We start from the raw sequence: 72,089 nt of genomic DNA, 5'->3' as shown, positions 1-72,089 counted from the left end.
GCATTTCCTCCATGACCCTCGCATGCTGTCCTTTAAGTCACTCGATGGGTTTACTAGTCAAAACGTCTAAGCCTGAACCTCTGTTTATTATGAAGACTTCCCAATATTGGACATAATACATTAATCATCATTCATATTTAAAGTAGTTTTTGATATGACTGGGTTAAAATCTGTAGTTGTGCTGGCTATTTCCTATTTGTTTCATTTTTATTTGATTTATTTTTCCTTTTTTCCCTACCTTTTCTCGGCTTAATTGAGCAGTTTTTATAATTCTATTTTATCTCTTATATTGACTTATTATTTACACTTCTTTAAAAAACTTCTAGTGATTACCCTAGGGTTAACAATATACACTTTAAAGAAATCTGCGTCTACATTTAAATAACATACCTCTCCACCTGTAGTGTAAGGACGTCGAAAGGACCGCCCATCTCTTGTGCTATTTTTATCATATATTTTACTTTTACATATACAGTCAAAATGTTATTACTATTTTTCTTTTTGTGATTTGTTTTTTAAATTAAAAAAAATTTTGACAGCTTTATTGAGGTATAATTGACAAATAAAATTTACATATATTTAATGTATATGACATGGTGCTTTGATATATATATACATTATGAAATGAGTACCATAATCAAGCTAATTAACATATCCATCAGCTCACGTAGTTACCATTTTCTTTTTGATGAGAACACTTAAGATCTATTCTCTTAGCAAATTTCAGGTATATAATACAGTATTATTAGCTATAGTCACTGTGCTGTATGTTAGATCTTTGGTACTTTTTATTTCGCATAACTGAAACTTTGTACCCTTTGGCCAATATTTCCCCAGTTCCCCCACCTTCTAGCTTGTGGCAACCACCATTCTACTCTTTCTTTCTATGAGTTTGACTTTTCTAGATTCCACATATAAGTGAGTTCATGCAGTATTTGTCTTTCTCTGTCTGGCTTATTTCACTTAACAAAATGTCCTCCAGTTTCATCTATGTTGTCACAAATGACAGTATTTCCTTCTTTTTAAAGGCTAAATAATATTCCATTGTGTATATGTGTCTGTGTATACATATATATATCACATTTTCTTTATCCATTCATTCATTTATGGACACTTGGGTTGTTTTCATATCTAGGCTACTGTGGATAATCTGCAATGAACATGGGAGTGTAGATATCTCTTTGAGTTACTGATTTCATTTTCTTTGACTATACACCCAGATGTGGAATTGCTGGATCATATGGTAGTTCCATTTTTAATTTTTTGAGGAACATCCATACTGTTTTCCATAATAGTTGTACCAATTTACATTCCTACCAACGGTGTATAAGGGTTTTCTTTCTTCACATGCTTGCCAACGCTTGTCATCTTTTGTGTTTTTGATAATAGCCATTGTAACAGGTGTGAAGTGATACCTTGTTGTGGTTTTGATCTGCATTTCTCTGTTTATTAGTGATGTTGAGCACCTTTTCATATAGCTGTTGGCCATTTGTGTGTCTTTTTTTGAGAAATATATATTCAAGTCCTTTGCCTATTTTTTAATTGGGTTATTTGTTTTCTTGCTATGGAGTTGTTGTATACACTTTGGATATTAACCCCTTATCAGATATACAGTTTGCAAATATTTTCTCCCTTTCTATAGGTTGTCTTGGCACTCTGTTGATTGTTTCTTTTGCTGTACAGAAGCTTTTTAGTTTGATGCAGTCTCATCTGTCTATTTTTGCTTTTGTTGCCTGTGCTTTTGGTGTCATATCCAAGAAACCAAGGCTGAGACCTAAGTAAAGAAGATTTTTTCCTATGTTTTCTTTTAGTAGTTTTACAGTTTCAGGTGTTATTTTTAAGTCTTTAATCCATTTTGAGTTGATTTTTGCATATGGTATATGATAAGGGTCCAATTTCATCATTCTGCATATGGATATCCAGTTTTCTCAATGTCATTTACTTATTTATTTTTCCAGCTTTATTGAGGTATAATTGACATATATAATTGTGTAAGTTTAAGGTGTACAATGTGATGTTTTCATACATGTACATATTGTGAAATGTTTACCACCATAAGGTCAGTTAACATATCCTTTACTTCACATAGTTACCATTTTCAACTCCATTTATCAAAGAGACTATACTTTCCCCATTGTATGTTCTTGGCACCATTGTTGAAGATTAGTTGACTGTAAGCATTGGCTTTATTTCTGGTCTTTCTGTTCTATTCCATTGCTCTATGTCTGTTTTTATGATATTGCCATAATGTTTTGATTACTATAATATAGTTTGAAATCAGGAAATGTGATGCCTCCAGCTTTGTTCTTCTTTCTCAGGATTCCTTTGGCTAATCAGGGATTTTTGTGGTTTTATACGAATTTTGGGAGTGGTTTATCTATTTCTGTGAAAAATGCCATTGGAAATTTTGATAGGGATTACACTGAATCTATAGATGGCTTTGGGTAGTACGGACATTTTAACAATATTAATTCTTCCAATCCATGAACAAGGGATATCTTTCTATTTATTTATATCTTCTTTAATATCTTTCATCCAATGTGATATAGTTTTCAGTGTACAGATCTTTCACCTCCTCATTAAACTTAGTTCTAAGTTTTTAAATTGTTTTCGATGCTATCGTATATGTGATTGTTTTCTTAAATTTTTTTTTAGATAGTTTGTTATTAGTGAGTAGAAACACAAATGATTTTTGTATATTGGTTTTGTATCCTGCAACTTCACAGAGTTCATTTTATTAGTTCTAATAGTTTTTGAGTTTTTCGTTTGAAAGGTCATATCATCTACAAACAGAGATAGTTTTACTTCTTCCTCTCTGATTTGTATGCTTTTTTCTTTCTTTTTCTTGCCTAATTGCCCTAACCAGAACTTCCAGTACTATGTTGAATAACACTGGCAAGAGTGGGCACCCTTGTCTTTTTCCTGATCTTAGAGGAAAATCTTTCAGCTTTTCCCTGTTGAGTTTGGTTTTAGCTGTGGGCTTGTCATATATGACCTTTGTTATGTTGAGGTACATTCCTTCTATACACAGTTTGTTCAGATTTTTATCATGGATGGATTTTGTATTTTGTCAAATGCTCTTTCTGTATCTATTGAGATGATCATATGATTTTTACCTTCATTCTATTAATATGGTGTACCACATTTATTGGTTTGTGGATATCAAACCATCGTTGTACCTCAGAGATAAATCCCACTTGATCATGGTGTATGATCTTCTTACTGTACTGTTGAATACGGTTTGCTAATATTTTGTTGAGGATGTTTGCATTAATGTTCATGAGAGTTTTGGCCTGTAATTTTCTTTTCTCATTATGTTGTTGTCTGACTTTGGTATGAGGGTAATGGTGGCCTTATAAAATGAGTTTGGAAGTGTTCCACCCTCTTCAATTTTTTGGAAGAGTTTGAGTAGGTTTCATAGTAATTTGAAAAATTGGTAATTTTTCTTTAAATGTTTGATAGAATTACCTGTGAAGCCATCTAATCCTGGGTTTTTCTTTGTTGAGTGGTTTTTGATTACTGATTCAATATCTTTACTTGTTATTGGTCTGTTCAATTTTTCTATTTCTACATGATTTAGTCTTGGCAGGGTGTATGTTTCTGGGAATTTGTCTAGTTCATATTTGTTGTCAAATTTGTTGGCATATAATTGTTCGTAGTGGTCTCTTATGATTCTTTGCATTTCTATAGCGTCAGTTGTAACGTCTCCTCTTTCATTTCTGATTTTATTTGAGTCTTATCTCTTTTATTCTTGGTCTGCCTAATGGTTTTTCAATTTTGTTTATCTTTTCAAAAACAAGCTCTTAATTTTGTTGATCATTTCTACTGATTTTCTGACCTCTATTTAATTTATTTCTGCTCTACTTTTTTTATTTCCTTCTTCAGCTAATTTTGGGCTTAGTTTGTTCCTATATTTATAGTTCCTTATGTATAAAGTTAGGTTGTTTATTTGAGAGCTTTCTTTTTTCTTAATGTAGGCACTTATTGCTATAAATTTCCCTCTTAGAACTATTTCTGCTGCATCCCTTAATTTTTGGTATGTTGTATTTCCATTTTCATTTGTCTCAAGATACTTTTCATTTTCTCTTTTAATTTCTTCTTTAACCCAATGTTTTTTCAAGAGTGTATTGTTTTGTTTCCACATATTTGTGAATTTTCTAGCTCTCCTCCTGTTATTAATTTCTAGTTTCATTCCATTGTGGTCAGAAAAGCTACTTGATAGGATTTCAATATTCTTGAATTTGTTGAGACTTGTTTTATGGCCCAATATATGGTCTATCCTGGAGAATAAACCATGTGCACTTGAGAAGACTGAGTATACTGCTGCAGTTGGATTGAATATTCTGTATATGTTTGTTAGGTCCATTTGGTCTAGAGTGCTATTAAGGTCATTTGTGAGCACAGAAACAAGAGGTGAGCCTTATCCTAGGTCAAGAATAGTTGTTCTTGAGTACTTTTATATGGTAGATAATGTAATTTGCGGAATTAACATATAAGGTTTAAACTATTCCCAACTGATTACAACATTTTGAGGCATCAGTTTGAATCTCAAATGCCACATGTTGATATAAGAGTTACTATGCTAATGAGTAAGGATAGCCTACTGCTCAACAACCACATCACAACAAATAACCACACTGCTCAGTGAGCAGGAGCAACTTAGATCTTCCAGCATTTGTAGATTTCAACTGATTATAGAATGAGAGTCAGAGATCATGGGGATGCCAACTCCACTGAATTGATAATGTCTCCCTGGAATCCTGTGTTTAGAGAGATTCTGAGGTTATACCTACAGATGAATTCTATGGCTGATTAATTAAGGAGTAATTGAGAATGTCAGCACACATGCCTTATAAATACTCAGAACAGTAAAAGGAGATTTTCTGAACTCTTAACTAGAGGCTGAATAGAGGCTGCATCGAGGGGATTTTGGAGAATGTGATCCCAGAGAACAACTATGATGGCAAAGAGAATGAAAGGGGAATGAGAGAAAACCGATACAAGAATGCACTATTGAGTTGGCTAATGCTACGGGTGACTAGCACTTTTTATTCCAGAGTTCCTTCTGGGGAGCCTTAGGAAATGTATCCCACAGTTATCCACCTAAAGGATAAAAGGGGGAAATATTCATACATTATACATAGGTTCCCTCTCCCTCAGTCAAGAGTGGTTCCACATACATTGACTCCTCTGAGAGCATCTTCAGACCGCATATCTAAGTGCTGAGTGGGTCCTGGGGAAATCAGCTGCCACTTTCAGAGAAGCCCCAGGGCAGGAAGTAAGAACACTTCCTGAGGTGAAGCACTGTCAGGTTGCATCTGTGCAAAACCGATCCAAGTCACCACAGCAGTGACTGGAGGAAGAGGTGGGGCTAGAGGAGATGAAGTCATGCTTAAAAGGTGTGTCAAATACAGTTACTCTTATACCCACTCTTTTGGGTTTTATTCTCTGTAATAGCATGTGCTCAGTGGTTGAACAAAACTCCATAGAATCTCACCAATTCAAGGGAGAATGCATTCAAATTATGTCCTTCCCAGGAACTGTGTTGCCTGGATCCACATCTAACCATATAGTTCAGATTTAGATTTGTTCACTGAACATAGTGAACCAGGCTTAGAACATGGCTGCTTCAGAGACAACAATTTCAGTGAAAAACATTATAGTGAAATATACTAATAAAATGAGGAATTCTCATCATTCTCCATAAGAAGATATTAGCCCGGCCCATATTAATTAATCTTTCTGTGAAAATTAACATTTCCTGCAAGCTTTTGAGAAACACACCAGCAGTAATTAAGCATAAAATTGATAAATATTAAAAAATTTAGATGCTCCATAGTGGGTTAAAATTTGTACTTCTTTTTGTCCATGCATTATGAGGAATATGCAAAGTTTTAGACTTTTTAAATTTGAGACATCAGGTTTTTTTTTCTTTTAGTTATAGTGGAAATAATAATTTCCACATCTACTATTAGAATGTTTAAAACATTTTATTAATCAACACATCATAAAGCTGAAAGTGATTTCTATACCCATTTCAATCATTCATAGTAGTTTACTTTGAAAAGGTAAACAGCTGTTTTCTGCTAATTACAAATTTAACTTAAGGTTAGTAGATCCATGAGTCATGGTGATTATACGGGCAAGATTTAGAGATGGATGGAGCGGATATTGCTATCATCTCTTCCTTGGCATGATTAAGATTATTTTCTCAAGCAGCAGAATGCATATGAATACATCGAAGATTTTGGCATCATGGCAGAAAATGGACGTCTGATATTGGAGATCTGTGATGCAGTCTCCGGGGCACAAACAGTTGGTTTCCTCATTAAGTCCGTGGGAGGCCTCTGAAGGCAATCACATCATCTCTTGCCCCCTCTCAATGGTGTGCACACATTTGCCAAGCAGGGGGGCCTGGTTTAACAATAGCAGCTTAAGACACAACAGAGAAAGTTTTAGCTATTTTTCTTCATGACCCCTACTTAGGTTCTCATTTCATTAATCTCCTGATAATTAATTCAGAATGTTCTATCTTTCCTCCACACAGAACACCTGTATTCATACTCAAAGTGCCAGAGAGAGGGAAGAGACAATATTTAGACTATCCTAGCATTGAGTTTGTCAGATCCTGATTGATGTGGGCCACAATGGAATGATCACCTAGATGATTTTCCCAGGGGGGTGCAGTGTGAAGGAGAGAGTGTACTATGGAGGAAAGTACATGATGGGCTGGCCAATGAGCCAGAATTAAAAATAGCGAGTGTGGCTCAGAAGACTGAGGCACACATTGTGCTAGAAGAAAGCCTTAGCTGTAAGTCCCCAGTGCCAGTGCCACCCGGCAATTTTGGGAACGATGTCTTCAACTGGCCTGTGAATCGGAGTGAGTGCTAATGCCAAGGACCCAGGGCCGAACACTTGGGAAAGAGAAACATAGAAAAGAATCAAAAGAATAAAACTCATCTGACAGGGAAGGAAAAGATGCACAATTCTCATCTGCTACTCATAGCAGGCATCACCCATCTCTCATAATACCTTCCCTGAGGAGCAGTGAGCTGTCCTAAAACTCTCGTTAATCCACTCTTTCAGTGACCATCCCAATTTTTCAATGTGCCATCCTTGATCTCTGAACATATCTAGTGTTCTTCTAAATGTTTCAAATATGAGACATCCTAATCTTTGGGAAGTTAAGAATAGACAGAAAAGGGTCTTTGCATAAACTACCAAGAATCTTTCTCTTTCTTCGTAACTATAGTTGAAATGACCCATTTATTATTTTATGATGTTCTACCTTGTGTTTACCTTTTCCTGCAATAATACTACTACTTTAAATGAGAATCATATTTTATTATTTACAAAATACTCTCAAATGTTAGTTTGTCTGATTCTAAAGCAATTATGGGGTAGGCAAGACAAACACTATTATTCCCATTATAAGATTAAGAAAATCAAAAACAAAACCTGAGGCTCAGAGAAGGTAAGTGAGTTCTTAATTTCACATATTTGGTAGCTAGAGGGGCTAAGATGAGAGTTCAGATCTTCAACCAGAGTGCTTGTCATTTGTCTATTTTATATATAGAGGAATCTTTCCATAATTAATTTTAAGAATGTCAATTACTGAAAGAAAAGTTTGGAAACCATGAGAATAAATTATATCTAAAGTCCCTTGACGACAATTACCAAGAGTTTCTGTGGCCAAGGCCAGAGAGACATTTGCCAGTTTTGCTGAGATCTTGTGTGTGCCTTATTTGGAGTCAAAAGCTGCCTTATCTGGTCCTTCAATTCTATTCCTAAAATTAACGATATCTCCAAACTCCAATATTGGAGGCAACCAGGAAATTACACAATAATGTACCATGGGAGAGGATATTGCTTTCTGATCTTTCAGGCATTTGTTTGTCATGTGTGACACAAGAACATTTGATTACTCTCTTAACTGTTTTATGGGGAATGGCTATAAATGCTAATATGCATCAGGGAATTACCTGGCCTTGCTATAACTGTGAGAACATGTTCCATGAAATCATGGCCTGTAGGCATGCATTTTGTATCATTGAAGTGCACCGCATGATTGGTTATCACACTGTTGGGTCTTGGTCTCGGGAAGAACCTGGAGTCAAAATTCATGAGTTGCAGTCTGTTCTCAGAGTCACAGTTTACTCCCAAAATTGTGTGCTTAAATTTCTTGGCAGATGGAACTAACACTAAATATTTTTCTTACAAGAGGAAAAATATTCCAGAAGAAAAAAAATCCTAAAATTTAATGGAGGAGGAGTCAAGGGAAATCATGTAGTGAGTCCTCCTGTGATGACAAAGTTGGGTCCCCTTAGCTTGTCATGGCAGAAACAGTCATGCTGAGACAGGTCTTTGCTTATCAAAGCTTCCTGATACTTGATTCTTCAACAAATATTTATTGACTCCTTGCCTTGGGCCTGGCTTTGTGCTAGGCACTTCGTACAAATTATCTTGAGATTTTCACAATCACCCTACCATGTAGTTACTTTGGGTGGCTCAGGTTGGTCCTTCCACAAGACAATTGCTTTGAGACATCACAACGTTTTTCTTTGTTTATTGATTTGTTTATGGAATATCACTTTCTCTCCAAAATGCAAAATAAATTTGGAGTCAGTACAGTATTGTAAAAAGAGGACACACAGTCTGCCCCTGGGCTGCTGACCGTCTCTTGCTGGTAGGAGAAGTCATCACTTACCAGTGCTGAGACTGATGCCTGTTTCTACTGTTTGCTAAGAGCTTCTGCTCAGATGCCTCTGTTCTGTCTTTCAATGGTGAACTTAGTTTATGGTGTTCTTTATTTTTTTTCTACTGCCTGCAGCTATTCAACTAAATGAGGCATTTGGGATTCTAAACTCATCCATCTGAAAGTGTTTTTGTGTGATCCGAGACCGTTTTATCATTGATTGGTTCATTCAGCCATGCATTCAAGAACAGATAGCTACTGAGCATCTACATCTGTGGAGTGTGGGGTGGGTGATAGAGATAAGGCATTGAGAGAGGCACAGCCTTGACCTTAAAGACCTTGCAGTCAAAAGGGGGAGAGAGATAAGTAAACAGACAATTACCATACAGCATGATAAGTGCTTTGATGGCATAAGTGTGGAGTTCTTTGTGAGTGCCTTATGAAGACTTAGGGGGGTGCCTTAGGGCGGTCATCCAATAGCAGTTTTTCCAAACACTCTACATTGCACTTAATATGTACAGAAAAGCTGGTATCAGAAACACTTGGAATGTTTTTAAAAATACAGATTTCAAGATCCAAATGAATCTCTGGGGTTGGGGCTGAGTAATATGCATTTTAACAAAGTATTCCAGGTGATTCTTATGCCCAGTGAAGTGTGAGAACCACCGACTTAGATTAATTGACTAGTTAAATGCTTGTTCCTTCTTCAACATCTGTGTAATAAACAGAAATCCATATCAGAATGTAACAGCAAGAGTGTTGCCATAGAGATAATCTTGATTCAAATGTAAATCATTGACTTTTTTTTTAAAGTATTGTTAATCACAAATTACTTGCAACCTACCCCTTAATTGATCAACAAATAGGAGATTGTGTATTCTAGTGGTTAAAGTTCAGACTCTGGGGCAGGGGCTCTGCTTTTCTGTGTAGCTTTGGGCAATTTATCTGTGCCTTAGTTTCCTCATTTGGAAAACAGGATGATAATAAGATTCCATATAGTCTTGATGTAAAGACTAAATTAGTTCATGCGTGTAAAGTACTTACAAGAGTCCCTGTCACATTGTTTCTAGGTCTAATCTGGGCTCAGCAATCATTCTAGATCAGTTCCCATCAGTTCCCACCCCCTTCCTTGCAATAACTGCCCTTTTGTCTTTTCTGGGGAGAACATACTGAATTGTGAATTTTGTCCTAAAGAACTACATGAGATAGAAGGAACTGATCTTCATCTAAGAAAGTCCCCTGTGAGCAATTTGTTTCCTGGGATGTTGTCTCATCTTTGCTTACACAGTGTGGTAGGTGGAATAATTGTCCCAAGGATGTCCATGCCCTAATCTCTAGATCCAATGAATGTGTTACCTTACGTGGCCAAAGGGATTTTTCAGACATGATTAAGAACCTTGAGATGGGGAGAGTATCCTGGAATATCCAGATGGGCCCAATGTAATCATATAAGTCCTTAAAAGTGGAGAAGCTTTCCAAGCTGAGGTCAGATGGAGATGCAACCTTGCTGGCTTTGAAGATGGAGGGAGAGGCTATGAGCCAAGGAATGTAGGCAGCCTATAGAAGCTGGAAAGGGCAAGGAAGTGGATCCACCCCTGAAACATCCAGAAGGGAATGAAGTCCTGCCAACACCTTGATTTTAGATTGGTTAAGTCCATGTAGGAATTCTGATTTATAGAAGTGTAAGAATAAATTTGTATTGTTTAAACCACTGAGTTTGCAGTAATTTGTTATAGCAGTAGTAGAAAACTAATGCACATAGTCTTTAGGGACATCTGTTTTTTCCTTAGAATAATATGTACCTGAGCCTTCATTTTTATCTTTTGTGCCCAGAAAATAATTCTTTCCTACTTTAGTGGCACACCTCCTAGTCTTTCAATATGAAGTCATTGGAATGAGGATTGACCTTGAATATAAGCATTTGAAGGCTGATATTTAATTTCAGCAGGTCATCTATCCTCCAGTGTGTTGTCTATAAATCAGAATTTCTCCTACTCTTCTCCATATCACCCCCCAATTTCCTTGTATTTAGTTATATTTACCTCTTTTCCCTTAGCCTTGGGAAATACGTATCTATAGAATTTTCGTCAGGTGTTTTCTTGAAGCCTTCTATTCTTGTTAAACTCCATGTTATTTCATAGATTCTTCTGATAATGTGCCCAGAAAAAGGGCCTGGATAATTGGCAATCACATCATATGCCCCAGCACTCTAAAACTCCATAAAATTATAGTGCAACTGAGTGAACCTGAAAGAAGTAATGCAAGTGGAATATTTAAAGACCCTGACTAAGATTTTTGCATGTACTTAAAAAATACGACATTGCTTTAGACTTTGGTTTCTTAGTGAAGACAATTTTTAAAGCTGTTACTAAAAATATATTTAAATTAAAATGTAGTTAAAAGGTAGAACAGAGCCACTTATAAAATTTCATCTGACTGGAAAAACCCAATGGAAGTAAATGTCTTCTGCCCATTTAGATATGGTTTATGGCATCTACGTTGTGTGGGAGGAACAATAACAAAGTTTGCAGCTCAGTGAGAATGCCGAAATTGATTTACGTTTCTTTCCATTAGAGTGTACATTTATGACAGTCACGATCAGCAAGTAAGAGCTTAATTTTCTAACTTATTTAAGTATTCACAAAGCTGTTTGCCTTCTCCTCCAAAAAAGCTTCTCAGTGGTTTGTATTGCTGTAACACATTTTTCCTTGGGAAAGTTTGAAGCACCTGGAAATTGTTTGTCCTGGAGGTGAAATGGCTGTGAATCATTTCAGGTGAAAGACAATAAGTCCCCATCAGAGTTGTCAGTGTGATGTGGTCATCAAAAATGTTGATGAGGGTCTTCAAAATAGTTAACTGCATTGTCTACTGTATTACTTGGTGCTATTCTAACCACATCTGGAGAGTTGATTTCAGGCCACCCTTGATGAGGGGCTGAGATGTATCGAAGCACACTGAGAGGACAGGACAGGACAGGGATATCTCTATACTGTGTATATCAGGAACAGTGAGAGGTATTAAGGCTAATTGAAGTGGAGAAGAAAGATGTGGTGGACTATGATGGCCAGATCCAAACATCTGAAAGAATGGCATGAGGAGAAAGACTATGACTTACTCCTGTCTTTCTGAAAGGGGTAGAAGTGGGGCAAGTGGATAGGGGTTATGTTGAGGTTTATCTAACTTCTTTATAAAGAAATTTCCTGGGATCAGAACTGTCTGAAGATGGGGATGATGAGCTCTCTGTCCCTAGAGTTGTTCAAGCATAGCCAAGAAACTTGTAACTGTATCAGGATCCCTGAGTTACTTTACCCCCATTGTACCCTCTCTGCTAGATAGAATGAGACTGGGCATCTGCTGCTGAGAAGGAGTTCAGGTCTCTATCCCCAGAGCCCGATGCCAAAGGGTACATGGTTCAGTTTGGTGGCTCTAAGCCAGAGATGGCAACTCTCTGCCACCATGCCCTCCTCCTGCCCATGGCAGATATTCTAAATGATCATAGGGTTCTTTTCTGCCACATAAGTGTAACCTCAGAATCTTTCTCAACAGAATATTCTGCCATTATTAGAAATGGCACAAATAGATGAACTTATTTGTCATCTCTGCGTTAGGACAAACTTGGCGTGCTATTATTATCCCCTCTGTGCTCTTATTTGTGATGCTGCGGTTGGGATTCTGCAAATTATGTTTCTGCTTTGCCAGCCGGACCGCTGTTAGTTTAGATGGACAGTGTACGGCTGGAGGAGGAGGAAGGGACTTTCCTCTTTCCTTCCTGTTTTCTGTGGCTTCCTGCTTCCTTTCTGTGGTAGCAGCTGAGTCCAGTTTGCAGTTTTTCCAACCCTCTCAGGAACAGCCTCATGGTATCCTTCTTAGGGACAATAGCACCTTCCAGCCAGTGTGCCCCCTCAGAGGTCTGAATTTCAACTGCGCGGGGCCCCTCCTCCAGCTTCTAAGTATTAACTACTGCAGCCCTTTTCCTTTTATTCCTCATCCTTAGGGGTAGTCGCTCTTCCTACAATTGCCACTTCTGTGATACTTGTCTTTTTTTCCCTTTTTAGTTACCTTCAACTTTAAAGTTAATTAAAAATCCTTTAATTTTCCTGTTCAAACGACTGGTATGATTTCTATCTCTTGACTGTACCCTTTCGCTACATTTCCTATCAACATTATTGTCCAATTTCCTGACATTTTCTTCCCTTCCCTCACTGGTGACCCTGTGACCTTGCTAATTCCTGCTTACACGTTAGCTGATGAATGGGGTTTGGTACCGGCCACCACACAGGTGGCTGCATAAGTTGCCACTGAAAAACTCTAAGGGGAGCCATTCACATTTGTAATCAACATTGAACTATACATTTATGACAATGTTCCAGCAGTTGAGCAACAGAAGGCATTTAAAAATTTACACTAAGCTAGTGATGTTTTAGTCTGTAATTGATTAACGGATAATTGTGTTTAATTTTTTGCTTTGATTCCTGACAGAGCTGTAAGGGACTTTTACATCATCCAGTCCAATTCCCTCATTTTAAAGATGAAGAAACTAAGTCTCAGAAATGATGGAGGAACTGACATTGGGCCTCCTGGTGACTTGTAGTTGGAATTAGAACTCAAGGTGTTGGACTCAGATAGCAAAGCTACAAGAGAAAAATGACAGAATGGAAATTTGCCCTTTAAGGCAAGAGGCCAGTCTTGAAGGAGGTGCCAAGAAAGCACTGTGGCTCTGAAATCCTCTACACTCTCTGGCCTCCTTTGGCTGGAAAGGTTAATGAGTCCAGACCATTGGTAGGAGAGAAAGATGACTGTCCTAGAAAGAAGGTTCCAGAAGATATTGTGGGTGTTGCTGATAGAATGGGCATTAAAAACCCCTAGGTCATTAAAATGTCCCTTTAAGAGTATTAGAAAGATGAGAAAAATAATGGAGAGAAATAGGCTCCTACAGGCCAGATACAGACCATGTGTGTTCATGACTCGATGTGTGTTATGTTGAATACAATTCTTAATGGCTGATTGTGATATCAATTAATGTCCTATCATAGTGTAATAAGGTATAATGCAGTTTAAAAGTATAGTACAGTGACTATAATTAAATTTCAACAAGAAACTTTATGGACAAAAAGGATCTGAAGAAAATAAGATGCAAAATTCAGCAGTGGAAATGTTGTTGAGGAATAACCCGAAGCATCACAAATCAAGACGGATGTGAGAAGGAGGAAGATGAGGAGCACCAAGCTCGCAGCCAGAAGCAAGGGATTCTGCCCTCGGCGTGGAGAAGGCCTGGTGGAAGGCGAGGAATTAAAATCACACCTGTCCTCCTGACCTCAGTACCTATGTAACTGCTATCATCTGAATCCTGAGCTTTCTGTGGGTGAAATTGAATTATTTATTTTTAATAATGGCTACCACTTCTTGTCCCAGGTATTTTACTAGGCACTTTGTACACATTATCTTATTTAATCCACTTAACAATTCATGTTCCTCATTTTAGAGATGGGGAAACTGCAGCTCCCAAGGTTGAGTAATTGTCCAAGGCCTCAGCAGGCAGAGGTGGAGTCAGGATTTGAACCTTGGTCCCCTGGTGCCACAGCCCGTGCTCTTCCCACATCCTGTTGCCTTGTCTGCTAGTTGCAATGCTTCTCTTATTCACCTCCTGGTTTTTCGGAGATGTATTAACTATTCCAACCTCTGTGGGGCCTTCTAACACAGCCACCCACAGGGCCTTCTAACACAGCCCTCTCTGTGGACAGAGCCTTGGAGGAGGAGGTCAGGGTGGGTGGGGCTGGGGCAGTAAGTGGGGGGATGGAACAGTCTGTGGGTGGGACAGGAAGAGCTGACCCCGTCCCCACCTTGTTCACTGATCCGTCTCTTCTGGCATCTCGAGTGTCATGTGCACACACTTCTGTGGCTAATCGCCTTCTGCCCCAGCTGTTAACCTCTGCTATGGTCCCTTAAAAAGAGAAGCTTCTTTCCTGAGAGTTGCCTTTGCTGGAACAGCTTTTAGCCTTTTAAATGCACACAAAGGCCATTGACAGACTTGATGGTCCTTTATTTTGTTTTTAAATAGCAGAAAGCTTTTCACGTTTGTATCTAGTGCACGAGAGAAGTCTAAAAACTCCAAAGGGCCGTGTCAGTGAAAGAAGTCCTGCTTTTACGGGGGATCCTCCCAAGACGGGACAGGCTGTGGGAGGGGTCCACCCCTACTCAACCCCTGTCCCCTCCAGCTGACAACACAGAGAAGCTGAAGGGGAAGGAGACCCAGAAGGGGAAGGGGCCCGGGAATGAAGTGCACAAGGAGAGCAAGGAGGAAACCCCAGTCAAGTCAAAATCCGGATTCAGACCTGACCCGGCCCCGCAGTGCAGGGCTTGGCTGGTGAGGACAGATGTCCTACACGGTCCATGCTGAGATGGAACCGCCTCAGGATGAGCGGTTAATGAGCAAGAGAGAAGCATCCTCCTTGAGGGCTTCAGGCCTTTAGGTCAACCATACCGCAATAAATATTTCTCTGCTCAGGTCCATCTGAAAGTTAGAACAACAGCAGAAAGTTCACCAGAGAAAAGAACAAAGGTCATAAACGTGCAAACGATTAGTTGAAGTGATCGTCACCAAAGTGACTGAGCCAACCTTTGGATACAGAATAATAAGGCCAACCAGATAGAGAGTGAGACAGTGACAGAAACTTCTGTCACTTCCCTTTACATGGGAGAGGACATAAGAAAGTGTTAGCATTTGGTCATTAAATACTATTTTCAGAGGGTCTCAGTCTCTCAGTAAAAATTTCTCCAACATGGTTGAAAGGAAAATGTAGATAGTAAAGGGGAGAAAATTCCAAAATTGCATGGAACTTTCTTCTGGCAGACCCTGTAGGTTGGCTGATCTGATCTGTCTCCTATCATAGAGACTCTAAAATGTAAACCTTCAAATTTCAAATCTCCCTTGTAGAAAGGGGGAGGCCATGTGACACAGTTCTGGCCAATGAGACATAAACAGAAGTGTGCTGTTTCCATCTCTTTCCTTTCTGTTCTTCTTTCTGGAATGCAGACATGAGGTGTGGAACATTGCAGCCTTTAATGGATCATGAGGTAACAACAAAGAGGACAAAAGCCCATACAGTAAGGTTGACAGGTGGAAAGACAGGAGCAGTTTGACACCCTGATGAGTCCTTGATGGTATCAAGAGAAGTTATACCAGTCCTGGATGGCTGATGTCTGAGCTACTTTTTCTGAGAGAAAAGTGACCTGCCAAATGTTTGCGCCAAGGTGGTCAGTTTCCAGTTACTTGCAGCCAGAAACTTTCTTAACTGCAATGATATCTAAGCCTAATGTTTAAAACTTACATGAGGCCAAAATGACTTTTTCTTTCCTTCAAAAAATGTTTTAATGCGATATTTTTTCAAAGAGCGTTGGTGACTGATTTGATTAAGGAGAAGCCTTCCATTTTCTACAAATGCTGATAGAACAGTTTCTACCTCCCTTTTTCTCCTTATTTTCCTGTGGGCTGGTTGTCAGTGCTGCACTGATTCCTTCTCAGAAAGACACTCAAAAGTCTAAGAATCTTGGCACCTCTTTTAATGGACTCAAACCCCAGTCCTGAAGATCGGTAAGGGAGGGAAAATTCTCATGGTGGTAGTGGTGGCAGGAGGGAGATTCCTCAAGAATAAGAATAGTCTTAGGACTCAGGAACCAGGTTTCAGGGTCCAACTTGTCTCACTGCTCCATGTGGAGAGTCTCACTCACTATTCACCCTGTGGGTCAGGGTGTGATTTAATTAAGAATACAGATAGGCTTCCTTACAGCAGGCTTCAAAAAGCATATACATACTATTGAAATTATTCATTCTAATAAAAGATGCAATTGCTGGCATTTTGAACTCTGGTGATTTATTTTGTGTGGGTGAAATCTCTTAATACTGTTTATTGCTTCATTCTTGAGTCTTGCTAGAATCTTCCATCTGCACACGTATATATATCACGTATATATCTCCCCACCCCCTGGGACATTTGACTATGTCTGGAGACACTTTTGTTGTCACAACTGGTATGGGGTGCTACTGGCATCTAATAAGTAAAGGCCAAGGGTGCTGCTTAACATCCTGCAATGCACAGGACAGCCCTCCCCCCACCTTCCGCAAAGAATTGTCTATTAACATCAATATTATCAAGGTTGAGAAACTCTGTTCTGGTTAATTGTGTATTTTCTTAATATATTACCATTCCCTGTCATATTCAGGAGCCATAAAACATGGTTATTTTCACATAGGTTGAGAGCTAAGTTTGCCCTTACATGTACTGAAGCAGGAGAAACCCAGGATCTTGGGAGTAAATATCCAAACTCCTGATTACTTAGGAAGAACCAGGATGCCAGAATAAAGTTCTAAGAGGGATTATAAAAATAGATAACAAGAGCAAGGAGCATGGTACCTCCCCTGATACAACAGGAATTTGGGGAACGGTCCTCTAATGAGGGACTGGGTAAGAGCTCCACCAGTTCCTGGAGCCGAAGTGGGGCTTTCCTCCTGCAGGTCCAGGAGAGCGACCACACCGCTCCTTTGGCTCTTAGCCCACAGCCCTGAACTGTCATTTATCTTTTAAGTATGTGTTACTTTCCCCTAGCTGTGCTAGAAGCCACTTGAGAACAAAGGTTTCAGTTGTGGTCTCTCCAATTCCTAGTCTACATGGTGCCTTAAATTTGATGGGTTCTCAATAAACAGTTGAAAAATATGAGGCAAATGGAATAGAATGCAGCTTCGCTAACAAATTCTGACTCATCTGCAGGACCTCTGGTGATTTGGGAGTTGTAAAAAGAAAGAGAAAGAATGTTAGTTATTTAATATCTTTTCCATATCTTTCATTAAAAACACAGTCCTAAAATGAGAAATAAATAATTTATTTGGATTAGAAACAACCTATTGCAAGCAACAGGAATTCTGAGGTGAGGCAATTTTCTTCTCTGACCAGGCTGCTGGCTAGAGAAGTCAAGCTTTGATTTCTCCCTTCTTTGTTACAAACATTAACGATTTTGTAAAAAAACAAAACCAAAACCAAAAACCCAAATTCCAAAAAGCTAGATTATAATTTATCAAAAAAGAGCTGAATATTTTCTTTTGTTATTTTCCAGCTAGGCAACAGCGCTGTCTTACTTTAAAAAATCAATCTTAACCTTATTTTATACGGTGTACTTCCTGTTCCAAAACAAAACTGATTTTATTTTATGCAAACCACTGAGCCATCAGCATTAAAATGACTGTTTCTGAAACCTTCCTTTTTTTTAAAAAAAGCAATGTTAATAATACCACGGTGTCCTGTTACATTCAGTTTAAGATTATTGTCCACGTGGAAATCTTTAGACAATTAAATAGTCCATTCAACTCTAGAACATAAGGTTAGAGTGAAGATTCTTTTCTACAATAATTTTGTAAAGTAAGTATTGTGACAAATGAAAGAGGGATGCGTTGCTCCCTACCATATAAATCCTCCTAATGAATAGGCAATAATGGCTTTTCTGGAAGGATTTCCTGGTAATTTTTTTTGAAACACAAATCTACCCAAAAATGGAACAAAGTTATGGGAATAATTGTGATTTTTTCTTCTGTTTGTTTTATAGAAACTCCTTTGTAGATCATATTTGCTTTTAAATAATATTGCAAGATAATGAAATTTTGCTTATACCCAATGAACTTTCGAACCTTAAAAGTGTTATACATACCACACAGCAATAGGTTGATATACCTCATTTGTCATTCAGTCAATTTTTGTCAAATAGTTATTAAGTCTGTACTATGTGCTATGCACTATTCCACATGTTTACTTCTACAATCATGTTTCCTTTTACAAGCTTCCATTTTAAACCAAATGAAAGTCAGTCTATTCCCCAACCTGGTCGCTAGTACCTTTAGTCCTCAACCATAAAACAAGATCATACTATTTTGCATGTTTGTGCTATACCATGAACAAGTTGTTCATGGCATAATTCTTGCTTTACCACAGAAATTCTGAAAGCAAATGGAAAAGGTGACCCGTGGATACCAGGTAAAATGTAGCACTCGTCCTTAACATTAATAAGTCAATGAGTAGTCTAAAACCAAATGAGATCAATATCCTGGATCTGCCTGAAGTGAATTTATTCAGTTTATTTCTGAGTACATTTCTCTCTGGCCACAATAAATTTATCACAATATAGTAGTTTTCATGCACTGTCTCAAAACTGTACTTTGTGAAAGTCAATTTACATAATCCAGGATTTGTCTTTATCTGGAGTTCATTTCTCCTTCTCTGTGGCCCCAGAGCACTAAGGCTGAATAATATTAGTTTTCTTGTACTGTGAATAGTATTAGTTTTCTTGTACTGTGTGTGTGTGTTTGTGGTGTATACAGAAGCACACAGTAGTTAGGATCATGGGTGTGGAATAGGCAGCCTTGTGTTTAAATCCATCATTTCCAGAGGGTGATATTCAACAAGTTACTGAATCTCTCTGGACCTCACTGTTCACAGAATGGGGTGAAAAAAAGTACTGTAAAGGGTTATTGTGAGGATTAAAAATAATACATTTTAAGTACTTCTTACAAAATGGTCCCTCAGGGAATAGTAGATATTTTTATCCTTCACTTAGAAATGTTCTCCAACCTCAGATTTGTGGCGGTTGTTTGGGGAGAGAGGGTGGAGGAGGGCTTCTTATAAACACAGAGCATCCAGGGTGAATACGTGTTGAATTGAATCCCTTGCCTCAATTTCTGTGTAAGGAACCCTTCAGTATTCCCCTTCTCAGAAATAATTCCATTTTGTTTTCAAATTACTGATGAATATAGAAAACATGCCCCTACTCAAGACTATTCCTTTCCAGAATACACTTAAATCCAGTGTCCCACACTGACATTTCATTTTTCTTAACTTTTCCTGGTGAGATGACATTTCAATCATTTGAATAAAGCCCAACAATTTCAGCATTTAGACTTCATTTTTCACAATTAATTAATGATAGAATGAGAGTATTAAAAAATGTTACCTTTATAATGATAGCCAGACTAGCAAAACCATAAAACCAGCTGCCTCCTTTAATTAAAAAATTATACAAGTTTACAAACATTCATTTTATGACTTTAAAACATTGTCATTCTTAAAACGTTTAAGAAAAAAATATTGTCCAGTTTTGATTCAGTATAAGATTTGAAGCATATTAATCTGTCTTCATTAATTAAGATGGAGACATTTTGTAATAAGTCATTTGTTTTCCAAACCCAAGTCTGACATGCCCTCATTGCACATGTGACATGTGATAGAGCTGCCAGCCAGACCAGCAGCCCAGCCAGCGGGACACTCAGGCATCTGTGGAGAACAACCAACTCCTGCATTCCACTGCATCGCCATTCATCTGGCCATAATCTTAGAAAAAAAAAATCCTTTAAATCACATCATTTTACTAAAGGAAATTGTCTTTTGCCTTGAAAAGTTATCAATTCAATGATCCTAACTGTGTATCCTAAAAGGTGCCGCATGGCTTCTAGAGGATTCGTAGAAAGGTACCAGATGGATAATGGGGGCAGGGAAGTGACACAAATGACGAAATTAAAAAAAAAACACATTCTCCCAAAAAACTGAACATCTGCTCGTAGTAACGCATGAAAAACTGATGTGTCATTTTTAAAGACAGATTTCTTACAGCAACTGGTATCATGGTTCCGTGTTTGAACTTATTTAGAGGAAGATAACTTTTTAAATGTAGGATTTTCTTGAAGATTTAAGGCATATTGCAAAACTGTATTTCGGTTCACGCCAAGAAGGAAAACAGCTACTATCTTCCAGCCAGGCTCTGAGAATCAGAAATACAATCTGCAAGGAACGATTTTTTAAGCAGAAACGTAAGTAAACCAGGACTCAATGCCATAATTCGAATAAGTGGCTAATATCGCTTTAATGTATTCCTTAGGTCCCCGTGTTCTGGTGGAGAGAGAGCGAAGAATGAGAGGTGGTGCCTTCCAGCGTGTCTGTTACCGACAGCCCACCTCAACAGTTATCCACAGGAAAGCACTGCCTGACTCAAATGCGGGGGGGTTGGGGGGGGTGGGGTGGCTCAGTGTCGCTGACCTTGGTCCTGAAAGCATTTATTTTAAAATAGGGCGGGAGAGCTAAACTAGAATTAACACAACACTATTAGCTCCCTGGCTCGTGCTTTTTCCATTCCAACATTTATGTCTAAAACAGTACGGAGGAGTATACCTGAGCTTTGAGGACAGATGGACTTAGGTCCTGTGCCAACTCTGCTCCTTGCTGGTAGTGTGACCTTGAAGAAGGAACTTAATCTTTCTGAGCCTCAGTCCCTTCATCTGTCAAATGTGAATAAAAACAGGACCTATCTTGCAGGGTGGTTGTAAAACATTATCCACAGGGCATGAAATTTGGTGATGCTCACAAATACTCGTTATTATTAGTGCCAGGACCCTATTTCAAAGATACGTAGGTGGCTTTTTGGGCCCAGCCAGACTAATAGAACCTTACAAGGCTTTATTGAGATCATAGTGCTTGTATAAAAGTCTGGAGTCAGGCTGCCTAGGTTCATCCTCCTCTGCCACTTATTAGCTGTGTAACTTTAGGCAAGTCACTTAACACTTCTGTGCTTTAGTGTCTGCAACTTTAAAATGTGAATTATAATCCTGTCCATTTTACAGAATTGTACTCAGGATTAAATGAGTTCATATTTGTAAAGTGCTTAGTTTGTTATCTGGCATGTGTTAAGTCTAATTTGAGTGTAGTTATTTTCATTTATTATGGAAGCCAGATCACTGACAGCTTCAGTTTGGTTCCAGAATGGACATTCTGAATATGGCTTCTATAACAAACAGGGAAAAAAGAGCTCTTCACTTCTATACAATCCCTCTTAGGCTAGTCCTCTCCAGTCTCTGTAAGAATCCATGTCATGTGTTAGAATATTAACTCAGAGAGAACTTTCCCGGGAGGTTTCCTGGAGCTCTCAGCACCTTGTGACTCTCGGCCCACGAGCCTACAGGATCTGGGCCTGTCAGACATATTGGTCTTTAGGTCCCTCCTTCACCTCCGTCAGCCTTACATGCTGACAAACCCACGCCTCCACTGGAGAAATGCAAAAACACTCTAAGAAAAAGAGGATGCAGGCAATCATCAAATGGCTCATTTTAAGAGATGAGGAAATGCCAGAAAGAGAGTTTTGTAACAGGGCTTAGCCCAGAGAAGCCAGAGACTTTAAACCTCTGTAGATTAAGTGGGGAATCTAGAATATGTCCCCATCTTTAGTTAAGCTACTCTGCCATAGTTCCTGCCCTTCCTCTCTTTCCTCTCATTTTGCTGAATATTCACTACAACCTGATTTCTCTCTAACTCCGGGGAGCAGGACACCAGCCAGGGTGTTTTCTCCAAACCTTTCCTGAGGCTCAGCCTGGCTGGTAGCAGTCTCCTGTGACCAGAGTCAAGCCGGGAAGCCACAAAGACAGCATATCTTCCAGTCTGGAGCCAATGAGCTTCCTTCTGAGACCAACAACATTTTCTATCAAGCTGTAGATTTTCCGTATCCAGGTCAATTTCAAGTGAGGGTCACTTTCAAGTGAGAGTCAATTTTCTCCACATTTTCAATATTTTGAATATGTAATAAATTAGATAACATATTCTCTTAAACTTTAGTAATGATTTAAAATATAGTGAGAAAAATTTATGTCCTTTGATTCTAGAGGTCTAGTTCTAAGAACATACAAAAGGAAATAATTGGACAAGTGCAAAGAGAAATATATATTCACAGAGATGTTCATTGCAGTGCTGTTCACAGTAGCTAGAAGGAAATGAAAATAACTTTTACAACATTTAAATGAGGCATATCTATATAGATGGACCAGAAAGTTGTCCATGATAACCCCAGCAAAAGTTAGCTTCTGTTGACTGCATATCAGGTGCCATGTACTGCACTAAGCTGTTTACCGGTCAACACACTTAATCATCATAAGAGCTCTATCAAGTAGGCATTATTATTTTATTATTATCAGTTCACAGATGAGTACATTGACGTTCAGAAAGATGAGTTGTTCAAAGCCAAACAGGTTGAAAGTGGGGAAGCCAAGATTTGAACCTCAATCAGCCTACCTCCAGAGACAGCTGTTAACTTCCCCATGACAGCTTATGCAAGAGTCCCTGGCCAGGTCAAAATATTCTCTATTGCCCCAGAAACATCTGCCTCCAGTGCAGAGGCACTAATGAAAGTTGTTTTAAGAGAATCAGAATTTATAACCACCATAGAGCAGCCAAGAGTGGGAAAGAGATACATAGGAAACCTGGCATGGCCATTTCTCTGATGGCCACTGAAATCACTGATCCAGACGAACAACACTTGGAACAATGTTGTTGGTGAACGAAGCAATAATTACGAACTGAAATATGAGGGAGAAAAGTAGAGTGTTTCTGTGCTTGAGACAAAGAGGAATGCATTTCACAAAAAATGGATCTTGAGCACCATTGACTCCAGAGACCTGCCCCTCCCTTTCAGACGTGGTGCTCTGTAGACATGGTGACTGGACATCCTGGAGGGTCCAAAACAGGCCCCACTGTTTTCTTGTAGTGTGTGTGTGTGTGTGTGTTTGTGGTGTATATAGAAGCACATTTATTATTATTACTGCAGACTTGACTTTCCTGATCTCTCCTTCACAGCACAGTGTGTCATTCTCTTTCCTCCAAGAGTGTGACTCTCCTAGGGCTTAAAATGTCTTCTACCAAAATGCAGAAGAAAGTTGTGCCCTTTCAGTAAAAATTTCAGTGAAGTGGCAGGAGTGAATTTATTAAGTTCATCTTCCTCTTGTTTGGAATTAAGGAAACAACCCAGGGATTTTTCACTTATGGACAGATTGCTAACACAGTATCTGAGCTATAATCAATCATCTGCATAGTTACTGATGGTAAATCGTGGTCCTCACTTATTTTCAGGGAGGGCCATCATTAATGTGTCAGATCAAACAAGTTTGGGTGCAGGCAGATGGCACCTTTGTCCCCCAAAAACAAAATGTTCCCAATGCAGAGCCAATTAACTCTTACAAAAACAAGATTTCAAAGTTATTTTGACTGACAGTTTGGCAAAACCTTTCATTCCCAGGTAGGCCAGGGCAATAGGGGTACTCTAAAGAGTTATAAAATATAATGACTTCTTTGCAAAGAACTCCTGGAGCAAAGTTCTTGAGACTCTGATACTAGGATTTTTATTTGGTCTTTTTTACAGGGAGGCCTGCAGGGCTCTTTAATGAATTAGCCCATGTAAACGTCTTTGCTGATTTTCTAGTCTCTGCCCTGTAAAAGTAAGTTTGAATCAACTCAGTGACATTTCTACATGGAGCCTGGAAAATTGGAAATTGCAAAAGCCAACTTCCACAAACCCCACAGGCCTTTCTTTCTCCAAGAACAATATTGAAGTGAACAAGAGCATTTGGAGGGAAACAGATTGAATGTTTTTTCATGTTGGAAGCACAGGAAGATTTATAAACATATGTCTAAGGTTCTCCACGGACACTTTATGATTTAATGTTTTATATTTTGCTTTTCCAATAGACTTCTTTGAACTTTTCATTGGGATGGGTGAAGATAACACATTTATTGATGGAATTTTCAGGGAATGGAGGCCAATGAGATGTGGCTTTGGAACTGTACAGTGTTATACAGATGCTTGCTGTTTTTAAGACCGGGTCCGGGGCCAGCCCTGGTGGCCTACTGGTTAAGTTCAGCGCACTCCACTTTGGTGGCCTGGGTCCAGTTCCTGGGCGTGGACCTACATCGCTCTGTTAACAGCCATGCTGTGCTGGTGGCCCACATACTAAAAAACAGAGGAAGATTGGCACAGATGTTAGCTTAGGGAGAATCTTCCTCAGCAAAAACAAACAAACAAAAATGACCAGGTCTGAAGTCTTTACAGAGGTTAAAATCTAATTGAAAAGATAGGACAAATATATATTTCAACAGGACAAATATATACACACATAAAATGATAACAACAATACAAAGCAATTTATAATGTGTTTGAAGAAAGGCACCATTATTTATTCTTTAAGAAATAAGACAGGCGCAATTCCTGTGAGGTGAGGTGTTCAGGGGAGTCTACATGGAACAGGTGTACCTTGAAGAAGAGGTAGGATTCAAACTGAGAGAGAAGGCTGCCTGTGTTTTGTTGTGGAGCTCGTGGTACTGCAGTGCAACCTGAATTTACAGTGCACCTGGTTTACAGACTCAAAAGGGGTCTTGAACAATTTATGTGCAGTGATGGGGATAAAAGTGCAAAACAAAAACAGAGCTCCTTTCAGAAAGTTATAGCTGATCTGTATCATTAAGGAAGCCAGAACGCAGTTGAGATCTCTTGGGTGAGGAGGTGGAGATGAAAAGAGGTGAGGGCTGGAGAAATGGAGCCCTGAAATGGAACCAGTGTTGTCCCCTGCGTACAATCCACCGCACTCTGACTGCGAGGAGTTCCCCTCTCCACCTACACTTTCACTTAAAGGCATTTCTCACTCTTGGTTGTGTTGAGTCCGCAGGGTGCGAAGCAGGGATTCTGCTCTCTCTGCCTCCCTCAGGAGTGCTCCTACACATTCCGAAGAGTGACGGGTCTGCTGAACAATTTAGCCCATGTTTGTGTGCACAGAGCAAGCCAATAGTGCCTTGACAGAACTTCAGTGTTGAAGGAGTTTCCCTACCACCAAATGTAATAAAATAAATTAGGGCCTAGAACCAGGACCCATGACCAGGAACTGAGTGAGATTTTTTTAGGTGGTTTTAATAAAATTGTGGACTTCCTCTTAGTCTCCTTCTGCAGCAACTGACTCATTCACATTAAGATCTCATTCAAGTCCCTCTAGGTCACCATTCTCCAATTACAGACATGAAGATGCTTTTCTATTGCTAGTTTATTGGCATTGACATTGCAGTCTTTCATTTAGAAAACCCACGATCCGCACACCTAACAAGTATATCCAAAACTCCTTGGATTTTTCTTCCGCTCACAGTAATGTTCTTCCCCGCAGAGGCCTTGGCCTTGGCAATCACCTGCCCAGAGACCTGAATAAATGAATAAATATGTGTTTTAAAAAGAAAGCAATATCTTGAAGAAAAGCCATAAATTAAATCACTACTTGGAAATAGTTAGGATCATATATCATAGGTTTGTATATTTCTCTTTTTGACTGAATTCAATAAAATTGGTGTAAAACAAATTCACCAAAAAGTTAAGCTCTAAACTCAATGCAAGTGGGCTTGTCAGGGACTGAGAGCCCGGAACTTGCACAGGTTGTACTTCTGAGAATCTTCAAGTGAGTGGCCGTTCTTTCTGCACATTGCTTGAAAAGAGACAAAGATGTTATCTGTGCATGTCACAGCCAGAGATGGGATTGGCATGACTAACTTTCCTGGGTGACCTTGTACGTAAATCAACTTTCTTTTCCCAGCATTCCTCATCCGTGTCTAGAAAGCCCATTCTTAAAACCAAATGATATATTCTATGCACCTGAGGATGTGCAAGGGAAAAAAAAAAAGTAAACAAGATGTTAGCAAGCGCTCCTTGACCACTGATACCCAGGCAGATGGCTTTGAACAAGTGCCCTTTCCTAAAAAACACATATAATGAGAATGAGAAGAGAAGCCACAGACTGAGAGAAATTACTTGCAAAAGACACATCTGATAAAGGATGTCATTCAAAATATACAAAGAATGCTTAAAAAGCAACAACAAGAAAACAAACAACCTGATTAAAAAATGGGCCAAAGATCTTAGACATCTTAACGAAGAAGATATACAGATGGCACACAAGTGTATGAAAAGATGTTCCATATCATATGTCATCAGAGAAATGCAAATTAAAACAACAATGAGATATCTCTACACACTTATTAGGGTGGCCAAAATCCAGAACACTGACAACACCAAATGCTGACAAGGATGTGGAACAACAGGAACTCTCATTTGTTGCTGGTGGGAATGCAAAATGATACAGCCACTTTGGAAGACAGTGTGGTGGTTTCTTACAAAACTAAGCACACTCTTGCCACTCTTCCAGCAATCCGACTCCTTGGTATTCGCCCAAAGGAGTTGAAAACTTATGTCCACACCAAAACCTGCACATGGATGTTTATAGCAGCTTTATTTACAATTGCCAAAACTTGGAAGCAACTAAGATGTCCTTCAGTATGTGAATGGATAAATAAACTGTGGTACATCTAGACAATGGACTATTAACCAGCACTAAAAAGAAATGAGCTATAAAGCCATGAAAAGACAGGGAGGGATCTTAAATGCATGTTGCTGAGTGAAGGAAGCCAATCTTAAAAGGCTACATACTGTAGGATTCCAACTATATGACATTCTGGGAAAAGTAAAACTACGGAGACAGTAAAAATATCAGTGGTTGTCAAAGGTTAGGGGAGAGGGAAGGATGACTAGGCAGAGAATGGAGGATTTTTAGGGCATTGAAAATACTCCGTATGATACATAATATTGGATACATATCACTATATATTTGTCAAAATCCATAGAATGTACAACATCAAGAATGAACTGTAATGTAAGCTATGGACTTTGAATGATTATGATGTGTCAATGTAAGTTCATCAATTGTAACGAATGCACCACTCTAGTGGGGGATGTTGGTAATGGAATAGGCTGTGCATGTGTCGGGGCAGGGAGTGTATGGGAAATCTTTGTACCGTCTCATCAATTTGCTGTGAACCTAAAATTGCTCTAAAAATAGTCCTAATAAAAAAATAAATGAACAATACATATAAAATTCCAAGGCTTGTGTGGGTCCAAAGCCCTCCCTGATATTCCTGTGAATATCTAGGGGACTGATATTCCTGAGGGCTCTTCTGCCTCTTGGGCTCCAGATTTGTCATTTGAGATTCCTGTTGTTCTTCACATTGACCCAGACTTAAACTTCAGTCCCTTCATTGATTTCTTATCCATCTCCCACCGACACTCTCAACTCACATGAAACATGTTCGTAGAGTGGGTGTCAAATTGAACAAACAAATCAAAACAAACAAAAAAATCAAACAAACCAAGTGGTCTGTTTCTTCTCTCCAAAGAACTTTTTGTAACTGCAGCACACAGGACTCAGCCTCAAATCCATTTTCCCCTCTAATCATTCCCATTTCCTCTCTTGTTCATCCTCTTCCTGCCTAGAACCACAAATTCCTCTTGGTGTTCAAGCAGAGGCATGCTGGCCTTTTCTCTGAAGTCCTTGAGTCCACCTTGCACCAAACACTGGATCTTCCATACGTGTATTTCCCTCTCTAAAGGGAATCCTGGCGCCTGTTGTTAGGAGAAACGTGTTCCCCCATGTTTTTACTCCAGCACTACTGCAGAGAGGGGGTGAGGAGCCGCTTCCCAGTCCCTGTGATAATTCCAACCTGGATTTGCGAGCTTGCCTCACCCCCGATTGAAGGAAGGACTCGCCACAGCAGAGTCACAGTAAGTCCCTAATTGCCTAGTCACACATCAGCAGGGACCTGATCTTAGTCCAGGATGAATCACAACTTCAGAGTCTCATAAATCACTGACAGCACTGTCCTTCCGTTCACAGAGTCAGCAGCACCATTTGTGGTAAATGGCCATGCACTGCAGTAACTGGCTGCTTTTCTTCAAACACTGAGAGACAACAGGGAGGTGTGAAAACAGGCCATACACAGACAGAGTAGCACAGAGATTTCCTGGAGCAGACACAAATCAGTGGAAAGCCGTAGTCAAACAACTGAAATCCAGAGGTTTGATCACTCAAACACCCTACCAAGGTTTGGAGTCAACGTCCAGTCAGTCACTTACTTGCCAGTTGACCTCAAATAAATAACTAAATTCTCCTTGTTGGTTTGTGCAATCATGCCATTTACCCATCCCACCTTCATTGAACGGACTTAACACTGTGCTTAGCACATAGTAAGTGCTCAATAAACGGTGGTGTTGACAAAGACAATTCACACTGAAAAGGAGCCAGTGCAAAGTTGAGCCCCTGATTTTGCTAACGTATGGTTAGTGGATGTTCCTTTTGTGCAGTCGTATCCTTCACACACAGCAGCCCATCGTTAAGCTCGTTTACAAGCAAGTAAATTTTAGTCCAACGTCCCAAAACCTGTCATTCCGTTACATTAACCTTTTCTCCTGCTATCTTCTTTGAAACATATTGAACGTGAAATAGGACAGGCTCTGATTTACTATTCTTAAGTTGATATCTGTGGCCAGTCCCATTTTCTTTCCTTTTTATTTTGCTCACAAACAGCATCCTCTTTTTTCTAGACTCTTCACCAGATGGGCAACATGAAGCCTTCTGAGAAGGGATCACGGCAACCACAATATCATGCCCCAACTGAAAATCCTGGATTTGGGAATGTTGGTGCAGGAAACTCTGCATCTACAGCAGACTGACAATTGTCCTTAAAAATCACAGAACAGTTCCCAAATCCCAAAATGCTGGTGTTCAAAACCACATCCCCTAGATTGCCTCTTATTCCTAGGAATAACTCCAAAATCATTTTTTCACACTGTAAGACTTTATGCCCATGCAGAGAACACTGTCAGCAAATTTACCCATCACCTAGTCCTACCAGTGCCATTGTGCAAATTAATAAAGGGAAATCTCATTTAAAATGGAATTGGGAGGCCGGAAGGGGGAGACCTCATGCAATACCACCACTCGACCTCAATTACAGGAAGGATTGTCAATTACAGAGGCAACAGAAAGAAGTCATCAACAGGAAGAATCCTCAACTACAGACCCCAACAGGAAGAGATGTACATTGCATCCCCAACAAGAAATCGATTATCCCAGTAACTCAGCCAACGAGAAACTGTCACCACTCTGAACTCTTGCTTTCCACCAATGGACTTTTTTTCAAAATGACCCCTCCCAACTTCCCCCTTTTTCTCTATAAAATAATGTTCCTCTCCTTTGCTTGCTGGACTTGCTTTTGGCTTTTGCTATAGCTTGCTTGTCCTGAATTGTATTTTTTTTTGCTATTTTATTCCAAATAAACCCATTTTGCTGGTAAAATAACTGGTTGTTTTATCCTTAGGTGGACACCATCCATAGAAGCCTGAGTCCCCATAAAACAGTAACTGATATCTGTGCTGCCCTCTCATCAGGCCATGGAGGAAACTAAGGGAGTTGAACTCATGCCTCACTGGAGAAACGTGCATCATGCACATGCTGGTCCTTTTCCCACACACAAATCGTGAGTGCAAATGGTCTGCTCTAAGGACACATTCTGCCCAAACTATCAAGACTATGGCACTGAGAAAATAGACAGTTTATTCAGGGGACACAAAATTTCTTCTCTCTTCAAAAGAATTTGCTGCTTATTCCTCAAAATAAAATTTTCTTGTATTTACTAAAGATCATAATAATATGTAACATAACTATTTGATTTTATAGCTATATAACATTAATATAACATGAAAATAATAATGTATTTAGTACATATCATGTATCAAACTCCTTGGTAGTTGCTTTGCAGGAAGTGTTTCATTTACTATCACAATCCTATGCGATAGGGACTCTCATTAGCCCCATATTTCAGATGTAGAAACTGATTCCTGGGTAGTTTAGATTAATTGTCCAAGACCAGGCTGGTAAAGACCTGGGACTTGAACCTAGATCCAGAGTCCAAGACCTCAGCTGTGCTTAAAATTCAGTTTACTATGGATTTTTCAAGGGTAGAGTTTTTGAATAAAGGAGACCATTGGACAGACGGGGAAGCATACAATAGCCTAGAGAAGCATGGAGGGGGTGGAGCAGACATGAAATATAGAGATGCTGTTTGGAAAGCAAATAGCATCGTCCTCTCTATAAATCCTTGTCAGGATGGCATACTTAAGATAGGATGGATTCGTAAGATTTAGCTGAGAAAATGGTTGGTAGTCAACAAATACATGCTATTTGATGAATTGATTCAGTCTGTCCCCTCACCCCGCCCCACTCTAACAGGGGGAACCTATGAGAATTTACAATAGTCCAGCTGTTTACTTGAGAGGGAAGACCACTCTTATAATTCAATGAGTAAAGATCTTCAAACTTTAAACACACACACATACACACAAACTGGGGAATTCTGAATAAGATCAGTCAATAAATAATTGAATAGGATCAATGTTAATATCCTCGTTGTAATATTATGCTACAGTTTTGTACAATGTCACCATTGAGGAAACTGGACAAAGTATATAAGAATTTCAGTATTGTTTCTTACAACTGCATGTGAATCTACAATTATTTAAATAAAAATTTCAATGAAAAAACTTGAATTACAGCACTGGAGCTTGGCTCAGATTTCTCTCCTTCAGTTCTGTGGCACTGTGAGTTGCACAGAAAGTCTAAAATGGGTGTAATAAACTTTATTATACATCAACAACATGGATAATAGTTTTCCATAGACATTTTTTACTGGGAAACACACTGATTACTAAGCCTGGCTTCAACTATCTGAGAAAGAACACTAGCCAACCACTAACAGCTGCTTTCTAAAGGTGACTGACCGCCCTCGGTTGTGTCCACCTCCTGGTGCCTACAACCTCCACCCACACAGGCCCACTCCTCAGCGGCCCTCGGTTGGACCAATATTATTCCCTCCTGGGGTTCCATTCAGGGGACACACGTTTTATATGGTTATGTTTTTATTTTTTTGGTTGTTATAAAATGCTGCCCTAATGAAACACAGCTGTAAAATGGACAGATAGATGACTTGCAGATTTTTGTACCCAATATGTCACTTGTAATTGAAAAATAATTAGATGATCCATCTGCTTCCTGTCATGCACTCCTCAATTTTCTTCTCTATCCCTGGTATTTAAGAATAATTGGCATTTTTTTATACTAATTACTCACTAACAAAAACTCCATAGAGAAATTGATTTGCCCTGCAATACAATTTTGCCAACACTTAACATACTGTTGCTCTTTTTTAATATAATTTAAGTCTGACTATGATGAACTTTCTTCTTCTTAATAGTCTTCATTTTATCATGCCAATACTATTGAGATTTATCTTTATTTGTATTTTATAGACACAGCCAAAAATAACATATCCCATAACAGGTGGAACAGTAACCTAATCTATTATCCCTGTAGTAATTCTTGATAAGAAGACAAAAAAGTCACACAGCTTACATCTCTCTGCTGATATTATTCAGAGGTAAAGGTTGAAATAGACAATAACCTTTGGAACCAATTAAATATAATTGTATCAATTTCCCCCCGACTTGTAATTATCCCACTGTGAGATAGCACATCATTGCAGAGAAAAACTGATTTTTTTTTTCATTTTTCAAGAATATTTATTTTAACCCTTTCCTGCTCAAGAATCTTTGGCTGTTCTTCGGGTCTCTCAGTCCAGGACAATATGTGCAGCACTTTGGGAGGGGAGATGGCGTCTTTTAAAAATATCTTATTGATTATGCTTTTAAAAAAAATTACACAGGAAATCTATTTTTACTTTCAAAAATACAAGATACAAATTAAAAAAAGAGAAATCACCATACTCTTAGCACGTAGATTTTTTTTTATAACAAAGAATTTTTCTTACCAGACTTTTAAAATATGCATTACAGATTTTAAACTAATGTGACGCCATATAGTGTTTATTTTATTTTTTACCTATTGTTTTCTCAATTAACAACATGTGGAGCGAGCATCTCTCCACGTCAGTAAACACAGATCATCGTTGTCATTTCTAATAGTGGCATGTCCATTTGTTATTTAACCAGCCCGTATTATTGACATATAAGTTATCCTGAACTTTTGATTTATGTTTAGTTTATTTCTGATAGGTTCCCTGAAGCCTAGAGAGCAGATATGTATGAGCAGGTCATCCTCACCCGTAATGTTCTAGAAGTCACTTTATTTTATATAGGAAAAAACAAAGTCTGAGATTTAACTAAGGATTATGATTTTCTAGCTCGAACTCATCCTGTTTTTTTCTGTTCTCTGTGTTTGCCACTGTTACATATGCAGACCTCAGTGCTGGGGCTGGTCCTGAGCCTTCCATCTCACAGCAGCCCTTGCCATGGCAGCAGCTGGTTCAGGAATTAAAGCAGCTCTCTGTCTTTCATGGTATGTATATCTTCTGCTATTTGTGGCTGACTCAGCAAGTTGGTGGGAAGTTTTATGCACTCTGTTATTTCATGGCGTGAGGGAAAAACAAATAAACAAACAAAACCTTATAACACAAGGAATTCCACTTTCTTCTTCTGCTTTTGTTTTCTGTTGTTGTAGTAAGAACATTTAGCATGAGATCTACCCGCTTAACAAAATTTTAGGTGTACAATACAGTGTTGTTATCTATAGGCACTACATTGCACAGCAGATCTTAGAACTTATTCATCTTGCATAACTGAAAGTTTATACCTGTTGAACAAGAACTCTCCATTTCCCCATCTCCCAAAGGAGGAATGGATAAATAAGATGTGATGTATACACACAAGGGCTTATTATTCAGCCTTGAAAGAGAAATTCTGCCATATGTGACAATATGGATGCATCTTGAGGACATTATGCTAAATGAGATCAGACAGTCACAGAAGGGCAAATACTGTGTGATTCCACATACATGAGGTATCTAAAATAGTCCACTTTCTTCTTAGACTATGATAGAAAATCACACTGAAAGTTTAAATCTCTCCCTCTGTCTTCTCTCTCTCCCTTTAAGAATTCTTGCAAAGAAAAAAAAAAGACAAGATTACGTAGTTTGATTAAATTTCCCCACATTGAATGCTCATCTAGAAGTTAGAGGGTTGAACAGACATCCTCACTCCCCAAAGCCCCACCTGATCCCCTCAAAATGAGCCTGGAGACTCCCCATGTCCCCACAGTTCCTCCACCCCTGCTGTCACTGCTTAATTGATCCTGTATAGCAGCTGGCTTCCTGGACTAACACTGACCTTCCTCCGAAGGAATTTGAGAGTCTCAAATTCAACAGCTCACATGGGAACATGAACTTAGGCCTGACCACCAACTTTGACAATGAACTTTCCTTCTGGAACTGGGAACTTCGCTGTGTTTTCAACTCGGCCCTTACCTGATAGCTCACTTCCGAGCATGTGCTCTCTTGAGACCTAGCAGGCACCACAGGTACCCTAAGAGTGAGATCCTCTCTTCTTCGTGCTTGTCCAGCCTAGAATTTTCATCGTCCCCTGCCCGGGACCACCATGGCCTGTGTCTCTGACTCCTGATCCACACACCTGGACTTACACTCATCACAAATCCCTGTTGACTTTCCTGATGGCAACTGAAATGCATCCTATTGCCATTCTCAAACTTTCTGGACATCAGGCTTTGCTCATCTGCTGCTTTAGAGTCCCTTCTCCTCTGAGGTTTCATCTACCAATAATGGGGTAGAATAAAACTGAGATTCTGGAGCCTTACTTGTGAACCACAAGGGGCTAAACACCTCCACCCTAATGGCATCTGTCTGAGGTGCATTGAACTTAACAACTCTCCTTTGTTGGCTCGATCCTATTCTCTGTATGACTCTCCCACTACCTTCCCACTGCCTCCTGGGATTGCCTGTCAAACAAGCTCCTTGGGTTCAAATCCTCTCAGTGTCTGCTCCTGGGAAAACCCAACCAAGACTCCCTAGCTCAAATACATTTTCTGGATCTCCATTGTCTTCAGAGTAAAGCCCAAACTTCTTATTTCTTACAGTCCATTGTGAAGGGCCCTAAACTTCATTTCTAACGTCCCTTTTTACTACCCTCCTCAAGTGGCTATTGATTATAGCCAGATTGAGCCCCTGCCATTCTCCATTCATGCTATCCACCGTTTCCACCGGCTCTAGCTCTCCTGTTTTACTCTGGCCTGGAATGCCCTGTAGCCGAGTGTTAGGAGCACAGGATCTAGAGGCAGAGAGAGCAATAGAAAACCCTGAATTTAGAGCTATATTATACTTACAGGAAGTAAGACCTAAGTTAGTATTGTGGAAGTTATATAATAGTTCAGTCCCATCTGCCCTCTCTAAGGGTCAGGATAGATTCCCCTGGGGAGCTTTATATAGAACACAAGAAAAATGAGACATAACAAATGAGAAGACAAGGCCTCACTTTGTACTTTAAAAAAAAAGGTTCCACAAATGCCTAAGTCAGAGTGTCTGCCAATTCTATGTGACATGTGTGAAATATGTAGCAGCTCAAAGTAATTCAAACTCTCACAAAGAAGCATTTTTGTCATCCAAACACATGTCTCTCCCAAGTTCCTTCTCTGCTTCCAGAGAATCTGTTCAGGGCACACACACACAAAAAATAATAATCACCACATTAAGATAGTAATTTGGAAGGAGTTCCATGGAACAGCTTCAGCTGTATAATTGAAGAGATGCTTCTCATCCATTCACATGGGGCCTCTGAACTCCAAGTGCAAGTCGTTGCCAGTTTCTGAGACGAGGCCTGGTCATGCTTCAAAGCAAACACTAGCATGAATTTTTCACCACAGAAATGAAGTGGGGTTACATTTTCTTCTCACTCTTGACTTTTCCCTTCTCTCCTCTATTGGGGATTGCACTCCCTGGAAGCACATTATGCAGAGTTACTTGATCAGTCAGTCAATATGCATGTGTTGCATGACGACCTACTGTGCACCCAGCACAGCTGAGATAAGAAACAGAATGGCCTGCTATAACATAAATTAAACACTTAAATTTAAAATCTTATTTCATTTAATTACCAGACAGACTGGAAAAATACTTCCAACAATGTATCAAAAGATTACTACACTTTTATTACAACAAGCAAAGAAATATTCCTCTACCATTCTAGGTTCTTCTGGCTGGTCTAAGAATTAAATTGACATGAGACAGAATAACAGGAGAAAAATCAAAGATGCTAATGTTAGTGTATACATGGGAGAAACCCAGGAAAACTGAGTAACTTGCCAAAATGGCCAAATCCACCACCTTAAATACCATCTTCAGCTAAAGACAAAAAAGGATATTGGGATCATGATTTGGGATTCCGAAGGGGAGGAAGGCAATTCACATGGACATAAAAATCAAATATTTGGTAAACAAATATTTGCTGTGCCTTGCAAAGACAATGGGACGTGGAGAGGACTTTGATCAAATGGGTCTTGCTAGGTTCCTCCCTGTCTACCACGCCTAGTTCATATTACACTATAGTTATCTATGGTGATCGGTCCTTTCTGAAATAGGCCTATAACATACAGTATCAGGCTGGCAGGTCACATCTCAGGGCTCTGGGGAGACTTCAATTTCCTTGAGGGCATAAATGATGTTTTGAATCTTACTCTATTGCTGCAAGGACTTCACAGAGAACAATGTGCCCTGTGCAAGATTTACCAAGACAAAGACTGACCAGATGACCAATGTGCTCCCTAAACTTAGGTCAGACCAAAACCTGTGCCGCACCTTGCTCAGGGCAAAGGCTTTTCTCCTCAAGTGTCTGTGATCTCTTGGAAAGGCTTGGGGTTAGGGCTGCTTTTGGCTGCAAAAAAATTGCCTGGCTTTATCAATGAACACATTTAATATCTCATATAGCAAGAAGTGCAGAGGTGGCTGGATCAAGGCTTGTTAAGCCACAGCTGCTCTCCATAATCCTAGCTTGAATTCTTCCCTTCTTTTCACTCCTTGTCCATCAGGCTATTCCCCTCATGGTCACACACTGATATGACAGCATCTTTCCAGAAAAGTTGGATTCTCCCTTCTCATGTGTTTCTTAGCAGACCCTTTTCTCAGGAGACTCCTCCTCATGCCTCTTGGGTCCACACTTAAGCCAATCCCCAGAAAGAAGAATTCTGGTTATGTTATTTGGCCTAAGGTAACCAGTATGTGCTCCCTAAATCACGTATGGAGGAGATAAACGCTCAGAACTGATTCCTGGGTAAGCAGACAACCATCTTGATGATTCTTTTGGGGCTCAGTTTTCTTGTTTTTCCAACTGAGGCATAATATTTTTTCTGTATGTTACAGCAGGCCTTCTATCTTAAATTCTTTTAGGCAGTTACGGAGAGGGTCAAAGTTTCTTCCTGAGTCTTTTGTTCTTAAAAATAATCAAGCCAAAGAGACACATTTTGGGGTAGCAAATTCTGCCCTCCTACACCTTGATAAATAATCTGATTAAAAAATTCAGAAGACTTAAAATTCCAAAATAAACATGTGAAAGAATGTTCAATTTTTTAGAAATGCTAATTAAAGCAATCAGGAGATATCACTTTCACCTGTCAGATTGGCCAAGCCTTTACAAAAGGAAAATGACTGGTACTGGCAAGGCTGGCACTCACACATTGCTAAGAGTGTACCCTTCTTTAGGGAAGCTCTTAAAAGATTTGGATCCAAGTGTTAAAAGTGTCCAAAGCTTTTGACTTGATAGTATACTTATTAAGGCAACTAAAAAAAAAAATGAAAGCAAGCCCTCAGTGTAGGATATAGTCTTTAAACACAAAGATGTTCAGCCCAAATTTTCAAATATAGAAATTTAAGTAAAGGAATTATAATAAATAATTCTAAAGATGTTGTTATGGAGCATATATTATTTTTGTAATGTTAAAATAGTAACTTAACGCAAGGCGATATGAAGTATAAGCCATCATACCAAGACTCCGCCTTGTCTTCAAGGAGCTTGCCAACCAATTGACTGGGGCAGAACACACGTCATCAAGACATTGGGAACAACAGAAAAGCAAAGGATAAACAAAGGGAATGTTAAGGAGTGAAACGTCACCTATGGGGATATAGCAGGGAGGCAAATTAGAATAACTGGGATTAATCGTGAATCTTCCTGTTTTCATTTATTTATATTTTTAAATCGGGAAACTAATGCAAGTTTGTTGCAGAAAAATTGGAAAATACTGAAAAAGTAAAAATTACTTGAAATTCTCTAGACCACCATTAACTCCTTGGGAAGGTTCCTTTTTTTTTTTCCTTCAGCAAGGACGTCTAGGATTAGGAAGAATGGGGGCTGAGAAAGAACTGCTGGATATTCATGGGAGCAGAAGCAAGCAGGTCTTTTAAAAGTACTGCACACACTTAGACATTGTGCTAGTGACACTGAAGGACCTGTGAGCTTTTCTCAGCTGTGAAGGTGAATGATAACAGCAATGCAGTCCTCATCATAGGGTCATTGTGGGGATTAAATGATATCATAACTTGTATTAATTCGCTAGGGCTGACATAATAAGATACCATAGACTGGATGGCTTAAACGACAGAAATTTGTTTTCTCTCAGTTCTGGAGGCTGGAAGTCCAAGATCAAAGTGTTGGCAGGTTTACTGTCTTCCAAGGCCTCTCTCCTTGCCTTGCATATTGCCACCTTCTTGCTGTGTCCTGACATGGTCATCCCTTGGTCTGTGTTGTCTATGACCTAATCCCCTCTTTTTAGAAGGACATTGGTCATATTGGGTTAGAGTCCACTTCATTTTATCTTAATTACCTCTTTAAAGGCCCTATCTCCAAATGCAGTCACATTCTGGGGTACTAGGGGGGGCATTCAACATATGAATTTTAAGGGGACGTAATTCAGCCCCTAACAGTTGTATATGCATTTAGCCCGCTTCCTGGCTTACAACAGGACATTTTAATTCGCCTATATTTTTATTAGGTAGAACCATGCTTTTCCACCACATGACATTTCATAGCACTTATAGAGCTTCATTTTTCTTTTTATAACCAGCAACATTCCTGCTATGTGGCACATCCTTTTACTTTGAGAAGACCCTAGACTGAACAAACATTTAATGCTAGAAACCACTTTTCAATTAACATCTGCAGAATTTATATATGGCAGAAAATTCCTGGGACATGCTGAACTGTACTAATAATAGAGATTGGAAGCTTTAAATTAAAAAAAGGCGTCTCTACTTGGTTATGATAAATGTTTAATTTCAACTTAGTTGCCACTGGAGAAAATTCACTCTAATGGAAAGAAAGTATTTGCCTACCCTATTCCACTCCACCTGCCCAGCTCATCTACTTCCTCCCTCCCCTTTCCATTTGAGGGAGCTGATCATCTACAAAATGGATGTAGAATGGACTCCCTAGAAAAGAGTTAGCATCTCTCTCTAAACCTACTTATATATGCCTGTCTTGCATAGGCAAGTATAAATCTTTAATATCCTTCCTCTCTAGTCCCTACTTATTGAAAGATTCTATCTCAGAGAAGTGGGAGGGGGGATTACTAATCAGATTATTTTCAAATTTCAATCATGTTTAGAAATCCAACTCATTTTATAGACAAACAATAAAAATTACTGAATCGATCTCTTCAACTAATGTCCTCAGTGTCAGTTTATTAGGTAAATAAAGTGGAAACCTGATAGTCTCTCTCTTTCAATATACAAGCAATTGTAGGGATGTACGTTAATTCACTGTCGGCTATGTTTAATAATCATAAATTATCAAAAGCTCAGTATTTTGTTGGTTTGAAGTTAAGGTCTAATTTTTTTGTTTTTCCCTATTGTTTTGGGCCATGTTAATTAGTTTGAGTTTACCTTGGCCTTAGCTATCTAAAATGAGTTCAAGTCAGGTGGGAATGTAATAGGCACAAGCTCTCTGACCTTGAGGAACACTGGGCTGCTGGTGGGGATGCGCGCTGGCCTACTTGGGTGGTCTCTATTTTGACAATACCTGATCACTTGTCGGAGTAATTTGTGTTTACAGTGTTTGAATGGTTGCCAGCTGCCTTTAGGGAATGTGTTGATATTTGTTCACTGTCTGTAATGCCTGATAAAAGAAATATAACCCTTGTTCTTGTCCCTAGCACACTCCCCATTAAAGAGCAGTTAGTCCTTGAAGTAGGCATGACCTTACCCTTGTTTATAAACACACCTTACTCTCTTTTATAAACACAGCTAATTTAAACACAACTGATAGCCATGTCTTTCATATCCCATTATCTTTCATCCTAGGGAAAGCCTTTCTCTCCACTTAAATAAAGACAAACATCTTTTAACCTTACAGCTGGCAGCTACCTGACATTAAAAACCAATTGTAACCAGTTGTCTGTGGCTGATAAACTGGTGGGGTTTAGATGCTGAAATATTACATTAAAATTTATAAAAAGGAGAGAGAGAGAGACTGCCTGATGCCATTTGCCTCCTCTGTTGTAGCACAGACTGAGGAAGATTCAAGCCGCCCCCAGCACCAACAGCTTCTGGACTGAGTTGGGCAGAGGCTGTGCCCTGAGCTAGTGGGATGCACGGGCCAAGAGAGGACAGAGCGCTGGCAACATTAAGACAACTTCATGCCCAAGGTGTTTGACGCTATGGATCCTCGACCCACACTTCATTCATTCAGTGAGTATAATTGAGCGTCTACATCGTGGCAGTGTTGGGATAGAGCAGTGAATAAGCCAGACAACAATGACGCTGTCATAAACTGATGTTCCAGAGAAAGAGACAGAAAACAGACACAAGGTAGGCTAAACCTGAGGATCTCGAATCAAAAGAAGCTGAATGAACCTGAAATGACCTGATCCTACCTCTTCCTCCCATCCTACCAAACAAAGAAGCTGTTTTTCAGGAAAGAGCGGATCAAATTATTTTTTTTATTCTCCCTACTCTTGAGCACTTGCTCATTCTCTCTCTCTCCCTCTCTCCTTCTTTCCTCTTATGCACTAGAACAATAATTCCTAGACATTTGTATTTCACAATAGTACTTAAATAGTTCTTAAAAAACAAGAATTTGAGGAGTCTGTATAGAATTGCCAACTTTTTTTGCCATGATTTTATATGTATGTGTATATATATTATATATGTATATGTATCGCCGTCTGTTATAGGTAGTGATATATATTACCATCTACTCTTAATATTAGCTAACATTCGAGGGTTTAACATTTGACTGACTCTTTACAGTGAATCTGCACAACACTTATGACGTAAGTACTGTTAATATTTCCATTTTACAGATAATGAATGAAGTGGAAGCTTAAAGAGGCTAAGTACGCTGCCCAATCTAACCTGCTGGTGGGTGGTAGAGCTAGAGATTGGACTCCTGGACTGTTTAACTCGTAAGCTCTCAACACCACCATTCCCTTCAAAACAGAAAAAAAACCCTGCAAAACTGTTTATCACCAAAAATATGGGAAAGACATAATTTCAGAAATCCTAAAGTTATATATACGAAAAACTCACTTGTTTTTATTTTTTTTATTTCACTGTGAACTGGAGAAAGCTTTGCCAAAGGCCTGCTCTGGCCCACCGACCTGCGCTTAGGAATCCTGGCTCTAAGTCTTCAGCAACAGAGAGGCTTTTAATCCACAACCTAGGTGACTTTCTAGAGATTTCAGATCAAGAGCATAAGCATGTTAGCCATTTTAAGGACGTTCATGATTCATTTTGTGAATGACCTTCAAATGCATTTACAAAATACCCCAGTTTTAGTACCCCCCACAGGGTGCCAGAAACTATATGGAATCAGGAGACTGGGAAATGGTTCTCAGGTGAGGAAAAATCCTTACCACAGAGTCCCAGGCCTTCAGCGGTCTGGGAATCCCCGGAAATGAACCACAAAAATTTGCCAGCTAGGGCAATACTACACTTTCCCCATACCTTGGAGAGAAGTCTTTCCAAGAATTCTTAATCATTTCTATAACGCCAAAGAGCTTAAAAATCAATGCTCTAGATTCAGTCACTAAGTTATGATATTGAGCAAGTTGCTTGACTATTTAGTACCTCAGTTTCTCCATTTGTCAAATCAGAATAATTTAATTCCTATCTGACATACCATTAAAAGGTTAAATACTAGATGAAATAAAGTACATATATTCTCTCCCCCTTTTTCTCCCTTCTAAGAGAGCTTGTGTAAGTCAGTCTGCAGATACGTGAGCATGCTTTTGGACCAGATCCATTTCCCTCTGTCATTAGATGTTCTCTTCTGATGCCTTATATATTTCCCCCTTTGCAAATATTTAGTATTCTAAACTCACTGTTTCCTGCAAATTGTTATTTCTGTTTTCTCCCAAAAGCCAATAAAATTTTAAATTAAGAATAAATGAAAACAGTAAATATTGCATTTCTGCCAATCAACATGTGCATGGGAGATGAAGTGAGCAAGCAAATACCCAAAATGATACACAATCACTTCCAAGTAGATTAGGAAACTGCACAGGGATTGTTTTAATGAGAACCATTCTCAAGGAGACAGACAATGCTGGGTGGCTGACTTGGGCATGTCTTCCAACACCAAAATATTTCTACTTCTTAGAAATTCCAAATCGTGTGATTTTGTCCCTCAAAGAGAAAGATCTGGGAACCCAGCAGGTACTGAGCTACTTGCTGTCTTTATTGCTTTCTTCTGACTCTGCTGATCCATGCAAGGTGCAGCTCACACACGTCGCAGCAATGTCCAGCAGTCAGATGGCGCTTAGCAGCAACACACAAGGAACACTCAATAACATGATTCTATGGATTACCTCCCAATTTCCATGGTGAATCTCCTGTAGAAGACTCATAATTAGGTATCATTTAGAAAGAAAATTAACCTCCCAGGGAGTGACGCTTCTCTAACTGGCCTCAATAACCTGCACTTTCTGAAATACAGGTAACAGGGGAAGGTTTAGTCAAGAAGAAGGTGATGGGGTAGAAGGAGAGTCATCAGGTTTCTTGAAACATAACAAGAACCTAGGGAAAAGCACTCAGCTCCCCATCCTCACTATGGGCCATGGAATTACAACTCATTCCTCGAGGAATTTTTTGTAGAGGGAGAGGGAACTTTCCCTAAACACTGTGTAATAGGCATAGTTACGCAGAGGCAAAACAGATATTCTAAATTAATAGAATCCTAGAACATCAGAATTAGATCAGGCATCCTGTGCTATTTAGTTCAACCCCTCCCTCATACTCGGATTTCTGCACCAATCCCACATGCATAAGCAGTGCTGGAGCATCTCTGGGGATGGAGAGCTCACTGCTTCCATGACTGGATGGCTCTCACCATTGTATAGCTATGCCGCTCCTTAAACGTTTATTAAAGCCTACTGTACTAGCAGCGGGAACACAGCAGTGAATAAGAGGCATGTGATCCCAGCTTTAGGGACCTGAGAATTGACTGGAGGATAAACTGAAACTAGCAACTGCAATATTGTATTCTTCCTTATTGAAGTCTCATGCCTATAAATACCCCTCATTATTTAAGCACATGTAGTAAGTTTAATCCATCTCCCATAGGACAAATTCATTTGGTATTTGAAAACAATAATTATATTTCCTTTTAAAAACTAAAAATACTCATCTTCCTCCCTCTCTCCCTTTCTACCTCCCTAATGTGAATTAGATAAACCTCGTCAGTTAGGATGAGAAACAAACTACTCCCTTCAATGTACATACTTCCAGGATACTATAGATTATATAAATAAAGGCAAGTGAGCCAATATTTAGTTTTCCTTTTTGCCTTCTGGAAATAAAACAAAACTGAATTCATGAAGAAAAGAGGGCAGTTACTTCTCGCATAAAAATTTCTTACCTTACCTAGTCTTATAGGGAAATTTGGCTCCCTTTTCCACACCTCCCCTCAACTATTTATTATACTTTTAGTATCTTCAAACTTTTCAATAAGAAACATAAAACCAAAGGGACCTAAACAAATTAAATGTAACGTATTTTTTTTCACATGCAAAATGGATTTCAGTGTTGCCTTATGGAGGTCTTCTGTTTCATTATTATTAAAAATATCATGAATATTTTGCCTGCTAAGAACACAGATTTTCCTCCTATTTTCCAGTCTTACTTAAAACCCCTTATTGTATATTTTATGAGTCATAGCAGCTCTTAGTTGTTGCTTTTTAAAATTACAAACTCCAAAGCCAGTGTTGGCATTCTATTAAATGGTCTTTGCACATATAGTATTGTTGAGCATTTATAGATAGAGATGCAGTAAGAGAAATATTTGTGGGATGAATATACACTATGTGACCTGTAGAAACAGAAATAGGGCTGTATTGAGGGAGCTGGCTGACTTCCTCCACATACCAATTTCATGAGACATTTTTCTAACTTGAGTGGCTTAGCTCATAGGTAATTTGGGGAAATCTCTGATTAGAAGCAGGTACAGAGCTGAAAGCTGGGTTGAGTGCCTTGAGGCCTCCTGTTTTCTCCTTGGCCTGGCCCGTAGGGTACTGCGAGCTTCTTGGACTTACAGGGTGTGTCTGCAGTGTGAACTGTTCTTGCAGTTGGGAAGAATTGAGGGTGTTCATGGAAAATGGAGCAAAATCATTATGAGAAGTAGTGAGTTGGGAAGCATGGGGATTTTAGGAAAGTATTTTTAAAGAGTTGTTTTTTTTTTCCCCACAAAAAGATATTTCAGAAAGACTGGAAAGAGTGGTTATGAGAATTAAATGAGAGAAAGCATGGGAAGTGCTTAGTACAGGGCCTGGCACCTGAAATGTGCTCAATAAATGTTAATTATTATTATTAAGTTGCAGGCACATTCATCTTGTAAGTAATTTGTTGTAAACCCCTCAAAGGGATTTGGGAAACAACTTTTTAAAGAGAACCTTAATTCCATCAGGAAATTTGCAAGAAAGAACACCTTGTACGGCCTGCGTCTAGGATCAAGGACCAGTGACAATGCCTAAGAAAAAATAATGGTGGCCCGAGGTGAGCTGGTAACACTGTGGGCAGTAGAAAGGAATGTGAGTGTGATGGGGATTTGACCACTCCCTGTCTGTTGTATCTTGAGACAGCCTTGCCTCATGACCCCTCCAAATCAATTTGGTTTTGGCCTCTCCCAAACAGATCACCGTAGGGAAACTGACGGTGATGGGGGTCAGAGTAGTGGACCTTCACGGTCAAGAGAGAGAGCCACAACTTAGTTCCAACAATGTCTGTATCTTCTTTTTCCCTTACCCTTTAGGACCACATCCCCGTGTCATGCTCTGTCTGCAGAAAGGGGTTCACTCCCTCACCACCCCCATCACACACTCACCAAATGTTGCATTCATGTGGTGCCTCACTCATGCGTATCCTAGCTCTTTCTAGCAAAGCTGGTTGGAGGAAGGATTCCTTTTACTTCCACCCCTCACTCCTTCCGTTGCCCTCTTTATTCTCCTGGATGCTACTTTTTGAGAGCCTTAAACCTATTCTTTCACATAGGACCCCTCACTAGGGAGAACCACTTAGGCAACCCAACTCAACTACTGTATATTTTATTCCTTTAGGGACAGTCCCTTAGCCAAGACAATGTTGCCTCAAATTCTAGAATTGAAGGTGATTTTGTCTGATACAAAGACATCCACACATTAATAAAAATAACCATAAAAGCGAATATTCAGTGAGCATCTATTTTGCACCAGACATGGTTCTAGATGGTTTATAAGTGTTCATCTCATTTAATTCTCACACAAACCCTAATATTTTGACCCAGGGAGTTTGTTTAATATTCCACTCATTGTAGGAAGATTAACATAAAGGCTGTTCCTCCTCATGAGAGTGAGTTACAAGTTTAATTTTCAGCTTTCTTCTAGCTAATGTAAAGGAGTATTGAGCAGCTTTATTGATCGAGGGTACTGAGCCATTGTGATATTTGCTCTCCTCTCTAACTTTTTTTCTGAAATGCCTACAGTCCATCAGAATGGTCTATGATTGCTTGACTCACTGCATTTCTATCTAAACAGCCGAAGGGTGAGCAGTAGTCAAAAGAGTAGCAACAACTTAAAGATATCCCCTTGCCTATAACATGGAAGCCATGCTGGAGACATGTGGGAAATCAAAGCAATAACCAGGCCAGCATAATGTGAAAGTAAGAGGTATGGGGCACCTGAGCCTGAACACGTGTTTCTGGTCCATCAGGAGTCCAAATATCAAAGTTGGTTACAACAAAGCCTCTTTAGCAGCAGCTCTGGCTACAGAGAATGATATGAAAAGAACAGGTGAACACCCATCAGACGTCACACAGATGGCAACACCATCAACAGCATCATCCTCAAACATGAAGGCCAGTGACAAGTGCATCACAAATGAGAATCACAACCAGAGACCAATGGTTCTCTTAAATCCAGAGCAGAGAACAATAAGAGCGAATTCACTAGTCACACTTTTATTGGTCAAAACCAACTCTTTCTTATCAGTGAGATGATCTCCCTTAATTAAAGCTGCAAGTGTCTATTATTAAATTAAAATGTGAGGATATTCCCATATTTTTGTAATAACATCATGCATTTTATCATTTCACAGTAGGAGTCCACTTAGATTATATTTCTGTAATTAACTCAAACATAAGATGAATGAATTACCCTTCACAGCAGAAGTCAAAGCAGACCCCTTATTCATTAATTTACTCAATGTTTTCCTCAATTTATCAGTTTACTGAATGTTCTGCCCTTGTATACATATTAGCCACTGTTTCATCTTTAGCTACAAGATTTTTGTGAGCATCAGACCAACGTTGAACAGGATAATTTATCTTCCATTCAAACTATTGAAAGTGACTCAAATTGTCCAGCCCTAGAATATAAAAGCAAAGTAAATCTGATGGAGATGCTTGGATCTATTCTATATCTTTATTAAGTAGCATTTTAAGCACTTCAGACAATATTCACATTCAAACACTGCTGGTGCTTCTGTTCATATATTTTCAAAAGCAAAGGCTCCTGTTGCATTGCTGGCTGGATCTGCTTTGAAGCACAATCAGTGCATTCACCATCTCCTGTATAGTTACTGTTCTCTCTGCTCTTTCCAGAGATGTATTTCTTTTCAGGGGCAAAGAAAAGTAAATCTCCACAGTTGAGTATAAGCAGCACTCAAAGTGCAGAGGGTCACAGAGATCTTGATAAGCACATAGCCTTCTTCCTGAGGACCCTAGACAGGCCCTCACCAGGCTTTCCCCTTAGCTTTGTTGGCACATCCTCTATGAATGAAGCTTCTCATCTGCTTTCATTTTCATCAGACAAATATTGTCTAGGTTTAGTGCTGATGATTGAATTCTGGCTTTCCTGCAAACACAAGGAGTCAATGTCATTGGATAGCGAGGCTGTGCTGAGGTTAATTTCAACCATCATCCTTGAGGTCGCTCTACTTCCTTTCTCACTGAGTTCACCACCAGCAAAATCCCCATTGCTTTGCGTATAAATATAATACCACACTATTTCTGTGAGGCAGAAATCCCAGAAAGATATGGTGTAATTTCCGCCTGTCTATAAACTTTCCTACTGGATGACCCAAAAGTGCGTAAAATTATATTTGTATGTCTTCGCCTTTCCATTTTAGAGGTGAAATTTATATTCAACATCAGAGAGAGAAGAAAAACTTCCAGAACAAAAAAAAATTACCCTTTTCTTCTTTTTCCTGTCTTCATGGCATACATAAAAACTAAGATCTAGGTTACAACATAACTCCCCTGCTTTCATTGCCCTCATGTTTTTTTCAGAATTTACATTTCTTAATATACTAAGATGGCAGCAGTATCCCCTGATATGTGCCAACCTGGCGTACTAGCCACTGAGAAGCTTGTTCTCCCGTCTAATTTTCTGAAATGCCTGCAGTTCATTTTCATGGCCATATTCTTTTAATGTGTTCTTTGTTCGAGTATCTATCTTCCAAGATCACATCTTCAAGGTAACAGCGTTAGTCAGAGGAGTTACTTGATTAGTGCACAGTGCGGTATCTCAACTGCTGCAGCTCCTTCTGTTAAGTTTCCCCTAGTTTTGCTTCCAATTATGCAGACCTACTCTGGGAGTTCAGCATGAGCTGAGAAAGAATTGGGACAACGGGTTCAGAATTTGGAATTATTTATTTTAGTAAACTTACCGCATTGTGCAACCATCACCAAAAATCTGTTTTAGAACATTTTCATCACCCCAATAAGATCACTACTGTATATTTGCTATTAATCTCCATTCTCACATCCCCTCACTAGGCAATCACTAATCTACTTTCTGTATTTATAGCTTTGCCTTTTCTGGGTACTTCATATAAATGGAATCATATAATATGTGGTTTGTTTTGTCTAGTTTCTTTCATTGAGCACAATGTTTTTGAGTTTCATCCATGTCATAATATGTATTTGTAGTTCATTACTTTTTTTTTTTTTTATTTTGTTTATTGTTCCCCCAAAGCCCCAGTAGACAGTTGTAGGTCATAGCTGCACATCCTCCTAGTTGCTGTATGTGGGACTCGGCCTCAGCATGGCCAGAGAAGCAGTTTGTCGGTGCATGCCCGGGATCTGAACCCGGGCCGCCAGTAGCGGAGCGCGCACACCTAACCGCTAAGCCACGGGGCCGGCCCCTGTAGTTCATTACTTTTAATTGCAGAATAGCATTCCATTGTATGGACATATGACATTTTGTCTATTCACTCACCAGTTGATGGATATTCAGGTTGTTTCTAATATTTAATGATTATTAATAATGCCACAAACATTTATTTACAACTCTCTGTGTGGACATATGTTTTCATTTTTCTTGGGTAGATATCAAACTATTTTTTTAAATAGCTTTATTGAGTTATAACTGACATACAATAAACTGAATATATTTAAAGTTTACAATTTGATGAGTTTTGACATATGTATACACCTGTCAAATCATCACCACAGTCAAGGTAATGAACATATCCATCAATTTACCCCCAAATAATTCATTGTTCTACTTTGCAATCCTCCTGCTTATCCTTCCTCACAACCCCCCATCCTCAGACAACCACTGATTTGCTTTCTGTCACTATAGATTAGTTTTTATTTTCTAGATTTCATTTGACTGGAATTGTAAAGCATGTACTCTTTTTTTGTCTGGCTTCATTCACTTGGCATAATTATTTTGCAATTTATCAATGCTATAGTCTACATCAATAGCTCATTCTTTGTTTTTTTTGCTGACTAATAGTTTATGGTCTGTATATGCCTCAGTTTGTTTATCCATTCATCTCTTGATGGATATTTGGATTGTTTCCATTTTTTGGCTATTACAAACAGAGTTGCTTTGAACATTCATATTTGTATGAACATAATATAATATTTCTTTTCTCTTGGGTAAATTCCCAGGAATGGAATGGCTGCATTATATTGTAGGTATATGTTTAATTTCATAAGAAATTGCCAAAACACTTTTCAAAGTGGTTGTCCCATGTACACCTTCACTAGCAGTGCATGAGAGTTTCAGTTCCTCCAGATCCTTCCACCTTGTTGTGGTCAGTCTTTTTAACTTCAGCCACTTTAATAGGTGTGAAGCGAGATTGCACTGTCATTTTAATTTGCATTTCCCTGATGAATACTGATGTTGAATATCTTTTCATGTGCATATTTGCCATTTGTGTGTCTTCTGTAGTAAAGTATCTGTTCAAAACTTTTGCCCGTTTAAAATATTAGGTTGTTTGCTTTCTGAATATTGAATTTTGAGAGTTCTTTATAAATTCTAGATACAAGTCCTGTATCAGACATATGGTTTGCAAATATTTTCCTCTGGTCTGTGCCTTGCCATTTCATGAATCAAAAGAAAGTTGGGGCAACTATATTCATACCAGACAAAACAGATTTCAGAGCAAAGAATATTACCAGGGATAAAGAAGTTCATTTCATGATGATAATTTTTTGTCAAGAGGACACAGCAATTCTAAACATTTATGCAGCTAATAACAGAGATTTAAAATACATGAAGCAAAAATTATTAGAATCGCACGGAGAAATATGCACGATGATAGTTGAAGATTTTAATATCCGTCTTTCCATAATTCATAGAAAAAGTAGGCAGAAAATCAGTAAGGATATAGTAGACTTAACTGACAGTCTCAACCTGCTGCACCTGATTGATAGTTATAGAACACTCCTTTCAATGTTGCGCAGCAGAGTTTTTTCAAATATACGTGGAACACTTGCCAAGATGGACCATATTCTGGCCCGTAAAATAAACGTCAATAAATTTCAGAGTGTTTGAATTATACAATGTATTTTTCTTTGTGCTTATGATGTAAACATACAGAGCATGACTTAGACTAATCACTGACTCTCAGAGCTTGTGTCCTCTGTGGACCTGGTGTGCATAGGTCTCCTATGTGCCCAGCTCACAGGAGAATCATAGGCATGTAGCTGCATGTTCCCAGGGCACCCAGGTCACATCCAGCTTAAGATACTCTCAACAAATAGTCACACTCAGAAACTTCCACAGTCCTAAGAGGTGTTGGGGCCCCACCTAACAGAATCATGCTTTCCAGGAGTTGAGGGCTAATAGAATCATGCTTTCCAGAAGTTGAGGGAAGACTGGTCTACCTCTTTTATTCCTATGCATACCAGTATATGCAAAAATATGGAGAAATCCTAAGAGAAGTTAGAAGATTATGGCATATTTTAAATTTTCATATTTTAAAAATTGATGCTTTTAACATAAATGGCTAATAAAAATAATATTTAATAGCGCGCTATAGGCCACGTGGTTCATAAACGTAAAGTTATTTAACAAACACATTTTTCCATTTATTTCAAGACATCTCTATAACTACATGCATCATCTCATTCCGATTTTGCATCCGAAATGAATTTGAATCCTTTAGTTGCTCTCTCCCCATCATGACAGGCCCTGGATCATGCCTTATGATTTCTTGAAGAAACTTATGCTACCACCATGAACAATTGTTGTCCCAGCCCATCCCTGTCCCAGTACAGAGCCAATATGCTCATTATAAATCACTCATATCACTTTCAAAAAGCAGGTCTGACAAATATACAAAACGGTAATACTTTGCATGGAAAAACTGGATTACCTCACTGCTTCCATGATGAAATTGAAGCATGTAGATTGCGGATTGGGCAGAAGAAGATTAAATTCCCATTATGACCATGAAGGATCATGATTGCGGTGTAATCCTTTTATCTCCAACCTAAGGAATGCTATTAATGGAGGAAATATGGTACGCAATAAAGGATGTGGGCTCTAGAGACCAGCCAACCTGAATTCAAATATCAGCTCTGACAATTACTAGGAAAGAGGCCTTGATCAGTCACTAAACCTCTCTGCACCTGAGCTTTCTCACTTTAAAATAGGAACTAATAGGCACTGAATCATGGTTTTGCTCTAAGATTGTATAGCACAAAGCACCAATCTGGAGCACAATATACACTCAATAAATAGTCGTTATTATAGTCAAATCTTGATTATCCAGGGATATGTTAATAATGATAAATAATGAGGAGAGATTTTTGCAAAAAAGTTAAATTCTTAATTTACAGATTAGTAGGCATCACTCATTTGAAAATGAGACCACTCAGCTCCTGAATCGACTGCTTACAACGTTAGCACGTGCAGGCTGTTTTATTCCTAGGAGCAAATATCTTAATGGAAATCATATAGTCTAATAGTTAAACCAGGAAATATATAAACTAGAGTTTTAGACACTGGGTACTGATGACACTGTGATGTCATTTGGAGAAGAGGAAGGAAATAATTGAGGGTGAAGGGGAAGCACTCATTGGCAAAACCAGGTGGTCCCATGGCTGAATCTGCTGGTTGCTCAGTAAAGCCAAGGTCCTCTTCTTCCTAGGCACACAGCTAGACATCATTTCTGGCCTCCTGGGTGGTCAAGCAAGGTTATGTCACTATATTCTTGCCAATGGAAATTGAGCAGAAGAGCAGTGCCTCAATCATAGGGCTGTCCATAAAAGTCCTTCAGCATGGTTCTCCATGTTCTTCTTCTTTTAAATGATGGGTCACAGTAAGACCATGATGGGTGGCAGAACCACAGGAGTCCCTGAGTCATCACAGGGGGGAGAGTCACCCACCAACCACGAACATAGTCTTTGGGTTGTTACTTCAGCAAGAAATACTCTATTATTGTCTTTGACCACTTATATTTTGGGATTTATTTATTTCAGTAAGTGGCCTGCACTAACTACTACAGCATAGCGTGTGTTTGGCCACTTGGTCTGCTTAGTAGATCATGCAGAAAACTAAGATAATCTTACTTTGTAACAGATAAATGTGTTTTTCTAAATAGCGGTTGCAATCTCCACTAAATATATTTGCTTTAAATCCGTTTTGTAATAGATTTTGGCAGTTTTGCTCTAATCATATTTTATGTTTATCCATGCTCTCTCATCCAGCTTTATCTCCTAATTATTTGAAAATTATCTGTTTTAGAATTTTTGAGAAATATCTTTATAGATTTCTGCATTACTGTCACTTAGAGGATCCTTGGCCACTTCCCATACCTATCCACTCTTCAAGGCCCAGTTCATGTTTCCCCTTCATCCAGGAGGGCTTCCTGATGCTTGGGCACATAGAGGTCTCTCCCTCCTCTATAGCACTGAGAGCCTGGACTATCTGTTAAGCTTAAAGGTATATACTGCCCTTTTTTGATAATCATCTTTTAAATATGGATTGCTTATCTGCTTCTTTTTCATCATCCATCCATCCATCCATCCATCCATCCATCCATCCATCCAACACATATTCAAGCACTTATGTTGTTCTTGGGATTGTGCAGGGCACCAAGTCTACAGAGATGAATACAACACGAGACCCTCATTCACACAGATATGTGTTCATGCAGAAACAGATCTGTGATCAAGTGGTAGCCTAAAATTTAATAAATATCATGACAATGTATATAAAAAGGGCTTTGGGAGCACAGAGAGAAGATCAGTGTTGCAATTGCAGGTATGTTAACTTATGTGTACCAGACCCTTTGCTGAGTCCCTGTGCTCAATGTCTCACTTAATCCTTGTAACTATGCCGTGGGGGGATTGTTTTAGTCCATTCAGGCTGCTGTAACAAAGTACCACAGACTGGGTCATTTATAAACAACAGAAATTTATTTCTGACAGCTCTAGAGGCTGGGCAGTCCAAGATCAAGGTGCTGTCAGATTTGATGTCTGGTGAGAGCCTGCTTCCTGGTTCCCAGATGATGTCTTTTCGCTGTGTCCTCACATGGTGGAAGGGATGAGGGAGCTCTCTGGGGCTTCTTTTGTAAGGATAATAATCTCGTTTATAAGGGCTTCACCTTCATGACCTAATCACCTCCCAAAGGCCCCATCTCCTACTATGATTACCTTAGGGGTTAGCTTTCAACATATGAATTTTGGGGGACACATTCAAACCATAGCAGGCATTAAGCTCATTTTACAGATGAGGAAACTAAGGCACAGAAAATTAGCTTAATTTACCCAAGATTACCTGGTGGATGACTATTAGAGCCAAGATTTAAACCCTGGCCGTTCAATTCTCAAGACTTCTAACCACTAAATTCTCAAGGCCTCCTCTTGAAGGATAAGTAACTGATAACTGAGTGTAAAGGAGAAAGAGTTACAGACAGAGGGAGCAGCATTCGCAGGGCTCAGAGGAACGAGAGTATGTGACAAGTTAAGAAAATGGAGTTCTGAGAGCCTGATGGGAGTTGAGGTGGGCATGGCAGGAGCTGAGGGGGAGAAGGAGGCTAAAGCCTGATTTCGAGAGGCCTTGGCATCACTGTCAGGAATTTGGACTGGACTGGTAAGGTAGTGGGAGGCCATTGGAGCGTTTTATCCTGGGGAGTGACTTCATAATAACGTTTTGTAATTACTGGATGTTTACCAGCGCCGACCACTGTTCTACGTATATTACCTGCCTACACTACTGCAACCCTACGAGAGTATTGTTACCCAGAGGTCAGGGAAGGGGAAACAAGTACAAAAAGTTGGTCAGCATGACCAAGGTATCCTGTAAGGAAGTGACAGAGGCCGGATTTGAACCCCAGCAGCAGTCTAACTGTGAGTCCCAGTTCTTAACCACCTTCCTCTAGAAGGCTTCTCATCTTTTGTGATTGAGAAAAATGCCTCTGACTGGAAGAGCCCAGGAAGGAAAGATTAAGATCAAGCACTTATTTCGGAGGCTAATGTAACACACAGGATAAGAGACAAGGAAGAGCTGAACAGTGGCTATGGGGATGCAAAGAGATGGCATTCAGTGTGGAGCAGGCCTGCTTTCTTAAATGTCTGCATTTTCTACCTGCCTGGCACAAAAATGGTAATTGATTGACTGAGGGATTCCCAGTCCCCCCACCCCTACCCCTTATGAGACCAGTTTCCATATCTTTAAATTTGAAAAAAATGAGAGCTTTTATTTTCCAGGTAAGCCTGCTCCTCCCTGCTCCATGTCTCCAAATGCAATTTGCAGACTAAGTATCTCTTCCATAAGTGAAATGTGTTCTTCCTTCCCTGGACTGAACACTGAATTATATTTTTCCTCTGGAAAGGCTTATAAAGATTTATAAGGTTTATAAAGATGGGCAATTATTTATGCTGAAGATCTTCCCCACTATCACTCCTCGTGGGAGAAAATGCCTGGCCTTTATCCAAGTCTCGTAGAAAAACAGCTCCTTATTTTGGATAATTTTCTGGTTGTCTGTAGTGAGTTACAATTATCTTGTTTTGTGCTTCCAGAAACCTATGTCTGGCCTTGGGGAGGCGTTATCTATTTGTAGAGGCCCTGAAGCACCACCAGACTTACCCAGGCATAACTTTCACGGCTGTTGCTTTCTGATTGCATTATGACGTCCTCAATGTTCGCAATTTCATGTGTAAATACCAATTTGCAGCATCTCTGGGAACATTATTTGGTGTCCAATTATAATGTGGTCAAAAAACACATTCAGAATTTGGTCACCAGCTTATCTTTTCCTGTTCTGATGATTTGAGTCACAAGACCAGAGATAAACAGGCACCTTGTGCTTGTGAGTACATACTATTTCTCCTCTACAACACCCTCACATCCGGTACCACCCCACCCCATAAAAAGTCTCCTCTCTGTGGATTGTTATAGAGATCAGGAGGGACAGCTTCTTCTGGTGAGCACCCCATGATGCTATGGGCAGTGACAAAGCCACATTAAATTAAAATTATGATGCTTGGGAAATAGAAGGGAAATGTTAAGCCAAAGTAGGGCTTATGCCTCAGGCTGAGGATCTAGGATCTCTGTAGGATTCCCATGTGTGCTTGTGCACATTTACTGTAAAGCATAGTCTCTAGGGGCTGAAATCCAGCCCCGTTCCTCTTACGCTCCTGAGACCGCGAGGCTGCATCTGGCCAGAGCAGGAGTCTTTTTCTACTTTGCAAAAAGGCAACTTATGGACTAACAAAGGCCTTTGATCCCTGGATCCATGATATAGATGGAATGCTTGTGTCCTCCCCAAATTCATATGTTGAAGACCTAACCCCCAATGTGACAGTATTTGGAAGTGGGGCCTTTGGGAGGTAATTAGGTTTAGATGAGGTTGTGAGATGGGGGGCCCCATAAGGGGATCAGTGTCCTATAAAAAAAGGAAGAGAAACCAGAGTTCACTCTCTCTCTCTGCCACGTGAGGACACAGTAACAAGGCAGCTGTCTGCAAACCAGAAGGAAAGCCCTCGCCAGGAACTGAATCTGCATACACCTTGATCTTGATCTTCCCAGAACTATGAGAAATATGTCTTTGGTTTAAGCCACTCAGTCTATGGTATTCTGTTATAGCAGCCCAAGTAGACTAAGAGCGTCCAATTCCCAATTCAGCTGTGAATTTGCTGAAGTATAACTATGACTTTTTTGCTTGTAAGTGGGAAAGAAAGCCTTGAATTATCTTAAGCAGAAAGGGAAACATTTACAGAAAATACTAGGTGTCTGAATAGGGACTTGTGTTATACAGATATATGACTTTGTCAAAACTCATTGAAGGCTACACTTAAAATCTGTGTGTCTCACTATGTGTGAATTTCACCTCAATAAAAGTAAATAATAATTAGACTCTGCTTAATTATATATATGCTAAAGTGTTTAGGGGTTTAGTGTAGTAATGTTTGCAACTTAAGTTAAAATACATGAAAAATAAGATGACTTTATGGATAAGAGATGAATAGATAGATATGTGATAAGGAAAATAAAGCAAAATGTTAATTGTAGAATCTAGGGTGTGGATATGAGTGTTTACTGTACAATTATTTCAACATTTATATGTATGTGAACATTTTCATGAGAAAATATTGGATCAAGAACCCAAGAACAAGGCTGTGATTGGACCTGCATAATAATAGAAGCATCAGGATGTTCTCACTCTCCCTTGTTTGTTTCCTTGTATGTGTCATGTCAGCCTCCCTTCTCTTTATTGCAGAGTAGCTTTCTCCTCTGGCCAAAAACATGACTGCCAAGATCTCCCCAGGTTTACATCTTCTGGCTTCAGTACCAGAGAGACTAGACAAATATCCTTCCTACTTCCAAGTTCAAAAATCCAGGAGGAAAGATTCATTGGCCCAGCTTGGGTCAGGCACCCATTTTGGACCAATCAAATGTGGCCAGGAGGGCAGGGCCATATGAACAAATGGTATCTGTTTAGAAAATATAAAATAAATGACCTAGTTGGAGGGGTGTGGAGAAAGAAAGGCTTCAAGAAGAATAGGAACACTTTTCCTGGAAGAAGGTGGTCTGAAATCAGACCAAACAATAAGTGTCTACTACAATAACATAAAAACAGAAAGGACCCACATCATTCATGTAACTGAGTTTACCCCTAAGCAAAGAAAATATAAAAAAGAGTAGCAGACTACATATACTCAGCCAAAGTCATCAACAAAGTTTGTTCCTGTAGTTACATCCCTCAAGCCCAATCTGAAAAGTGTTCTTTCTATGTTTTATTCTATTTAAATCCTATTCACTCCATAGGGCTTACTTCATATCTCACCTTCCCCAAGTGTCTTGTTCTTCACTGATTTATTTCTTCCTCCCATTGCACTTCCTGATCATACACTTTTTTTATTCATTAATAGTTTTATATGTAGAGCTCATCTCACCTTCTAGATTCTAAGCTGTACAAATATCTTTATAATCATTGTTATTGTTAGCATGAAATTGACAATTACCTTTCTTCTATCCCTTGTAACTTGTAGCCCAATCCCACATACATTCTAAGTAATTACATGTTTGGGAACAGATTTTTGGTAAGATGAGGTTTCACGTTGCTTATACAGAGTATGTTGAATATTTACACAGCAAGGAGAGCAGATGAGTAGCAGGGTTATCAATTTTTTCTTGACACATAAATGGGGTTCCAGGCATTGAGTAATATGTTAATAAAAGATCTCATGATGAAAGCTCAAACCCAAAGTGTTTGTAAAACATGTGACAGTGCTTTTTGCCATGAAAAGTATTGAGCTAATGAGTGAGGACACAATTACCCCACCTTCTCTACTTTGGGAAGTCTCAAAAAAAAAAAAAAATTCAGAAGATGTATAGAGAGAAGCGTTCTTTCCAGAACATGATGGAAGTATGTGCTTAATACAAATTTCGAAATCTGAGGCTTGCCAAATAAGGCTTATTAATATACACTAACTGACTGGTGATCAATTTGAATTTGTGAAAGTAAGAATTATGTGGTGTGTGAATTATGTGGTAGAATTAAAAGGCAAAACACTGATTAACCAGGTGTTATCAGAAAATGTTCCACAGAGAGCACCTTCTTTAGTGAATGAACCTTGAAAGCTTTTCATTTTAGGATGTAAACAATGCTCCCAGAGTGATTGAAAACAGGTTGTTGTTTAAAATAACTTCCCCTTTTATATGTTTTTTACGTGTCAATGTTATTGTTGAATCAAATCCCCATATGAGTTTCTAACATTTTAGCACTACTTTAAGTTTAAAAGTCCATTCTCATGCAACCTTGGCTTGACCTCATGAGGTAAGCAGGATTGGAGGCTTGTCAGACATTGGGAGCCCATTGAGCAGTGGGAGGGACTAAAAATCAATACACTCGATTTCTAATACATCAGGCAACTAGCAACCACTGATTTGAATTGGACCAGTTCTAAATCACTGAATTTTAAGGTTCTTTTGTTTTTTGGGTTTATTTTGAGAGAGGTAGATGTGCCCAAGTGGCAAAAATTACAAAAGGAGTGGGGCCGGCTGGGTTGCGTGTTGGTTAAGTTCACATGCTCTGCTTCGGCAGCCCAGGGTTCACAGGTTCAGATCCCGCCAGCAGACCTACACACTGCTTATCAAGCCATGCTGTGGCAGGCATCCCACATATAAAAAAAATTGGAGGAGGATGGGCACGGATGTTAGCCCAGGGCCAATCTTCCTCAGCAAAAAGAGGAGGATTGGCAACAGATGTTAGCTCAGTGCTAATTTTCCTCACACACACACACACACACACACACACACACACACACAAATTACAAAGGGAAAAACCCTCCTAGAGTATTTAGACTCTTAGGGACAATGTTTATCAGGGGTTGGGGGCAGGGAACAGAGTGAGCCCAACCTGCTGATTTTGGCTGAGTTCAACTCCGTTATAAAATTTATGATTTCTTTATTTTTGACTGTTTCAATTGGAAAGATGTATATCTATCTATCTATCTATCTATCTATCTGTCTGTCTGTCTATCTATCTATCTATCTCTCCATCTATCTATCTTACATACATATACACACGCAAATAGATATATTTAAGCAAACTTAAGAAAATTATTATTTGCTCCTTTGTTTATCTAGCAAGAGCAAGGAACTCAATTGATCTTTTGAAGCTCCCCTCAGAATCCTCCCTTCTTCTCCTCCATCTGCACTGCTTCTGTAAAAGAATGTTTTCAGAGGAAATTACATTCACCTTATGCTTAAAGCAAAGCATTTAGCTGGTGGCTATGCAGGTCCAATTAACTCCTCTAACAATTTGGGTGAAAAGAGGTTATTATATTATGTTTCTAGCCCATTAGGGTAGTTTTGGTTGAATACTTCCTCTTGTAAACTTATTTAAAGTTAATAAAACATGGTACTGAAATACATTTCATGGGAACAGAAGGCTGGAGGGGAAATAGAAGAAAAATGTTGGGCGCAAAGCATTTTAAAGGTATTTTATTATTACTTTTGCCAGTATTATTATTGTTACATAATGAAATGAAGCATCTTTCATGGGTCACAATATGGTAAAGTTGAAGCACTGGGAAATAGTAGCCTCAAGTCCTATGTCATTCCTGTGGCTGCTCAGTCACAAACTCCTGAATTTACTGTTCCTAATCTGGGAAGTGGAAATAATAATCCTGTTGACCGAGGATCCAGTGATACGGTGAATATAGTATGCTTTGAAAAGCATGAATCATAAGTTAGAGATTATAAAATAGAGTTGGAACACTAGGTGGTCTTTCTGAAAGTATTTAAAAATATACAAGGAGATTTACTCCTCTCAACACAAATGTTCCTGGGGAAATATTTATAAGCAGAAATTTTGTAAGCAAAACTTCAGTTTAATTGAGCTAAAGATATATAATCAGCCGTCTTCCTCTGGTCTAATTATACTGCAAGTGAAAATGGGTTTATAAAAAGCAAAGGCAATGCAAAATCATTTCTGCAAAAGCAAATAGTTTCTCGCAGTGATTGGGATGGATCATCAGGACAAGTAGAGGGCGCTCTTTAAGAAAACTGCAGCCCAATGAGACAGGTCTACTTTGCGCCAAACGGGTCCTCTCTTGGAAGCTCAGCCAGGTAGTGTCTCTGTAGGGACAGGCTTTCTGTGTTATTTCATGATCAGATTGTCCTTGCTGGTCCAGGCTCTGATCTAATGCTGTCACAATGCCCTGGGCTTGTTGAGAAGGACAGCTCCCTACACGGCAGGCCTTGTGAGGTAGATATTATTACCATCCCCATTTTCCTTTCTTTCATCTTATTTTTTTTGGATGAAGAAGCTGAGGGTTAGAATTGCCAAGTGATTTGACCAAAGCCATATGGACAAAGGGTTAAGATATAAGCCCAAGTTTGTATTATTCCAAGTAGACAGAGTTAGATAATACACACACACACCACTTACATTTATTTATGTCTATGTCTGTCCCTCTCTCTGTTGAATATCATGAATTCACACTGATACCACCAATTCCAACCCCACAGCTAGGGTACATCATATTCTTCCCTCTCTCCATATTCATAACTTCACCTTGCACAGCATTTGTGCAGATTAATTATAATGGTGTGTATAAACCTCTCAGCAGGCCTGCCACGTATGCCTCGTACGAATTGGAAAAAGATGCACCTTCCTCAAGGTGGACAACTTAGCAAGCGGAGTGTTCTGGATTCTAGCCTCTCTCACCTCCTCAGCTGGGCATCTTTGTTGCATTGCACAACCAGAATAAGACAGCATGGATGCCCTGCAAAGGCAGCATGCAATAAGTGGTAAGTTATTTACACTCAAGGTCAAGTCTTTCAGGAAAACAGCACAGATACATACAAAGAACTTATAACTAATATAATTTTTCCTTAGAGAATTTTTCGTAACTAATAGGGCAGTGGAATGAAAAAGACAGTTGTCACCAAGGTTTTCTGCTTGGATGGAAAAATTGATGCCATCCAGTGTGTTGTCAATATCACCAATTACGTCCCGTTGAGCATAATTGAAAGTGGGTTGACTGACCTGTTACAGATTATTTTTTTAACCTGATGCCCAACTATATGTCACCCTAAACTCTAAATCAGAAGCAGGTTGATATGAAAATAAAACCTATCCCTGTCTTCCAAAAGCCTGACTAGCAGCTGAGAAGAAGCTGATCTATCCATAACGCAGAGTACATAATTCAAAACGACATTGGAGGTAAGAAAAAAAAAGCCCTGCCTAATTTCATGTACACGGTCAGTAAAGTTTGCTGACAGATTTATGAGCTTTAACCTGCTGAACACTCATCTGCTGAGTTTCTTCACTAACTTGTCTTTGAAGAGAGTCCAATAAGCTCATCTTCAGGCCCTTTGGATAATCTTTCCCCAGGACCCGATGGACTTTAAATCTGCCAGAGAGAAACCGATTAAATTTGACTCAATGCTACAAATGTCTGAGGCCCTGAGACAGAGACTCTAAAAGTGACACAGACCTCCCTAACTGGTGTTTTCCATGGAGGACAGAAAAGTGATTATGATCATCACATCTGCATTAGGGATGGGGTGGAGACAATGAGGGCAGCCCCGTCTCCTCTTTAAGGGGTCTACGCTACACAATGTTACAGTGACCACAAAACTCCAGGCCACTGTGGCAACTGCTCAGCTGCTCTGTGTTCTTTTTTAACCTTTCGATGGGGGTAGAAGTGGAAGTACTTAGAACCACGTGGTCTCTCATCTCTGGAGCCAGGTGACAGTGACACCTAAAAAGTGCCTTGGGGGATGCTGAGAATTAAAGAATAAGATCCGAGAGACAAAGCAGATGCAACATTTGTTGCTCCCAGAGTTGGCAGCTCCCATCCGAGTGCTTTCAAGAGTTTCAAAATTTTCAGGCTGAAACAGATGACACATTATAGACATAGATAGATTTATTTTTAAGGAATTGGCTCATGTTATTGTGGAAGCTGAAATTTGTAGGGCAGGCTGAAAACTCAGGCAGGGGTTGATGTTGCACTCTTAAGGCAGAATTTCCTCTCTGGGAAATCTCAGTTTTTGTTTTTAATGCCTTTAACTGATTGGATGAGCCCTACCCACATAATTGAGGGTAATTTCCTGTATTTAAAATCAACTGATTGTAAATATTAACCACATCTACATAACACCTTCAAAGTAACACCTAATAGCGCTTGATTAAATAACTGGATACTATCGCTTAGCCACGTTGGCACATAAAACTAACCATCACACAGGCTTTGATCTAATGCCCTATCTTGTGTGGTAAAGACTATGCAGAAATCAAGCCAAATGAGTTCTCTGTGATTTATTTTCCAATCATCTACTCTCAAAAAACAATGTTTAGTCAACAGATCCCTAGGAAGGAAAAGAGGAATGACTTCTCCATGAGATAAGTCTGAAAGAGCCTAGCACAGAGTATACATTCAGTAGGTGCTCAATAAGTAGGTCCTTGTTCCTTCCCTGCATAGGATCTCCTTCCCCTCTCCTACTGAGGATGGAAGAAGGAAAGAGATTAATTCTGTCCCAAGGAGAGCTGGGTCTGAGGTTTCCCTGGATTGATCCCTCAGCCATAGCCAGGGTTCAGGAATCACTCATTGTCATCCTCTGCCACCTGATAGATGCCCATCACAGATGGGAGGCAAACATGACCCTGGGAGTGAGAGGAGATCCCAACTAATTCTTTGTCAGGATCGGCCTGTATGCAGGCAGAGTGGGTGGCGCCTCTGGTTGACCACCTCCATCCAGGTGGATTACAGAGGTTACGTGTGGTTTTAGAACGAAACAGACCAGGGTTTGAACCCCCTTTCTCCATTTACCAGCTGTGATACATGAGGCAAATTACTTGCCACTTCTCCATTAGTAAAATGGGATCAATGTATCTATTGCATAAGGTTGATGTAAGGACAAAAATAGGATAATATAGGGAGAACTTGACGTAGTACCTGGAACTAAGAACATGATACCAGTTAACTGCTATTGCTTTGACAAAATTCTACCACTTGAGAAACATTCCTTTAGCTTAAATCCTCCCTCCACACATAGGCATATATTTTAGTGCCACCTGACAGAGGTACCACGTAACCAACGCCCAGTGTGGATCAATAACTTGGGTCACCTTCCTATATGAGAGGAGTGATCTGGGGACACAGCGGAGGCCAGAGGTGAGAGTACAGAGGAAGTAGAAATAAACTTTGTTGTATTTTGCAGAATTTCCATAGCCTCAGAAATTCATATTTCTTAAGAAAAATTGGGTGTCCCGGCCAGATGCTACTTCATTATCGCCAATGTGTGGTTCAGGAGCAATCCCCACAGCCCACTGTACTGCCGTTAGGACATGGAGTAGAAGGAGTTAGATTACGAGCCTCAAGAGATCTGGAGCGGAGCCAGCCCCGTGGAGCAGCCGTTAAGTGCGCATGCTCTGTTTTGGTGGCCCGAGGGTTCGCTGGCCCGGATCCTGGGCGTGCACCGACCCACTGCACATCAAGCCGTGCTGTGGTGGCGTCCCATATAAAGTAGAGGAAGATGGGCGTGGATGTCAGCCCCGGGCCGATCTTCCTTGGCAAAAAGAGGAGGATTGGCATTGGATGTTAGCTCAGGGCTGGTCTTCCTCACACAAAAAAAACCAAAAAACAAAAAAGAGATTTGGAGCAAATGAGGGTTGCACAATATTTACAAGTGCATGGGATAGAGTCAGGTGACCTGGGTGTGAAGGTCAGGTGGAGCACTGGCTGACCTGGGCCTCACCTCCTGTAAAATGGGAATGATGTCAATAATAATAATAATATCTACCTCATAGGGTTCTTGTGAAGGGTAAATGTGAATGTGTAAGTGAAGTACCTAGCTAAGTGCTTGGTATCTAAGTACTCAATAAATTCTTCTTTGACTGTCATCATCATCATCATCATCATCATCATCATCATCATCATCATCATCATCATCACCATCTAACTCATAAAACACGAAGTAGCAGAAATGGACTTACAGTGGAGAGTGGTGGGAAAATACCATCCACGGCAAACCAGAATTTACTCTGCATCATCCCAGATGAACCTGCAGTCAGGAGTCGGTCAGTTAAAGCTCAGATATCTTATGACTCAACCTATTTAAAGGCATTGAATGACTATGGAAATAGTACGAAGAAAAGAATTTGCAGCTAAAAACAGAGAAACTGCCCCAAGTAGAAGATCTTTCAATGAGCCAGACAACATCAGGGCATCAATCAAGTCTCCACTAACAGAAGACAACTGGTTCTAGGGCTCGTGACCCCAAACAGCATGCAGAAGCCTGTGGTCAAGGAGACTTGGGCTTAGGGTCCTCACCCGAGGAGGCCAGCGTTCTATGAATAAATGAAGCCCCAGAACATATGGAGCAGGCGGCGGCAGGCTTTCGTGAACGTTAATTTTACTTAGTATCACAAATGTTTAAATGCTGCAAATACATACAAGCGTGAAGTGGGAGAGCACAAAATGACCATTAGGATTATAATATGTGTGTGAGGAAGCCATCAAACACTCTTCGCAAATAAAGGGCCAAATAAATACTAAATAATTCCACCCCTTATTACTATTAATAATGTGTCATCTGGCCAAAGCAGTTCCTTAAGGACTTTATGTTCTCTGCTGGAATCATCATTAATTCCATTTATGTAGTTAATGAGGAAGCCCTGAGTCCAAATTGGGTTCCTGGGAAGATGTATTAGAATTACAGGCAAGGGGAGATCCTTTATCCACCTTTTTTTCTCTATGTAGATATAACGTTACTTTTCCATCGAACACTCTTTTGCCCCTAAACTCTACTTTGAATACTGAATAATGCCTGGAAAGAAGTGGCTGTTATAGCTCATGATAGTTTTAAGTTGGACGACCCATGCATTGTTAGGACCTCAGAATAACCCTGGTCCATTAATAAGCCTGCTCTTCATCATTCACATTGCAATCGGCTTAAGCAATCAGGTTTCTCTGTGTGTCAGTGAAATAGGACAGGGAGGGAGAATGCCCAGTGATGTGCCCCTCTCACACTCTGCAAGGCAATTAGCTCATGACCCTCCTTCAAAATGGGGGGCAGTAGAGAAAGGGGCTGAGAGTGCAGGCTCTAGAGTCAGACTGATCTGCTCTGCATCCCGGCTCACCATTATCTGAGTCATCGTTGATTAAATTGCTTAATGTCTTTCAGACCAAGTTGTCTCATCTTTAAAGAAAGATTAAACCTTTAAAATGGGTGTAGTAGAGTAAATACTTTTAAGTTTATTCGGAGATTAATTTATTTGTATTAGAAAAGGAAAGAAGGAAAGAACATAAGAAGGAAGGAATGAAAGAAGGGAGGAAGGAAAGGACGGAAGGGAGGAAAGGAGGACGGCAAGCAGGCGGGCAAAGAGAGAGGACTCTCTGAAGAGCCATAACTTGACCCAGGAGGCCTGTGAGAGGACAGGCTGGAGGAACCCTCGCCAGAGCCCAGGGTCTCTCTTCCCAGAGTCTGTCCTTGTTCTCTGTCACTGACAACTTCAGGAGCAGGAAAGCTGTGAACCTGAATGTCTCAGTAGCCTCCTTCTAGGAGCCAGACCCAGGCGGCCCTGAGAGCAGCAGTGAGTTTTTGCTTTTTGTTGGGGGTGGTGGGTTATGTGGTGTGAGTGTGTGTAAAGAACACAAAGAGAGGGAGATGCTGAGTTGGTCTTGTGGCCACGCTCCCAGTAAGGGATGTCTTGGCTGAATCAATGTCCTTGCTTTGCAACTACAAGCCTAAGTAGAGGAGGAGGTTACAGCAAAGAAAACTAATTCAGCTTAAATGACTGCCAGACACTCTGGCTATGTATATAAGCAAATACACAGTTTGAACTGGGAACTTATTCAGAAATACAAGAAGGAGCTATCACCACTTGGTTTCAGGTAGATTATTTCCGGAACACTCTTGGAGGAGATTCCACATCTCTTTACTGCAACTGATCTAAGCAAGCCAATAAGGGTTATTCAATATGCTTTCTATCAAAGGCTTCCAGATGATTCTCTATCAGAGGTTTCACAACGAGGAAAGGAAGGTCATCATATATCAACAACAACACATTTGTTGAGTCTTTTCTATGTGCCAGGTACAGGGGTAATGCTTTAAATAAATTTTCTCTTTTATTTTATAAAACAACCTTATTGTTTAGGGGAGGAAACTAGCAAGATATGTTGAGTAACCTTTTCAAGGCCGTGCTGATAATTGCCAAACTCGGACTTGAACCTATATTTATCTTACCCTAAATCTTGTATTTTTTAATCACTATGGTCTACCTTCTTTCACAAGCAAGAACACACACACATGCACACACTCCTCCACTGTGAGAAAGTTGAGAGGAATAAAGAGATATTGGTGACATCTATAAGGGGTGAAGGAGGAGGCAACTCTTGAATTGTTGATAGTGACACCAATGACAACTGTCACCCTCTAGCTAGGCAAGATTTGATATAAAATGGAAGATTTGTTAGAAAGTGAAAGCTCTTTGCTCTGCATGCAGATGCCCACTTTGTTCCGGGAACTGGCCAGTGCTGGATTATATGCTCCTTTCCACTGGGAGGGCTGGGCAAAGGGAACAGGCCATCACAGTGATGGTATCTCAGTGTCTGAGCACATCCCAGCTCATGCTCTCAAAGGCTCCCTGGAGGCACAAATTCTGTTGCAGGAGAACACGCAGATTTGCCTGATAGCAAAGAGCACGCATTCGATTCTGTTGAGGGGATTTGAGTGAATAAAGGCTGTTAGGCGGGCCTGTTATGTATGGAAGCTCCCAGTTGATCCTCAGTCTCCTCCTTCAGGAGTCTCTGTTAAGCTGCGAATCAGAGTCCCGCCTCACGAACAATGAAAGCTCCTGGTGAATGTGTTCTGCTCCCTGGCATTTGATAAAATACTTAATATGTTGACTCTGTAATGACCTCATGTATTTAAAATATAATTGAGGATTAAAATGAAAAGATGCATTCTCGCTCCTGTCTCTCCTCTGTTAAGTCTACACCTTCCTCCCTTAGATAACTACTTTTCAGTAGCTTTTTTTTAATGTATCCCTCTGGGATTTTTAAAATGCAAATAAAATATGCATAGATATAGTTCTTTTTTGCCTTTTTACACAGAAAATAGAAGACCATTCTGCACCATTTCCCTCCCAATTAGCAGCCTATCTTATTTTTAAGAACATGAAAAGATTTCTAATTCTTTTTATAGGTGCATAATGACTCATTGCATGAGTATACAATAATCGATTCCATTAATTTCCTCTTAGATGCTTGGGTTGTTTCCAATCTTTTGCTATGTCTAAGGATGCTGCAGGGAATGATCTGTACATGCACCATTTTATACTTGTACTCCCGGAGGTAAAATTTTCCGAGGTCGGTTGCTGTGTCAAGGGTAAGTGCATTTATCAATTTGAAAAATATTAACATCCAATAGGTGTTCTGAAAATCAGAGGCAAAACTTTAAAACCTGTCCTTGAGAGGTGACTTGAAGTGCACTAGGTCACACGTGTTTTCTTCATTCTTTAGGGGAGGAATCTCCTCATTTGAAGATCCTTTCCAAACCATAGGTGGAGCCATCCCATTTCTTAGAAATTAAGAAATCTCATGACTAGATTAATCCTCTTAGAACCTGGCTCTGCCCATCACACTTCCCTGCTCAGACATCTTCAAGGGGGTCCTTGGTGGCCACCATCTGGAAAGCAAGGCCTTTCACTATCAGACTCCTGTGGATATGTCCACTGCTCCTCTGTGCAGCTCTGTGCTCCCTGCCCATTGTGGGGAGAGAGGGAGAATCCCCCTCTGCCCTTTCCCTTAAGGTTCTTATGGCTGGCCAAATAATCAACAAGACAGGTTAGCAGGAGAAAATAATACCAAGTTTAATAACATGTATACAGGGGAGAAACTCAGAAATGAGTAACTCGTCCCTCTGTCTAAGCTGCTTGCTTAAGTATTGTAGCTAAAGGCGAGGAAGGTGTTGGGGGTGGGTAGTGGTCTGGGACTCCAGAGGGCAAGAAGATAATTCTTTTCAGGGTCATCTATAGATAATGTGGTCAGGGAGAGATAGAGTTTTTTGATAAAAGGGGCTTGGTGCCCCTCCCATTGTAACATCTATTCCACTTTATCATTACAGCCATCATGATAATAACTCCTTCCTGAAACAGATCTCCTGCCTTAAATTCTCTAGGCAGTTTGGGAGGGGAAACTCAAATATTCTTCCTGTGTTTTCTGAGTCTTTATTGTCTTCAGCTCGAAATAATCCGCATACCAGAGTGGTGTTTCCTGGGGCAACTTGCTCTGAGCACCATCACTGTCCACAAACGGGCCAGGGCTCTCCGGAGGCGAGTCCTGTCTCCCTCCTCTCCACTCCTGCACAGCGCTTTATTTATCCTCCTGATTGGTGCTCACTCACACTGTGCTGTGTTCTGGGTACATACTTTCTTTCTCCTTTCAAGCTACAAGATCTGCTGGTGCAGGAGTTTATCTGCCTTCTCCGGTAACCTCTTCACACCAACAACTTGTGACAGCCTTGCACACAGTCAATGCTCAGTGAGTATCCATGGTGATACTCAGCGACTGCTCTCCATAGCTCTGAGCTGTGGCTCCCCGTTCTTTGCCCTGAGTGACTGTAGCAGCAACTTCCCTCTGTGGTAACTTCTCATGATTGTTTCTGTGGATACCTGAGTGTTTCTCACCTTCTCAGAAAGCTTCAAACAGCCACTGGGCCCCTCTGAAGCTGACCAGCTCCATTTTACTTCCTTCTGGAAAACTGCCGAGCCCTAGCGAGGCCACACTGGAAATGGATGTTGTGTTGCAATAGTCTTCAAAAACTCTGGGTCAAAGTCCCTTGCAATCTGCCCTCTCAACTCCTTTGTTTTTAGCCTTAGGAAAGACAAAGGGATTTGTCCCTACAAGGTGAGATCAACAAAAGACCTTTCCTCTTCCTCTTTTCAGTTTTCAAATTCAGGTGAAAGACTTAGTGACAGTCCCAAACTCAGCTTCCCAAGTTCCTATGTGCACAGAGGGACCTGGAAATCGAGTCTCAGAAGCCACTCTGTTGAGCCTGCAGTTCACTTTGTCAGAAACGCACACTAAATTCTAACAATGACTCTGCAGTTATGCAAAGAGGGGCAATCCAATCCATTTGCTCCTATATCAACGTCCTCAAAATGTCGTCCCAGCTCCCACCCATTAGGATCATCTGGGTGATTTTGAAGCAGATTAAATTCTGAGAAACTTTGATCTGAGTATTGGAGGTGATTGATGAAAAGCCCAGGAAAGGGAGAAGGATCAGGATTCATGATCTACAAATCCTCCCTCACCTCCTAGACAGCTACGCTGGATTGTTCTTGTGGGAGTTACATCAGTCATTTGCGCTGGAGAAGCTGAGCCCAGCAAATCTCCCCAGTTTACAGACTATGTAAACCAGGGTGCTTACTCTGGGGTCTGCGGATGTGTTAAAACGTGTCTGTTAAGCCATCAGTTGTTTTGTATAGTTGGGATACCAGTCAGGACTCTTCCTGTTGAAAGTATCAGAAATCCAACTAAATCTGGTTTATGCAAAAAAAAAAAAAAGTATTTTTTACTTCCATGAGTAAAAGTTTCAAGATCTAGGGACGGCTGCATAAAGAGGCTCTGCTGGCTTTGCTTTCCTCAGTGTCGGCTTCCCTCTCAGGCAGGCTTTTTCCCTTCACGGTCTCGTAGCTCTGGCCTTAGAGTCTCCCCACTTCACAATCAGCAGAAGGAGAGGCTTCCCCCTTCACAGCAGCTTCAGATGGGCCAGCTGGGGTTGAGAATTCACTCCTGAGTCAGACACTCTGGCCACACAGACTTGATGCTCTCCCTACACACACACACACACACACACACACACACACACACACACACACAGACACACACAAGGACTGAGAATGGAGGAGAAATAGATTTTGAAAAGGAAATTCTTGTTGCCATTACCAGAAATGGAAATGGATACTATGCAGGCAAAGCAATAGATTCCACTATAGTTCATACATTAAAAAAACACACACAACAAAGAAACTGATTAATAACCCATGTAAGGCAGTGGTGCTTTATATACCTTAAAGGTAATTGTGATTTCATAAGAATCCTGAATTTGGAGTCAAAGGTCCAGATTCTTGGTCCCACGTCCATCTAACAGGCTCTCAGGGCATTCCATTTTCTTGCTCAGAAAGCAGAAGTAATGCCCGCCCTGAAGAGCCCCCCGTTTCAGAGCAGACTTGTCATTTGTAATTACTCATTTAGTGCTTGGCTTTCAGTAGAGTGTAAAACCCATGTGGGCTGAGCCTGTGGCTGTCTCATTCAATGCTGTATTCCCAGCACTCCTCAGAACTTGGCATACAGTGATGCTCAATAAATATTTGAAATATAAATTAAATGAGTTAATAGATGGTGCAAATAGAATTGGAGGAAAAGTCAATAAACCAGAATGTTATTGGTCTCAATCTGTGGGTTCATGTTAATGGAAAATCAGATTGTGTGCAGAAGAGAATGTCCGGAAACTTGAATTCTAACCCCAGTTCTGCTGTTAATTCGGGTTATGACATTAGATGATCATCAAATCTCCCTGAGCCTCAATTTTTTCCTCTGTAAAAAGTGGGAGCTAAAATGGATGATTCCTAAAACTCCTTCACCACAACTAAATTCTGTCAGTTAAGATATAGGGCAAACCAGAACATGATCCCAAAATGTAATAAATTCATGTATTAAATCTTAATCTAAAACGATTTCTCTAGACTAGAATCAGTCCATGGGTATGAATCCTGATCGTGGAGACCACCAATTTCATCCTTCCTGCCTTTTCTTTCCATTCTTTCATGCATTCAAATGATTATTAGATACTTGCTCTGTGTGTTCTGGCTCTGTTGATGATTAAAAATTAATCCCATCAATCTATATCCTTGCCTTGATTAGGAACCCCCACTTGGGCCCTGTGGGTTCTGTCTTTGATGGTAAAGTCCAGTCTTCAAACATCTACCATGTGTAACTCCATAAGGTGCTTGAGAGACCTTGATGTACTAGGGAAATGACAGAGGCTAATCCCCCTTAAAGTATAATCTTCTGAGAATAGAACTTTGGTCTCAAAAAGCTAGCCAAGTTCACACTGGAGAGGGGCTTTCTATGCTACCCTCTTCCACTTTGTGGCTTCCATTTTCCAAGATGGATTAATTCGGTGACATTTAGTTTCCCAATAGATTCCCTTATCCTCAGCCATAAATCAATGCCGTTCTTGCCAAACTGACTTCTCTGATGATACTTTGGGAAGGAAATAACAAATCTCCAGACGATCTACTTTATATCTCTCTTTTACTTTAAATCTGCAGGTACTGAAGCTTTCATATGCTTGTTTATTAGTTCAATCCGTTAAAAGAACAATGATCAAATATAAGTACCCCAGGCAGAAACACAACAAGAGCAAGGAAATAGATGACTGCTGGCACTCCTTTGTAATATAATAAATAGTATTCCTGCACGCTGTATGTTTTTGACCTTAAGCAAGGGAAAGTTGATGACTTTAATAGAATTTTCTTCATAAACCTTTTCCTTTCCGCTTCAAAACTGCTGACTTTTTTTTTTTTTTTTTTTTTTTTGTCTCTAGGTCTCTTACAATTGCTTTGCAGCACACATGTCTAAGTTTCAAAGCCAGGGTCTGCTTGGAGGATGCTTGGTTCATTGTATGGGCACTCACAGATGACAGCAAGCAGAGGCTCTCAAAGACTGGAGGAACAGAGTTGGAACGCTGCTCCCTGCTTCCTACAGAAAGCCCCCACCATAGATATGCAAGAGGCAGTGCTTTGGCTCCAACTCTAAGAATTTAGCTTAATAAAAATATTCTCTTAGATGTACAGATAAGAATTAAGAGATTTATGGGGCTGGCCCCCTGGCACAAGAGGTTAAGTGCGCGCGCTCTGCTGCGGCGGCCCGGGGTTCACTGGTTCGGATCCCAGGCGTGCACATACGCACCGCTTGTCAAGCCATGCTGTGGCGGCGTCCCATATAAAGTGGAGGAAGATGGGCATGGATGTTAGCCCAGGGCCAGTCTTCCTCAGCAAAAAAAGAGGAGGATTGGCAGATGTTAGCATAGGGCTGATCTCCTCACCAAAAGAAAAAAAAAAGAATTAAGAGATTTCTAGTCATATAGGAACCTCTCCCTAGATAAGAAATTTGGGGCACTTACTTAGCTTCTCCAAGCTTCAATTTCTTCATCTGTAGGATGTAAATGACAACAGTGCCCACCTTAAATAGCATGAGGCTTGTACAAGTCTTCTCAGGGCCCTCACACATACCACATGCTCTGTAAATAGTGGTTACATATGTCTGGTTTTGCTCTCCTCCTCACCCCTGCGTCTTGTCACTGTGTAAGCAAAGAAATGCCTCTGGATCTAGAGGTAAACCAAACCAAAGGCAGAGGGAGTCCTGCTGATTAACATATAATAGGATCTGCCACCTTTTCCAGTCTTTCCCTATTCAGCCTGTCTCATAACCAGCTTCTCGACGCTCCTGGTACCTTCTTGTCACACCTCTGGTCAGGGGACTCCTGCATTTGCTTGCTAACTTAACCTTCTCCATTTCTAACATTCTGTGATCTCCCTGAGCCCCTTTCCTCTGTGCTCCGGGTCCATTCAAAAACTAAGCTGTCTCCATCAATTCTAATGTTCTATCAAGTCTCAGAAAGCAGAAGTCTTTAAAAATCCCTTACTTCACAGAAACTATAAAGGCTGAGTCACACAAAGAAATTTTGAACTCATCAAATTAAAAGTATTGATCTCTTTGCCAAGATGGAAGGGAAAAAACGCACTCTTTTCAAATGGCCAATGGACCAAAATACATTGTATTAACAGAAAGATATAAGGACTTTGTTTTGTGGTGAAGAGATGAGAAGGGGGTAGGAAAATAAAAATCATATCAGACATATAGATCATTAATACTATAAAGGTACAAATATTTGACTAACTGTATGGCAGCATGCCCTATGGAATCTATAGAGCAATGTCCCTACAAAAACTCTCCTCTGATTTTATTGGGAGAAGGCTGCTATATGTCGTTTATAATATTGAGCACCACAGCATATTTTATGAATAGGGTGCTATAATAATACCTAATTTCAAAAATCATCATAAAGACTTGCGAATTCAATTAATCCATCCCA

Source organism: Ceratotherium simum, chromosome 6, assembly GCF_057802395.1.
Source record: "Ceratotherium simum simum isolate JZ-2026a chromosome 6, ASM5780239v1, whole genome shotgun sequence".
Classification (NCBI taxonomy): domain Eukaryota; kingdom Metazoa; phylum Chordata; class Mammalia; order Perissodactyla; family Rhinocerotidae; genus Ceratotherium; species Ceratotherium simum.
Note: the sequence above shows the minus strand (reverse complement) of the source record.